This window comes from Pseudonaja textilis, chromosome 2 (genome assembly GCF_049901715.1).
Source record: "Pseudonaja textilis isolate UNSWEBS1 chromosome 2, rPseTex1.2, whole genome shotgun sequence".
NCBI lineage: Eukaryota > Metazoa > Chordata > Lepidosauria > Squamata > Elapidae > Pseudonaja > Pseudonaja textilis.
The window spans coordinates 89724682-89796770 of NC_141991.1; the positions used below are offsets into that span (position 1 = coordinate 89724682).

At 35.2% G+C, this 72089-nt stretch overlaps 1 protein-coding gene across 1 annotated transcript; it reads left to right on the forward strand.

Annotated features, from left to right (window-relative positions):
* The first annotated feature begins 5237 nt into the window (after positions 1 to 5237).
* LCP2 (lymphocyte cytosolic protein 2) lies at positions 5238 to 50920 on the forward strand. The gene is made up of 21 exons (XM_087923171.1): positions 5238 to 5520; positions 12255 to 12317; positions 12719 to 12765; positions 26924 to 26989; positions 29063 to 29088; positions 32063 to 32100; positions 32922 to 33117; positions 33522 to 33628; positions 34554 to 34620; positions 35004 to 35078; positions 37011 to 37033; positions 37128 to 37147; positions 37248 to 37352; positions 41849 to 41883; positions 43820 to 44011; positions 45155 to 45278; positions 46720 to 46760; positions 47466 to 47587; positions 49004 to 49081; positions 49363 to 49518; positions 49909 to 50920. The coding sequence occupies exons 1-21, from the start codon at positions 5443 to 5445 to the stop codon at positions 50029 to 50031; spliced, it is 1782 nt and encodes a 593-aa protein (XP_087779297.1). The 5' UTR covers positions 5238 to 5442; the 3' UTR covers positions 50032 to 50920.
* The last annotated feature ends 21169 nt before the right edge of the window (positions 50921 to 72089 follow it).

Consider the following 72089-nt stretch of genomic DNA (forward strand, 5'->3'; position numbering starts at 1 on the left):
CAACTGTCTCACTTAGCAACAGAGGTTTTGGGTTCCATTGTAGTGTTAAGTCGAGGACTATGTATAAATAACAATCAGTACAGAAGCAAAGAAGCTAGGATTCAGTCATTTGATACAAAATCACACAAAAACACATCCAACAAGAGACTTCATTCATCTTAAGGTCTGGAAAAAAACCCCGGAATCTTCAAGGCTTTCTTGCTTGCCATGGAGAATTCCAGGTGCTTAGTGTTAAAATCTGGCTGGTTGGCTTATCAGGTGCTGTTCTAAAAATAGTAAACTTTAGTCACCCATATAAAAAATAGTGTTGACTCAGTTCAACATACAGAATGCAGATTGTCTATTAGATTTAGAGTACTTCCATTTATTGATTTGGTTGGTTTTTGTAGTGTTGAATTTTGGATTGGAGCCTAAATCAAACTTATTCTGGCATTTTTAATTCTCAGGGACTGCATTTTAAGAGTGACCCAGTGCAAAGGATGTGAGTTGTAGACAGAAGTGTAATTCCCAGTTTAGAAATTCATTCATTCACCGAAATTGTCCCATAGCTGTTTTTAACCACATTTATTTCCTTTATATGAAGTGAGGGAAGCATTTAATGATTCAGAAAGTGTATAATATATAGCTATATGGCACACATTTTATTTCTAAAGGATTTTTTTTTACCTCAAATAATTGCCTGTGGATCGGAGGGATTTCTTTTATTGACTAATAAGAACAATGCCATTAAAATTAAGAGAGTAAAGTGGCTTTGAGGAAAATAACCAAGCGGGGTGGAAAAGAGGTTAAAAAAGAAGTAAAGATGATAATTGCAGCTATGCAACTGAAGCCCCGCCCCTTTATTTTATTCAGTTTTCATGCCACACATTATTTTAAGATTGTTTGCTGGGAAAAGAATCTTAAAATAATTTTAAAATGATTAAACAACAATTAGAAATTAAAACCTCCATCATAAATACAAAAAAAAAAAAAATACATAGCAGCTGAGGAAGATGTCACAATCAATAGTTGTTAGCACAGCCAAGAGATGGGATCCATCACATACTAAGGGCAATGGGCTGGGGAACAGAAGCAGAATCTTTTAAGCCCTTATGAAAGGTCAGAAGGGTCAGGGCCATTCTAACCTTTTGTACTTTAGTGTGCAGCAGCTGCCAAAAAAGCCAACACAGTTCTAGGCTGCATAAACAGAGGAGCAGAATCAAGATCACGTGAAGTGTTAATACCACTTTATAGTGCCTTGGTAAGGCCACACTTGGAATACTGTATCCAGTTTTGGTCACCATAATGTAAAAAAGATATTGATACTCTAGAAAGAGTGTAGAGAAGAGCAACAAAGATGATTAGGGGACTGGAGCTAAAACATATGAAGAACAGTTGCAGGAACTGAGTAAGTCTAGTCTAATGAAAAGAAGGACTAGGGGAAACATGATAGCAGTGTTCCAATATCTCAAGGGCTGCCACAGAGAAGAGGGAGTCAAACTGTTCTCCTGAGGGCAGGACAAGAAATAATGGGTGGAAACTAATCAAGGAGAGAGGCAACTTAGAACTATAGAGAAATTTCCTGACAAGTTAGAACAATTAATCTGTGGAACAATTTGCCTCCAGAAGCTGTGAATGCTCCAACACTGGAAGTTTTAAAGAAGATGTTGGATAACCATTTGTCTGAAGTGGTGTAGAGTTTCTTGCCTAGGCAGGGGGTTGGATTAGAAAACTTCCAAGGTCTCTTCCAACTCTGTTATTCTATTAACATATGTGTGATATTGATGCATATACACAAGAACGGTGATTCAGTTGTGTTGAATGTGATAACCATTTTGGCTTTTTAAAATCTTCCTTGTAGATTCCACTGTAGTAACCCCATGTCTGAGTTAGTGCATCATAGCGAGTTAGTCATTTCAAACCTGAGAACTGTGCAGCTTGCGATAAGCGGTCAAATAATGAGTTAAAAAGACTTCAGAAAACTTCAATGATGGAAGGACTACTGGAGGGCTAAGTGAGTAGTGTTCACTCTTTCATGTGACATGAAAAAGTGAACATCACTCACTTAATCCTTAAAAAAGCCATCATAGATGCTGTGCAATTCAGTTTTGTTAAAGCCCCATAAAAAAGTACTCTGCTATGGAACAGACAATAATACTTGACTTATTATCCTCCTGGTTCTTCCTGTCCATTTTTCTCTGAAGAAACCTACCGAAAACATATTTGTTTATGACATATCACTGCAAAAGAACATGTATTTCTAAACACCGTCACTGCATCTACTTCAGAAATATACACTGAGAAATATACAGGTAATCCTCAATTTGCAACCATTCATTTAGTGACTGTTTGAAGTTACAACAGCACTGAAAAACTGATTTATGACTAGTTTTCACATTTATGACAGTTGCAACATCCTCCTGGTCATGTGATCAAAATCTGGGCACTTGGTAACTGGCATGTATTCATGACAGTTGCACTATCCAGAGGGAGGGGTCATGTGATCATCATTTGTAATTTTCCCAGATGTTTTCTGACAAGCCAAGTCAATGGGAAAAGTCAGATTCACTTAATTGCAGTGATTTCCTCAACAATGGTGGCATTAAAGGTTGTAAAATGGGGCAAGCCTCACTTAACAACTGCCTTGCTTAGCAATGGACATAACAGATAACAGATAATCAAAGTTGGAAGGGACCTTATAGGTCATCTAGTCTAACCGCCCATCCAAACAGGAGACCCTACACCATTTCTGACAAATGGCAGTCCAATCTCTTCTTGAAAGTCTCAAGTGATGAGCTCCCACAACTTCTGAGGGCAAGATCTTCCATTGGTTGATTGTTCTCACTGTCAGAAAGTTTCTCCTTGTTTCCAGGTTAAATCTCTCCTTGTTCAGTTTCCATCCATTATTCCTTGTCTGGCCTACAGGCGCTTTAGAAAATAGCTTGACCCCTTCCTCTCTGTGGCAGCCTCTCAAATATTGGAAGACCACTATCATGTCTCCCCTGGTCCTTCTCTTTACAAGACTAGCCAAACCCTGTTCGTGTAACTGTTCTTCATATGACTTAGGTCTCCAGTTCCCTAATCATCCTGGTTGCTCTTCTCTGTACTTTTTCTAGAGTCTCAACATCTTTTTTATAATGTGGTGACCAGACATTTCAGGCTCAACTGCAGTTGAAAGCTTACCAATGGGTCCATCAACAGACACATTAACTTAGAACCAGCATATGAATCAACAAGGAAATGGATCACCTCCTCACCGGTTGACTTTCACACCTCACAGCAACCAGTCAGAAGTCACAAGACCAGAATCAGTCTTTTGATTCAACCAGTCACAAGACCACGCAACCACCCAGGACCTATAATAAATGAACAAGGCACTTCACCTCAGATCCACTGAAGATGTTACCTAGTTTGGTAATGAAACACCTGGGAGCCAAGCTTGGAGGACAGATCTCTGCCTAAATCTACAACCTGAGCTACGAATATTGTCTACAATTTCAAAAACCACCTATGTACATAACAAAGAACAACATCAAAGATTTTTGCAATTAAAAAAACTTAGATAATTAACTTTAACAGCTACACAGATCAAAGAATTTAATGCAACAGTTGTAATGTTAGAAAAAGCTACAAAAGAAAAACGGACACAGGGTTTTAATGAATTTGTTTTCATCTATTTTTCAAAGAAGAAAAACTCAATAAAGAGGATATTCCCCTAAATACCTCTGCAGGCTAAGGACTATGGGAACTCAAAATTTTTAGAACACGCTTCCCCCCCCCAACACATCTTGTGACACATCTTGTGACACATCTTGTGTCTCAAGTTGAAATGCTGAAATCCTCCTTATTCAGATTATGAATAAGTCTCATATGTGCATGGGAAAAATTGAGTTTGACTGCACTCTTGTGGTGACGCAGGGTGCCACATATTATTTGTTTCTCTATTTCTTGATACGAAAGAGAAGTAAAAAGATCATCACAGTGATTATAATCTTTAAACCTCATTATACTATTTTAACATTCATAACTATAATATAGGATGAGGTAAGATAACTTGCACAAGCTTCTAACGAATGTTAACCCAGTTGTTAATATAATTGTGAAAACAGAAATCAAGAAGAGATCTACATAAAGTTTTTTTGATGTATATTTACATCACCTAACAATAAACACAAAGAACAGTCTTGATTTTATTGATCCCCTATTCTCTTTTCTTATTATTATTATTTTCAAATCTTTACTTTGCATTTGCATGTTGCTCAGTACTTGAAAGATATTGAAAGACTAACAGTTGAAGTTGAACTGAAGGGGCATCTGCAAGGATGGATCAAAAAAAGTGGACAATGGAATTTCAGTTGCACAATTGTGGTTTCCGTCTTTTTCCTCTTTGTCTTCATCTTCCTCCTCCCCTTCCTTCCTTCCTTCCTTCCTTCCTTCCTTCCTTCCTTCCTTCCTTCCTTCCTTCCTTCCTGACACAAGCACTTCCATTTTGTAGCAGCATGACGTTAGGATTGTGTCTGTGTCGGTATTTGTGCCTGTATCTTTGATTAGACTTAGCCCTTATACTAAATCAAAATGAGCTGGGTGTGATCTGAATCCAGGATCTTTATTTACAAATCACACTTTCTACGTTAATGTTATTTGTTTTATTTGTTATTTTTACTATGAAGCCAGATAATTGTGACTTATTCAATAAAGCTTCAATAAATAAGCCTTGGTTTTATTCATGGATGAACATAATCTTTCGGATTATGCACTTGATCTTTGGCTGTGTTTATCTTTTTGCGCTCAATCTTTGGCTGTCTTTCAACTTTGCTAAACAACTAGAGATATTTACAAACTGTCTTGTCACCCCAGAGCAGGATGGTTATGTTAATTATAAGACAAGTGTCAAATTTTGAAATGCTATTTCACATATACAATAAATTTCATTCAAGTGATTCTGAGAGAGGAACAGAGGAAGACAGATTCTGGCTTCTGTATTTCCTATTATTATATGTGATTCCCCATTTTTTTCTTTTTAATCAGGAATACAAAAAAATCCCATCTGCAGTCTCAATATGTTATCATGTCCTTTTCCACAAAGCAACTGATTCCCCCAGCAGAACAATGTCTTTTCTCGAGGGTAACATGATTTTCAAGCCTTCTTTTGCAATAATGGAATTGAACCACCTCATTTCCTTACTTATGTATTTAGATTTTAAAAAGGAAGTGGTGAAACTGGGGCTGCTTGATGACAGGTTTTCTGAGAAAGAGACCGTTCAGCTCATACCGGAAGCTTTGTCTTCAGTTGCAGCACACTTCTAAGGAAAGCCCAAACGCAGGAGTTCAATTTATTTTAAATGAATTCTGTGGATCTGCCGCATTTTTCCTGTATCCGTTGCTGCTGAGGAGATATCCTACACTGTGTCATAGCCGAAGATTAACATGCTTTGCTTCCTAACTGACTAACCAGAAACAGAAATGGATTTGCGAAGCACGCCCTATCGCTCTGAAGTGGCTCGCTGGTCGCCCAATGAGTTGGCAGACTACTTTAGGAGGGTAAGTTTCATTTTAATTGAACAGTGCCATCTTTACCATTTCCAGTTAGTATTCTCAATTTTCTTCAATGGAAATCCTGAGCTTCTGTCTGTTTTCCTGATATCCAGAAAATATATTTTTCTGTACATATATGTTTTTATGTAATTTCAGCTTTCCAAAGTGATCCTTCCAAAAGAATTTTGTATCTTAGCTTGCATCTAGGGAGAATTATTATTATTATTATTATTATTATTATTATTATTATTATTATTATTATTATTATTATTATTATTATTATTTTACACTTTTCTCCACTTATTTGTAATAAGAGCTTGGAATTCTACCAGTTGGCACTAAAGTTATATGATTTCTCTGTAAAGTGTCAGTGAATGACTGCCATTCCAGATTCAAAGTTACAAGGGGCCAGATTATTAATATCCAGTTTGTATTGTGATCTAAATCTATCTAGGCCTTGGAGGTGAGGCTAATTTTTTCCTTTCTTTCTTGGCCTACACATTCTTCAGAGAGAGAGGCAGCATTTCTGCCTCAAAGCAAAGCTTGGAGCTTAGCTGACTTTTGATTTGGAGGATCATAATTAAAGGCTTTAAAGCAAAAGACACATTTCTCACCATTAATACCTGGCGAGAAAAAGAAGGTTGTGCTTCCAAAAGTTATCTGAGAAGGCTTTCTTGCATAGCTTTATAACTATTGGGAGAAGGATAAGAACCAAACTGCAAAGAGATATTGCTGTGCCAAGAAAAGGACACTCTTATATTCACACACTGGTGCTCTCGTGAAGCATATGTGGAAGGCTACTTGTATTTGCCATAAATGCCAATCTATAAATTATAGTGTGCATAGATTGTATAGTATACTGCAGAGCTTTGAACATGGCTTTTAGAGCCAACAGTGGGCAGCATTAAAAACAGTTTAATTCTAGAAATAGTTTTTGGTCTCCCTAAATTTCCTCCTATTTTTCCATCCCTTTATGTCAATCTCTCTTTAATACCGTGTTAACTATGATAAGTGACTAGGTGCTACATAGATACCCCAAATAGTAACCCCACACTATTAGGGCCAATAGTTTCAGCTTGATGTAGCTTTCAGGAGACACAGCACTTCCTGCCTTGACTGCACTATGCCGCTCCGACAACTTAATTTATTTTTCCTATAACTCATAGCAATGTGCTTTTGCAAATGAATACCATGTTAGCAGTCACAGAGAAGTTAAACCAAGTGGCAGACTTCATTAGAGAGGAGTGGAGACAGCAGGAGCACTGACAATTACACTACCTTGGACTTACAGGTCTTCTAGCCTTGACAGATTCAATTAGTCTCTTTCAGCTTTATTATACCCCCAGGCAATAGTCAAGAATAAATCAAGCTCGACTGACAACTTTGCAGTGGCCCAGCAACAGACTTCAATACTGTGTAGTTCAAATGAATGTACAGTTTAAGCCCTTTGAAAAATTTGAGGATGGATTTCTTGTTCCTTTTTTTTTATTACTAATTGCTTTTGTATTCTCCAGAAATACCTGTCTGCATTGCCTTTACAGAGTTGTGGTCTATACTCTTTTTATGAAAAATATCAGCAGACAACCAGCTTTTGCACAAAATATCTGGTTTTGCACATTCTAGTTTTGCACAAAAGATTGTGCACAGAATATTTCACAAAGCCACAAAATATTATGTTTGCTGAAAGAGCTTGATTTACATGCCCTCTGCATCTTAAAAGCCAAATTTCTTTCATGTGGTTCTCCATTACAGTATGAGTTGATATTAATAGGTGATGAATCTCATCTTCCTTCTCTTGCCTGTTTCTTTACCTGGAGGTGGTGGGGATTGAGCTTGGAAATTTCTGAAACTAGCATATGCTCCATTAGCTTCTTCCAGTGATCATATTTTCTTGGAGAAAAAACAAAGATCAAACCTAAAAAGGGAACAAATATGAAAGTAGTTCATAAGCATAAAAAAATCACTTGTTTATATTTATAACTTTGCCTTACAAAGGACAATCCAAGAGCAAGACCAAGAAAAAGTTAAAAAAACAAACAAATCTAAAGCTCAACTTTGAGTTTGAATGAAACGACTGTAATAAAGTATATCTGGTCACTGTATTTAAAATACATCCAAGATGCAGACAAAAGTCTTGTATCAGTGTTTACTAAAGTTAAATTAATCAAATAAGCAGCTGGTGATTTGGTAATTTTCATGGCCTCCACTTTTTCAGAAACAAGTTCTGTTGTCATCTACACTTGGGTGTTCCTTTGTTTTGAACAGATTCTTCTACAGTACTGTCTTCAGTAGAATTTAGGATGATCTTCACACCTCCCCCTCTTTTCCTGAATTTGTAATTTATCTGAATTTATCTGAGCAAAAGAACTTTATCTTTCTTTCAGTAAATATTGTAAATGTTATTCCAAAACCAAAACCAAAATTACACAAGCATTGACTATTTTATTTCTAGTGCTCTGTTACACTTTTTAAAGTACCAATGAGCACTTGTTTCATGACAACACTGTCTTGCACTTTATAAACAAAAACTTCTTCCCTTGTTCCTTGGGCCAATTACCCAAAATGGCTCTGCCTAGGTGGAGTCCTTTCCACATGTATAACTTTATGCTTCTGGGTTCTCACTCTTTTCCTAGTAGGAATGTAAGGTATGACTGGAAACTTTGACTCCAAGATGGAGATTGATATAAGGAATTTATTTTTATAGATACATGCTCTACTTTTTAGCAGAATGGATTGCTAGAAATAAAGAAGTTGTTTGTTGTGAGGTGAAAATCTGATCATTCAAATATTTTTGAAAGTGGAATGGCACCCATGTTAATTTAGCAGGAGGCCAAATTAGGGACTGACCTTTTCAGTACATTGATATTTAAAGCATTAAAGAATTCTGAACTAATTAGCAGTGGGTTGCCTTCCTGTAGTTTTACGTGCCACATTTTCAACTTAGTGGTTGATTGTGCAATCAGTAATAGAATAGAATAGAATATTCTTTATTGGCCAAGTGTAATTGGACACATAAGGAATTTGTCTCTGGTGTATAAGTTCATAGTATAGATACAAGTAACAAAGTGAGAGGTCATATATCATAGGTCATAGTTACAATCATTGGTCATAAGATACCACAAAAAGTGATAAATCATAAGATACGAATAGGAAGAGGTAATAGGAAAGATGAGAAGATGAGATGATAATGATAACAACAATATAGTCTACTATATGGGTAAATATATTTAGGCCTAAGACAGTGCTGTGGGAATTAGGTATTCAGCAGAGTTTAGGCATGGAGGGGAAACTATTTTTGTGTTTAATTGTTTTGACATGCAATGCCTTATAGCGACAGCCTGAAGGGAGAAGTTGAAACAGTTTATGTCCAGAATGTGAGGGGTCTGTAAATATTTTCTCAGCCTTCTTTCTGGTCCATGCAGTATACAGATCCTCAGTGGAAGGCAGGCTGATTGCAATTATTTTTTCTTCAGTCCTTACTATCTATATCAACTGACAATGTCAAAAGTTGCTGCAAACCCATCTTAGTCTTGTCTTCTCATGTTGTTTTCTTTAGTGCTAGATAATCTAATGTATAACTGTAAAGAAGTTGTTTCCTTAAATGTCCTTTTCTTGGTATTATCAGTACTTTTCAACTTGAGCAACATGTTCAATCCTTGCAGACAGAGGTCGATCAATCAATCTAATTGCCTTAAATTAAAATATAAAAGCTCTCTTTGTGATAACTGTTTTGAACTACTAGCCTATGTCAAATTTACCAGTTAGATCAAGGGTGTCAAACTAGTGGCCCATGGGCCAGATGCATCATGTGTCCAGCATCCAAACAGTACCCCAGCTCTGTGAATGGGAAAAACATCACAAAATGTCACTTGACAGCAACGTGACATGGCAAGTTTGACACCCGTGAGTTAGATGAAGCCCTTGGGTGGGTAGCTTCAATATTACTTGATTCCCGAATGATATTATTATTTAGGGATATCAAGTCATTTATTATTTTTGTATTTTCTAAATAATTTTGAGAGCTAAACTGCTTGATTGACCTATGCCATACCTATCTTGCCAGTTATGTTGGTACTATATATGACTTCTCACATGGGAGACTTCTCTTAATCTTTTACATTTAAAGTACTGTTGAGGACACAAAAACCTTTCTTGACCATTCTTCAGGGTGAGATTGTGTGAGAATTATGTTTTAGTTACTATCTTGCTAGAGGGTGGGATTCTGGTTTGTACTGAGAACTGTTGTATGTATTTATGATCACTAAGTAGGGATTTGTTTATTCCTCTGGCTAAGATGTATACTGCTGGAAAAAAAAAACTCAGCAAAGATATGAGTGAGATATTCTATGTTTTGGTTCAAGAAAAGAGATTATAGTCAGTCATGAATCTCTCATGAATTCAGTGTTCACTGTAATGAATATATTGTAATCTGTAATGAAATGTACTGAACTTATTAAAATTGAACTTACATTTTTTTTTAAAGAACATCATTTCTGTCTTGTTTTATATACAGTTTGTTTGTCAGAGCATCCTGTCCACTCTTAACATATTCAATTAAAATAATGAGAACAAAAATTCTTCAAAATTTAAAAGAGGGATTTTTCCCCCCACAGCAAGCCCTTTCTTAACCAGACTGATGTAGCCACATTGTTTCAATTCAAAGCATCATCCAGCAGTTCCCACCGACAGAAGAAATTTTTGTGGATGAATGTCAATCTCTTGATGCATGTACAAAAAACTCTTTTTGCTTGTGAGATTCCTGGAGAAAGGTTTAAGACAATATAAAGTATTCTACTTCTAGTTTTTTCTTCACTTCAGTGAGAAGAATTATGTTGCCTCTGTAGGGTGATGTACCTCCTCAGGTTGAAATCGCAGTCACTAACAATGGCCTAATGAGATTGTTCTGCACTCAGATATGCTTTTGGGTGGTTAGATAATGGCTACACACAGGAGAAACCATTAAAATATTATCAATATTTGTAAACTTATGCAGTCAAACTCTGGATAGTATACAGCAAGGAAAGCAAGACAATAAAAACAAACAAAAATTACAGAATAGGAATTAGTATACCAATTAATATAATGAATCCCACTATTATTTAAAGTCAAAGGCATGTCAGTATAGGACAGTTTTTAATTGCCTTAGGGCAGGGGTGTCAAACTTGCGGCCCACAGGCTGGATGTGTCATGCGCTGGCCACACCCACTCCTGTTTTAACAAAGGGGGGAAAGTCATGATACATCACATGATGATGTGATGACATGAGTTTGACACCCCTGCCAGAGGTGCAGGCATGCAGCAGGTTCTGACCAGTTCTGGAGAACCGGTAGTGAAAATTTTGAGTAGTTCGGAGAACCAGCAAACACCACCTCTGACTGGCCCCATCCCCATCTATTCTCTGCCTCCTGAGTCCTAGCTGTTAGGCTGGGTCTTCTTTTGTTGCCCTCCACAGGAGAACAGAGCTGGAAAGCAGGTTAGTGGGGTGGGGAGTGAATAGGATTTTGCAGTAACTTTTCCTGCCATGCCCACCAAGCCACGCCCACCAAACCACACCTACCAAGCCATGCCATGCTTTCCAAGCCACGCCCACAGAACCAGTAATAATTTTTTTAAAAATCCCACTACTGACCCTTGCCCTGGGGAGAACCAGGAAGCATGGGGCCAAATGCTAGCTAAAGAATTCTGAGAGCTGAAGTCTGCACATCTTAAAGTTGAGGAGTTGAAAAATATTGCTTTAGAAAAAAGCCTGCTTCCTGGCCCACATTGGTTGTACCTCTTAAGGGGATAGGAACCTCAGCAAGCTCTCACTAGATATTCGGACATGATCGGTAGACTCATTCTGGGAAGGTGGTTCCTGATACATATGGATGTAATGCCATTTGCAACTTTATAAGTGATACTTTAATAACTCTGCAGTAGCAAATTGGCCCTGTCAGAGGTTTAGCAGTTGCATTCTATACCAGCTGTGAGTTGTCTCCAAAGACAGATCCACATAGAATGCCTTGCAGTAATCCAGATGTGTACTCATTAAGGTGGAAGTTATCTTTCTTGGAGCATTCTGACAGAACATTAGCCAAAGTTGGGCAAAAGCTCCCTTCCACCTGCTCTTTTAAAAGACAACAATACAATCAAATAGTAAAGCAAATACATTAATAAGGGCTCTCTAAAGCTAAATAAGTTGTGAAACTGTATTGTACAAGGTGTGAAGCGGCACAGAAGATGCATTTCTCTGAACTGCTACTTAAATGGCAATTTAAAAAAATCATGTAGCACTCTTCTCACTGTGAGTAGTTACAATCTTAGAGCTAAAATTACACGATCTCTTCTGCAATTAAAGTTTATTTTTTTAAATAAAAATATTTAAAAATCAGGTTAGGTCTGCATTTGATAGGTCTGACAAATTGTGTCTTTATCCTTATAGTTCATGGTGATGAAACAGCCTTGAATACTACACCTGACTGCTATCATTACACAAACAATTCTAGAATCATAACTCCCACTCAAGTTAGTGTTATTTCTGAAGAAGCATGTCTAATTTTCAGCCATAATCATTTATGCTTTACTTAGACAGTTTAAATCTGGTTACAAATATGCTTGTAATTATTAACAGTACAAGCCTAGCAGTGCAAAATTGTGCAAAACTTTTGAATTTGATGGCACTTATTTGAGTAGAAGATGGCAGGCTAACAGTGATTGTTACAAGTGTTTTTATCATTAACAAAATTTATTTTCATTTGCAGTTAAACTTTAAGGATTGTGAGAAAGTTGTTAGGAAACTTAACATAACTGGACAAAGATTTCTGGTAAGTTTTTCAATACTTTTATAGACTTATAGAATATAGAGTTGGAATTGAACATAGGAATTATTTAATCCAATTCTCTAGAATGTTCAGGAAAACCATCTAAAACTTGCTACAATTTTCAGAAAGATATGTCAAAAGTTCTAATTTCTTTGGGTATGCAATCAGTTAATCAATCAATCATTATTGATGGATAATAAGAAAGCTATTGAAAACAAAGAGGTATTAGTGAATAATTAGGGAAGAAGATGGCATGAGAAAACAGCATGTGTTGCAAGTTACACTTAAGCAAATATCACTCTCATGTGACCATTCCAATTCTATTTTTATTTTATAATAAGCATCCTCAGTAACAAAAATGATGGCACGTGCCTAATTATAGTATGCTGCTTTTTTTGTTTCAGAACATGTCTGAAAATGATATTCAGAAGTTTCCAAAGCTAAAAGTTCCGTAAGTAAATCACATGTAATTCTGTCACTAGTAAGTTGATGCTAAATATGTGGAAAAGAAAACCATCACAATCCAATTAAAAGGAAAATGAATTCCTTGAACACAAGTTTTGCTTTTGCTCACTAGAAGCTTCTTCCCCTCCCTGGATCGGATAAAATTAATTTCCTTTCCATGACAGTGTAGAGAGGAGGGCAGAAACCTATTTCTGAAAGATATAGCAATTGTTGGCCCAAACAGAAAATACTACTGGAATCTACTCGAGGAATAGATACAACCAATATCATCTTTTCTACTTTAAACAACTTGGTCAGAATCCAAACTGAGTTTATTTATTTATAAATAAGTTTACCTAAAGTAAAGAACTTGAATAGAATCTAAGTTGTGTTGGATTCAGATTTCATCCAAATTGGTAAGATTAAGTCACAGCCACCTATTTGTCCAAATTACTATGGGACCTTAAAGCAGTTGAATTAGATGCCATTGATGTCATTATCATTTTCTAACACTTCTTGTAGAATTAAATGTAGAAAGAAATAGAATAATGATAAGGTGCAAAACTACTTCAATTTTTTATATACAAATATAATATTTCTTTCTCATATAAAGCTGACCCTAAAGCCCCAATTTCAATTATATTGCAAGAAATGTCAGGAACATCTAAAACTTTGACAATTTTTTTTTAACTTTTCATATCAGGGAAGGATAAAAATGTATGTAGAGAATCAATTGTGCTGATATAAAGTAGATTTAGTGATGCTTTCTTTTCTTATCTGCTTCCTTTAATATGTTTTGTTTACTACTACTTTCTTCAGTGCTGTGTATGATACCACTTATTACCCCAAAAGGGAGCAACTTGTTTAAGTTTGTAAGAAAGCCTATCTAAAATTTAGTTGTTATCAAGCAAAAAACATTCATTCCTGTCTTCTATGGTAGTCAATCTGTATGAATATATAAATTACATAATCCATTGAATATTTTGGATATTTTAAAAAAATCTAAATCATTCTGACACTATTATTGTTTTAGTTTAATTACTTTAGAAGTGGTGTGGTTGTATTGAAGTTCTACTACATGCATTTTTAAGCCTGAATTATTGCTTTGGGATCTTTGCATTTGTACACAACAATTTATTGAGGTTGTTTTGGTATATTTAGAGAATATAAATAATATTCTGGTACAAATGCAACACTGTGTAGAATTCTAATTTCTGAAATATGTCATACTCCAAATATATCCCAGAGCTGTTCAGGCATCCTAGGCAGAACCCTTCTGGGTGAGAATTGTGAAACTTTTAGTATCAAAATATATTGAGAGCTCCAGGATGTGGACTGCTGTAATACAAGAACACTTGCTTGATCTTTTCTGCAATATTTTGATATGGTTTTTCCTTTCAGCAACATGTGCTTTCCTGTCTCAGCTTTACTATCCAAAATAGCTTCAAGATCACATGTTTTGCAACACACAATATCACCTTCTTTTATTACCACCCACATAGTAGTTCTCAAGTCTCCCCCCACCCATTTATAGTTCTTTTGCTTTTTTCTCAACCATCTTGACAATGGCAATGTTAAGAGTAGGAGGAAGAATGTTGGTCTCGTAATTGAAAAATAATTACTCTTTTTCATTGGCCTTATACAGGAATTATTCAGAAAGCCCAATCAAAGGCTCAGATTGCTTTATGGAAAAAGCTCTGAGAAAGCTTTGTTGGTGTCTGCCCAAAATAGAAAACATAGCACCTGAGAGTCATACCGGTGCCACACATATTCTGTGGGATTTGATTAACACGCCTGAACTAAGTCAAATAGAAAAGATATGAGACCCGTACGAAGCCTGTTTATCACATGAGGTTTAAATGGCATAGCATAAATCATGTGACCTCCTGTTACATTGTGGTCACTGTTTGTTCTCTGATTGTGTTGTGCATTCTGGCAGATTGCCAAACACAGAAAATACTTCGTTTTGTTTTGCAGGCAGATTGACAAATGCAAGAGTGTATTGTGTGTAGCCTTAACAAATAGTGTTGCTGTTGCTCATTCAGGTTGCTAAATATAAAAACTATATTACTTTATTTGTTTAAACCCCTCCAAAAAAGTCCCAAAACTAATTGCCACTTAGGTTTTTCTTACTGTTCATGAGATTTGTTGAAATTTTTATGTTGCTATTGACACCTCTGCTAAATTTAGTTTTACTGCTTTTTCTGCAAGCAGAAGTTTCAGAAACCATCTTTAATGGTTGCTTCCACTGTTAACTAGGAGGGTTTTTTTTAAAAAAAAATATTGTTTGGTCGATTTTGTACATGTGTGCGTTGGCTAATACACAGCAGATAGCTATCTCCATTAATTTTAAATACCCAATGATAAGAGCTCTGAAAACTTTTTTTAAATTTTATTCAGTTGGAACACAGAACATTCAAATGTTCTTATATTTCACTTTATTGCACATTACTATGCATCAGCCCGCCCATCCATCCACTTACATGTTTGTCAAGATCAATGAGTATAAATTTGTCACTCCATATCATACAAGTAAAGTAGACAAGATAATAAAAAACAATGTGAGTCATATACAATTCTAATCAAACGTTATTAACTGATTTACCATATTCATTCATTCACATCTTATATATACATGTACTGGCTGAATTAATCCATTGTACTAAGCCAGTAATATGGTTTGCTTTTCGTTTAAACTGTATATAACTCTTGTAATATATCAGGTGTGATTTGTGACACAAAGCTATAACTCAGCTGTGGATTACTTAACAGACTGTGGTTTAAACAAAATATATGTTGATGTTACATGCAGAGCCAGCATCCTTCCTTCCCTTTCTCACACATTTATATACATTATAGACATGCTATATTGATTATGTGCCATTAAGTCATTGTTTACTCTTAGTGACCACATAGATGGATTTTCTCCAGGATATTAGATCATCCAACATGGAATCCAACCACCTTGCTTCTGATTGTGCCTTTTTTTTTCACATCACCTTCCTGGCATTATGAACTTGTCCAGAAAACTAGGTCTTTATGTAATGTATCAAACATATAATAATTTGAGCCTGGTCATTTCATGTCAAATGAGAACTCTGAATTGATTTGTGTAATAATATACTAGCTCAATACCCATCCTTCGCTATTAAACTATGTGGTCGGGCTTAGTTTTTGGGAGAAAAATAAGGGGAAAAAATTGTGCCTCTGCCTATCAGCATCCATCAGTATTCATCTGGCTAGCGTCCTGTCAGTGTGTGAGAGAGTTGAAGGCTGTTTGGAAAGTTAAACAGTATTTGCTGTGTGAGCAAGAAGGAGACAGCAAGGAGCCTGTGGGTGGCTTAGCTCAACTGTTCTGTACTAAAGCTGCTTGGTGCTGTGAAACTAAAACTGAAACTCCTCTCCTCTACTTGTGTTTTGCATTTGGAACAGATTTCTTTTCAGGTGGGCAGGGGGAGTAGAACTCCTTAGCATCAGAGTGTGTTAATAATAATATCAGAAATACTAATGCTCTGATGGTCATTTTGAAAAATCCTCTCTTAGTAAGCACCTAGGAGCCAAGGGGAACATACGTGCCAAATTTCAAGCTTGTAGACTTTACAGGTCTGGAGATATCTATCTATCTATCTATCTATCTATCTATCTATCTATCTATCTATCTATCTATCTATCTATCTATCTATCTATCATCTATATGGTATTCAGCTTTGTTCAGGTATTTTCCCATGTCATTATAGTTGTGCTTTTAAAGTTGTAGCAACGTTTCGGCGTTAGTAGCAACGTTTCAGATGAACACAGTACAGAAGCTTGATGATGGCAGATGAGATTCTGCCGAAATGTTGCTACAACTTTAAAAGCACAACAACAAAGTTCAAAACAAATCAGAATTCTGTCTATTTTACTGTTTCAAACTCTAATTTTTAATTCCATAGAATTTCACAGGGAAAGTATTGTTTGCATGATTCTGAACTTTGTAGGTAGAAACACACCTCAGCCCCTGAATATCTTTTTCAAGGTCTTTATCATGAGTCTACCAAATGCTGATTGGTGACTTTTTAAAAAAATGCTGATTCCCTACGTTTTACATGATTCTAAAGGCAAATGGTTTATTTCAGTATCTTGGTTATCAATTTTAAGGCTGATTGGTATATATACAAACATATTATAAGCCATTCTTTTTTCAGTCAAAATAGCAGAAACTAAAAATGTATTTAAGTTTTAAAAAATACAATTTGCTATAAGGAAACTACTCAGAAGAGCAAAGTTCATGCTTCAAATGGCCTTGAAAAGCCTAGCACCCATGAAATGACTTGGAGTTGAGTCTTCATTAAATTTAGCTCAACCGCTCTTGTCTTCTTAGACACACCCTTGTAATTTTCTTGCAACAGTAGGTTTCTTTTTCAACTTGAGGGTTTGCCTCCAATCCTGAATTTCTCTCTGATCTCCTGTCCAAGTATTAATCACTGTTCCTACTTAGTTCTCAAGACCAAGTGAGTATATTATCAGAATTGACTTAGGATATCTTGGTTTCTCTACTGGGAAACTGCTGAATTGCTGGACAGATGGCAGCTACTAGATAAATGTTTCTCCCAGCTTGTCTTAGGAAATGAAGTTCCAAAGTCAGGCTATTGGAGGGCAGGAAAACAAATAATTGCAAGGTCCAGAAGCAAGGAGAGTTAGGAACTGAGTAGTTACTAATCCAAGAGGTAGAAGCTGAAATTTATGTCCCTAAGGAAGCCAGGTGACATCAGCCTGCCCCATTAGATCTCACAAAGAAGGCATACTATGGGTAGCATTAGATAGTGAACCTAAATTTGGTTGGTCCCAGAAGATGTATGTTCTTTGTAGGTCCTTGCCCTACAGAATATCTTTCCTCTGAAATTAGATTGGTTCCATCACTTTTGATTTTTCAAAACACTGATTATGCTGCTAGGTCTGGGGCTCCCAGGAATCAGAGATTTGTCTTGATGGCTCCATGGCTGAGAAGGTCATTTATAATCCTCTCTTTAATACTTTGGTTTTTTATGATGATTATTACTATGGCTTTTTATCTTTTTACCTGTTTTTATAATGTCTGTTTAATTAATTTTTATGTGCCAACTTGCCTTATAGCAGTATTGTGATAGCATAGTTAGGATATAAACACTTAAGACTTTGTTTCCTTATCTTAACTCTTTCCTCCATATCAAGATCTGCAGACATACAAAGAAAGGAAGTAGAGAATAGAGGAACTGGACGAAGGGAGAAAAACTTCTCCATTGAACGTTTCTGTTTTTGTGTGTTTTAACTTTAGAATGTTAAGTGAATTGTCTCTATTTTAAATCTGCTGATTCTAAAATTTTGCCAGATCATACTTGTAATTAGCATTGGTGATGAATCAGATTCTATGTGCAGTTTTCAAGTTTGAGTATTAAAGTTCTGAGAAAAAGCTACTGAACTGTTTAAAAAGCATTGTGGGGTCTTTCATTAGACCACTGAAACCTATCCAGCCACTCCAAAAATTCAGATAACTTCTTATTGGATTCAGCAAGTGGTTGATTCTGGCAGCTTCCTCACTAGGGATTTATATCAATTTACAACATCATCCAACCATTGCTGTGGTGCTATTAAGTCTATCTTGATCGATAGTGATTTATGAAATATGCCCTGTTTGTCGGGGGGAATCTCTTATCATTTGCTTTTTATTGTGTGTGCGTGGGGGGTGTTTAATTACTTGATTTACATAGCCACCCACCTTACTTTTATATGACACTAGATGGCTTACAATAAAACAAATAAAAACATAAAACACCCTAATATAAAACAACATACTGTAAAAACACATAGCAACTGGGCATGATATAAGCTATTATGTATATATAAATCTTCTAGATTTTCCCCTTCAGGACAGTAGAGATGTTGAGAAATGAAATGACAGATATAAGAGAAAAGGGATGGGAAAAGAACATGGCCACTACTGATCTTGCTAGATGAGAGATTATGTTGTTTCTCTCTCACTGGAAAATACTTTCCTTGGCTGATTTACAGTTTTTTTCAGGGCCAGGAAAATCAAAGTCACATCCCTCCTTTGTCATTCTTCTGATATAAACCCTTGATTTGGATTTCCCACATGTCTGGATTCTTGTAACCCTAACAGAGGCAACTTTCTACAGTTATTACTTCTCATCAGTCTCACCAATCTGAAAAACCTTTTGGCTTTTTAAAAAGCCTCAGTGAGGCCAGGTGACTTTTGCAAGGCAGGAAATGCAAGTAGAAACAACACAGGTTTTCTTTTGCATAACCACAGTGTCTTGCTGATCGGGTGAAGGCCCAATAATGTGAATTCTACATTACCTGACTTTTGTTTGATGCGCTGTTAGATGATGGCTTTCTCTCAGGTAAGAGCAGAAAAGAGCGAGATTGCCAATCTGGTAAGAACATGCAACAGGATGCTGTGGGTGTATAGGTTTTTGTTTTAATTCCCTCTCTCCCTCTGCTCTTTTGTGGCTTGTATGTTTGTTAATCATCTAGCCTCAAAGTTAATCAGCCTTTTCTTATTGCTAGTAGGAGACTGTTTTCCATTGCCATCTTTCTGGGCCATTTCTACTACTGGTATGATCACAGGATCCCTATCATGTGACCAAAACTGAACAAAGTATTTCAAATGTGTCTTACCTAAAGGGATACAAACACTTTGTATGATCTTGATATCCTGATTCTATTGTTGCAGCCTAGGACTGCATGGGCCTGTTTGTTTCTTTGTTAGTTTGTTTGTTTGTCAAACATGTACAAGATAACAAGTATAAGTATGAACACAAACAGGAACAAAGGAAGTAAATACAAATAAATGGGGACAGTAAGACCGGGACGGTAGGCATGCTGATGCGCTTATGCACGTCCCCTTTAAGAAACTCTTAAGAATGAGGTAAGGGCCATGGTAGAAAGTTTAAGGTTGAAGCTCTGAGGGTTTGAGGCTGAATAATGGAGTCTGGTAAGGTGTTCCAGGCATTGACCACTCTGTTGCTGAAGTCGTATTTTCTGCAATCAAGTTTGGAGCAGTTTACCTTGAGTTTTTTTATTTTTTTATTTTTTTATTTTTATTTGTCAATTGCTTACAAGATAATAGGTATAAGTAAAGACATAGTTATGAATACATGGATACATATAAGAAAAAAAAATGAAATAGGTCAGGGACGGTAGGCACATTGGTGTGCTTATGCATGCCCCCTACAGACCTCTTAGGAAAGGGGTGAGGTCAATAGTAAACAGTCTAAGGTTAAAGTTTTTGGGGTTTGGGGAAAAAAATCACAGAGTCAGGCAGAGTATTCCAGACATTGACCACTCTGTTGCTGAAGTCATATTTCCTGCAATCAAGTTTGGTGCGATTAACCTTGAGTTTGTATCTATTGTTTGCTCTTGTGTTGTTATGGTTGAAGCTGAAGTATTGATTGACAGGTAGGACATTGCAATGTATGGTTTTATATACTATACTTAGATCAGACCAGAGGCGGCATAATTCTAGGTTTTCTAGGTCTAGAATTTCGAGTCTGGTAGCATAAGGTATTCTGCAATGAGTAGAGGAGTGGAGAACTCTTCTTGTGAAATATTTCTGGACTTTCTCAACTTTGTTAATATCAGATACGTAATGTGGGTTCCAGACTGATGAGCTGTATTTGAGTATTGGTCTAGCAAATGTTTTGTATGCTCTAGTTATTAGTGTGATATTACCAGAGAAAAAGCGATATAAGATTTGGATCATCAACAAGGTCTTGACTATTCAGCCTGTATTTTATTTTCTGATTTTTTCTGCCAATATGTAGGACAGAGCATTTATTTGTTGAGATTTGAAGTTGCCATTTGATGACCATTCTGATATACAGTCAAGGTCTTTTTGAAGGGTATCAGTATTGTCTGTGGTGTTGAATAGCTTTACATCATCAATGAAGACAACATAGTTGTTCTTGATATGATCACAGAGGTCATTTATGTAGAGTATGAAAAGAGTTGGTTCTAGAACACTGCCTTGGAGGACACCACTATTGACAGGTACAGAATTTGTTAGGACGCTCTCAATTTTGACCATTTGTTGTCTGTTTGATAAGAATGTTTCTGTCCAGTTATGCAGGTGTCCAGAGATACCATAAGATTTTAGTTTTAGGAGTACTTTGTCGTGTACCACTGCATCAAAGGCTTTACAGAAGTCTATGTAGATTGCATCTATTGCTTTGCCCTGATCGAGTTGTGTAGTCCATATGTTTCTGCAGTGTAAGAGTTGCAGATTACATGATAGTTTTTTCCTAAAACCAAATTGTTTATTAGAGAGTAGGCTGTTTGTTTCTAAGTGGAGGATGATGGATTGGTTAATAATTGAATCCATGACTTTACAAGTGATGTAGCATAAAGATATTGGTTTGTAATTTTCAACTGGGGTCTCCCTTTTTTAAGATGGGGATAACTGTGGCTTGTGACCATAGTTTTGGTAAGGAGCTGGTACTGATTGTTTGCCTGTGTATTATTGTGATTGAAGCTGAAGAAGTCATTGATAGACAAGAAATTATAGCAGGCAATTTTGTGAACTATGCTTAGATTGGACCACTGTTGTGGTCCGGCGGCGGCCTGCAGAGCTGACAGCAAAGTCAGACAGTGGGGAGGAACATGGGCCAGTTCTGGAATCTGGGGAGTACTCAGACAAGGGATCTTCATCCAACATAGAGATGGGGCCAGGGCCATCTGAGAGTTATGTGAAGACTCCGGAGCCTCCAGAATCCGACATCAGCAAGGCAGAGGAACAGGGGGAGCCTCTTCCCAGTGAGTACTTGCACAGAGCTGCCAGAAGGCAAGAACAGTTAAGACAAAAGAGGCAACTTGGGAGTAAGGCTTGGAGATGATTGGCCCCTCCCATAAGATATAAAGGAGAAGCAAAGGGACATGAGCCTTTGCAGGAAGCAACTTTGTTTGTTCTGGTCAGTTTAAAATCTGAAGCTCTGTGTTGACTTTGTGCTCTGTTTGGCCTTGTACAGGTAATGGGCAATTTAGTCATTGGCAGCATTTCAAGGGAAATAAAAGTGGGTGCTTATCAGCCTCATTCCAAAAGACTGTGGCAGACTTCTGTTGGACTATTCATAAACTGTTTGGGACTCATTACAGACTGTGAATGCATATAATTCACAGCTATTGAAATAATTTTAAAAGGGTTTTGGGAACAGCGTGATTGTTACTGACCCAGGAAGCCTTGGTCCGAACAACCACAGGCGGCACAGTTCCAGATTGTCCAGGTCCAAAATTTTGAGCCTGGAGGCATAGGGAATTCTGCTGTGAATGGAGGAATGGAGTACTTTTCTTGAGAAATACCTCTGGCAGCTGTAGCACACTGCTGACCCATGCTTAAGTGATTGTGCACTGGGACTTCTAGATCCTCTCACAGTTACTGCTGTTAAGCCAGGTATTGAATTACCAGTTCTATACCTGTGCTTTTTTTGGGGGAGTCTATGTGTAAAACTTAATTTCTCATTACTGAATGGCATTTTGTTGCATAGGGCCCAATGATCAAGTCTGTTAAGATCCTTCTGGATCTTGACCCTATGTTCTAAAGAAGGGGTCTTCAAACTTGGCAAGTTTAAGACTTCAGGACTTCAACTCCCAGAATTCCTGAGCTAACATGACTGGAGGAGGAATTGTGGGAGTTGAAATCCAGAAGTCTTAAACTTGCCAAGTTTGAAGATCCTCATTTTAAAGTGTTGGCTATTCCCCTCAGATTGGTGTTACCCACAAATTTGATGAGTTTCCATTCTACCCCTTTGCATAAATTATTTATAGAGATGTTGAAAAGTATACATATGTAAAATAAAGGTGAGATGTGAATGAAAGAATGAATCAATGAATCAATGAATGAATGCCAAGCCGCAGTATAAAACCCTTTGGCTGTTTTTAATTTGCATTGTTATGCTGCATTTGTATTGCTTTTTTTCCTCTGCATTTTGAACAGGATTGCTTCTTTCCCCAACTGAAAATTCCAGAATTGGTTGTGTTGTTATATGTGGCATCAACCTAAAATAATTAGAATCCTTGGATGTTGAGTTCTTTTTGTTGACTTATATGATTGAAAAAAAATGTTGGGTGTGTGGTATGGGCAACTGTGTTTACTCACCAAGACTGAATTATGCAATCGTTTAGATTAGGGGTCTCCAACGTTGGCAACTTTAAGTCTGGAGGACTTCATTAGCCCAGATTCAAATCACTCTACTCGGGCTATTTTTACATTAACATGGACAAATCTATTTTCTGGAGTCCCACCTCAAAACAAGCTTAGAGAGGGAAGTGGCACTGAACTGCCACGTAATATAACACATATATACACATGCTATACACACATACCCCAGAGGTGGTATACAGTAGGTTCTAACCAGTTCTGAGAACCAGTAGCGGAAATTTTGAGTAGTTTGGAGAACCAGCAAATACCACTTCTGACTGGCCCCGCCCACATCTATTCTCTGCCTCCTGAGTTCCAGCTGATTGTCTGGGTCTTCTTTTGTTGCCCTGCACAGGAGAACAGACCTGGAAAGCAGGTTAGTGGGGTGGGGAGGGAATGGAGATTTTGCAGTATCCTTCCCCTGAAGTATCTTTCCCTGTGTGTGTGTGTGTGACACACACACAGACACAGACACAGAAATACACACACATATATATACACACACACTGCATAATTTAATTTTATGGGTGTAGGTATGCACATGTGTGTGTGTCAATGATGGTATATGTATTTATATATGTGTGTATATATATATATATATATATATATATATATATATATATATATATATATATATATATATATATATATATATATATATATATATATATATATACACATACACACACACACACACATATATATATATATGTTTTCTTAAGTGGGTACTTACATGTATGGAATTCAGCTTTGTTCAGGTATTTTCTCATGTCATTATAGTTGTAGCAACGTTTCGGCAGAATTTCATCTGCCATCATCAGGCTTCTGTATTGTGTTCATCTGTGAGAAACGTGGGAAAATACCCGAACAAAGCTGAATACCATACATGTAAGTACCTGCGAAAACTTCTTAACATATATATATGGTATTCAGCTTTGTTCAGGTATTTTCCCATAGTTTTGCTTTTAAAGTTGTAGCAACGTTTCGGCAGAATCTCATCTGCCATCATCAGGCTTCTAAAAATAAACATATCAGAAAGAGGAAGTTTAAGAATTCACAAGCTTATAAACAATAATATCTTGACCTGTCATGATTCAATTGCACTTCTATAGTTCTGCATTTATGACCACTTTATAAACCATCAATAAGCTAAAAGGAAAAGAAAACACTGAAAGAGAAATTTAGTCTTACCAGTTCCTTCTTTATAAAAATAATTTTAATTTAATTTAAAAGATTACTTAATGCATATATTTTGACTAACCATATTCCTATGCAAAAATAATATTAACTCAAAATCTGAGAGGTTTTTTTTTAAGGTGACAGTATAATATATTACAGTATAGTAATATAAATAGTAATCAGTTTAATGGACAGGAAAAGAAACTACTAAAAGCTCAGTTTCACATATACAGTAGATATAATATAAGAGTGAGTTATTGAGAAGGTAGAAGATTGACCTTTAAACTGTGGCTACCTTTCCCTCTTTTTATTTGACACCATTTAATTTACTGAAGATTGAAAACTTACCATCTAATTCCAACTATAGATCCTTGCTTGTTACCCTCTTTACAAGCCAAGATCATATCAAAAAATAATATATTAGTTTGCAATCCTCCCCAGAAACCTGGTTAATTTTTCAAAGAAAAATCAACAGCGAGCCCTTTGGAAAATAATTGCATCAAATATGATTCACTGACATTTTTGAGGGTAGATTTTGCAGGATATTGTTGGGCAGTGATAGTTAAAAACTTCTAATCCAAATGCCTTCCTGAGGAAAACAAAGCACAAGTATGTCTACAAGGAGTCATAAAGTTAAAATCCAAAAACAAGTTGCAAGAAAACAAAAATTGTTATCTCAGTAATATGTTTCCTGTTATGCATTCCAGAATATCTAGTTAAAATATGATTTCATTTCAAATTTAATATCTAATATTGAGATACACATTTACAGCTGTGAGGATGAACTTAGTTGGATATTGAAGAAAGATACAACAGACATTTTATCTGTGAATTTAAACTAGGAGAACATGCAGCAATGGCATAACTAAACCACAAAAATTTGTAAGAGTAGTTTAACCAAATTCAGGCAATAATGGATTTCATACATTATGCAGCAAATACAAACACATACAATAAGCTTTCTAAAGGAGTCTAAATGTTTTTGTAAATTCTGAATGTTGCTTGTAGTAAAAAGAAGTGGAAATCAACAAATGAAAAATTATCTACTTTTCCATATTGGCATAAAAATATAGATTCTTACTAACAGATAACAGATAATCAGAGTTGGAAGGGACCTTCTAGGACATCTAGTCCACTCCCCCGCCCAAGTGGGAAACCCTACACCATTTCTGACAAATGGCAGTCCAATCTCTTCTTGAAAGTCTCAAGTGATGATGCTCCCACAACTTCTGAGGGCAAGCTCTTCCATTGGTTGATTGTTATCATTGTCAGAAAGTTTCTCCTTGTTTCCAGGTTAAATCTCTCCTTGTCAGTTTCCATCCATTATTCCTTGTCTGGCCTACAGGTGCTTTAGAAAATAGCTTGACTCTTTCCTCTCTGTGGCAGCCCCTCAAATATTGGAAGACCGCTATCATGTCTCCCCTTGTCCTCCTCTTTACTAGACTAGCCAAGCCCAGTTCCTGTAACCATTCTTCATATGACTTAGTCTCCAGTCCCTTAATCATCCTGGTTGCTCTTCTCTGTACTTTTCTAGAGTCCCAACATCTTTTTTATAATGTGGTGGCCGAACTCTAGGTGTGGTCTTACTAAGGCTTTATAGAGTAATATTAGTACCTCACTTGATCTTGATTGTATCCCTCTGTTAATGCAATTTAGGATTGCATTAACAGAGGGATATGTTATACACACAAAACACACACACAAACACACACACACACATATATACACACATACTATATGTTATACACACACACACACAAACACACAGTGAAACCTTTAGTATTAAGCATTAAACTCTCAGTTACAAATCTTTTTTTTTAAATTTTTTTAATATTTTAAATGGTTTCATTCATTTTGCAATTGTACATCAACACTCAGCTTAGGTGTATTATTTGAGCATCCTTATTAACATTTTAGAACCCATATTAATACTGACATAAATGTTTTTTGCCTTAAGGTTTAACATCTAAATTCATCATAGTTGAAACATTTAAATGTATAAACAGTTTATATTGGATAAATACCACTGTTCCCTGCTAATATTTGTATTATGTAATGTATTAGCGGCATCTTATAACAATTACTCATGGGAAAAAGGACTCTGCCTGTTAGTTCCTTCACAACTCCTTGTGGTCCTACCCTATTATATCATAGTTATATCCTAATAGACACACTGAATTCATTAGGCATGTAATATATTATATACAATGAAATACCTGACTGTTATATATAAGCATAAGTTCCACCACATTGCTTTTGATGTATATATGTGCCTGTTTACTCTCTTGTAATCTCTTCCTCTTCAATTTGTTCTCTCTGCAAGAATGAAAAAAGGAAAAAAAAGTCTAATAAAGGACAATGCGTACTGACTTACGGCAATCATATGATTGAAGTAGGCTGCAAGGATCATGAATGTGGGCATTGGTGGTAAAGTTATTTTTCAGCAACATCATAACTCGGAATGGTCATTGAATAAGGCAGTTGCTAAGCAAAGAATACCTATATTTTAATTTGCATTAGTCTTCAAAGAAAGACTATAACTTCTCTTGTGAAATCAATTTTTGCCTCTAATGCTATCAATACATTATTTTGTACTCCAACATAAATATCACTAAAAGTTCTTTGATTACATGGAACTTTAATGTGTTTATTGTATTTTTAAAAAATGGAATAAATCCAGCTGAGGTTGAGCAAACTGAACTTTCTCCCATTTAAAACAATACTGAATATAGTATGTTAAACCAAATTTAACATACTACATCCAGTTGAATATAATGGTTGTTTTATTAATAGTTCTTTGTTTCTTTTCTTATCTCAGCATTCTGAGCAAACTAAGTCAGGAAATAAACCGACATGAAGAAAAAAGAAGCATCTTTACAAAAAGGTAGGAAGAGTTTAGTGTATTTCTGTTGTAGCAATAGTAAATGAAAACTTTCCAGTTACTTGCTGCCATTAGAGGGCAGAAGAGGATGCAAATCCAGCTGTTAGGATGAATGGAACTGCTTTCAGCTGTGTCCGCTTGATACAGTATTAATTGCCAAACCACATCCAAGAAAGCCCAAAACCAGCATGGATCAAGAGATTTAATTTTAAAACTCAATATGAATGGCATTAATATATTGCAACAGAATTCATTTTATTAAACACCAGCAGAAACTATTATGTTAATGTGTGTGTGACTTGACACTTACATTATCTTGAATAGATGCTGGATTTATTCACCCACTTCAGTTGTATAACTATTGCTTATGGAGAGAAATTACCAGGAGTTTCATTCTTGGTTAGCATCGTGACTAAGTTAATCTGAAAGTCCCTCTGAAAGGCTTTAATATTTTCAGATTCACTGACAAGATTCATCAGCAGATTCAAAAACCAGCTCCAAAAACAGAAACGTGATACCTTCTTCATCCTCATTAGGGAGAACCTTGCTTTCCAATCTAATTTCTACCATTTTGACCTGGTGCCTAGCTGGAATCTTGCCATCAAAAGCTGGGGGTGTGTGGGTGGACAAATGGGCAATAAACATGTATTTGGGAATGGTGAGAAGTAAGGAGGGGGGAACTGACATAGTGAGGAAGATCAGAGATGCACAAAACCAGTTTGTGCCAATCTTCAAGGCCACAATGCCTGAACGGCCTGGGAATGGAATGTGAATTGCTCCAAACATCCAAGCGATTCTCACAACACCGATGAGGCTCTTCATTGGCCAAACTGGTAAAGGCGAAGGGCTGGATTGAGGGTGGGGGGAATACAAAATCTTTTCCATGGGAACCTTAGTTCCAGCTAAACTTTACTGCAGTCAGCAACTTTCAGTAAAACTGAAGTCAGCAACTTTAACTGAAGTCAGCAACTTTACTGCAGTCAGTAACTTTCACTTCAACCAAGTAGATTTGAGGGTCTTTCTTTCTTAAGGAATCTGACCCGGGCAGGTCTCACACTATGTAGTTGTAATTGGGAAGGCTTACTTATGAAGTATTTTAATCTGTGAATTTATTTTACCACAAGGGCTTAGATTCTTTTTCCTACTGAGGCAGGAAGTAGGCATTCAAAGTCAGTGACATGTGCTTCTTTGCAAAATGCAATGCAACACTCAGAATGCTTCTGAGTATTTTTGGCCTCTGCAAACAGCACCCAAGGAATGAAATGAAGTGTTAGGGAGTTTCTCAATCTAGTAGCGTCATGTCATATATTTTATTGCTAATTAGTAGATCTTCTTTCAAGGGCAAAGAACTTAAGGCAGAAATAATATGGCCCTCCATTTTCAGCAACTCCATTCTGACTCTAGTGTTGAGAAGAACTGTCATTAATTTCAGTGCCTCAGGCTTTTAGTCTCATTAACTTCGCAGCTGACTCCAATGGTTTGTACTAAGAAGGGAGCAAAAAGAAAACTTTAAAAAAAGCTCAGCTTGTGGCAGTGTTTTCTTAAAAGCATCTGAATACTTAGTCTGAGAAGAGACAGAAACTGCAGAAATATTTGAATAATATATCTGCACATAGCAAAACTTGTACAGCTGACTGGATGTGAGAAGATGTATCTGCAAAGGCACACACTATCTAGGATTGTTTAGAATGGGTTGTGCTGGCAAAAGCTGGAAAAAGTACCATTTTTGATGTAAGGAAAGAGAGATGGAACTGCCCTTTGGCCAGGGCTGGATTGGGGACAATGTCACATATTCACGTCCTCCACAAATGGTAAGCAATCAGGGCATTTGAATTTACCTGTCAGGCACAAGCAAACAGAACTGCTCATGAATTGTCTCAAGCAGAAACTTTATTGTTAGGCAATAACCATATTGTCACCAGATTGAGCGCATTCCCTTGGGAATGGCCAGACAAGGCTTCAGGAATGCCTACACCCTGCAGTTTAGCTGGAGATTCTACCACACATAACCCAAGTTTCTTATCATTGTCATCACATAAAACACTAATTTGCTTATTTCCTCTCTTAATTTTACAGAACACAGAAATCTCCTGAACATACAGGTAAAAATATTTGTTGTGCCTATTCACTGTGCACCAACATTCAGACTTCATGCTGGTAACCATTTTTTAAAAAATATTCCTACTCAATGGTATGGCTTTGGGCTATGTTGGTTATACTTCAATGTTACAGAAATCAATGTGAAATGTTAAAAATGATGTTTAATTTAAATTATTTCTAAGAGAAATAAATGAAATCAATTTACCTTGGAGCCAACAGTTTGATATACTGTATAACAATGGCTTTTAAAACAATTAAAATTGAAGAGCAGAAGCATTAAATAAAATTTAGCACACGTGCAGAAACATTTTTCCTACTTCTCATTTGATGCCATACTAAAAGAAAGAACTGGATACCTGTTTTGTAATTGTAAACCCATTCATAGTTTGGGCTTCCACCAAAGCCACACAAATTGAACAGATAAATAAAGCAGGACTGTTTACAAAACTTGCTTCTTGCTCATGGTTCAGACTCTCTTGTATTCATTTATATTGGCAGGCCCAGGATAGAAGGCTTTCATTCAAAAAAGATGACAACAGCATTGCATCATTGCAATGCAAACTCTACTCCTTTCATACTTGAATGTGATGCCACAGTACACATTCAGAAGGGGTGGAAGTTGCAACGTAGTGCTGCATTTGTTATTTGATCTTTTGAAACTATAGTTACCCAGAATCAAAACAAAACTATCTAAGAGGCTTAGTATCAGATATTGTTTCGATACTGATTAATCATAGGCTCTGTTTTCACTTAGTGTCAACTTTCTCCCTTAATCACATGATTCTGCTCTAAAATCCCTCCCTCTAAACTAGTGAGACAATTTTAAGTCATGTTTAGCTATATCAGTAAGAACATAAAATTAGAATATAATTCAACAATAGCATCAAGCTCTTTAAAATCTGTTATGCTTTGCAACTTATTTCTTGGAGACAAAATTAGATGTACAATAGGTAATATGATAAGAAGTTAGTCTCTGAACTGGGGAGAAATATTACATATTCCCTTCCTGTTAAGTAGCTTTAAGCCTTTCTCTCAGTGTTTACCCTTTTCATTAGTATTTTGTTCAACAAGTTCCTCTGAACTCATCACCTTTCTATTTATGCCGACAACTGCTCTCCAGGCTTCCAGCTAGATATATGAGAATAGAACAGACATCCATTATTTTATTTAAAGAGAGAGAGGAATCTCTTTAGCCCTTCTATACTTTAATAATATTCTGAAATGTATGTTAATTGAAGACGCAATAGTTCTATTTTTCCTCATTGTGTGTCCAGAAAATGACGAAGGACAGTAAACTGGATTTTCGTGACTTATTTGTCATTTACCCTATATCAATCCATTTCAATTGTTTTCCCCAGTCTAATTAATTTTAGTTCTCCTTAAAAGTTACACACTGAGCAGGATTTGTCTTTTTCCTATCTGGGTCTTCCTGGGGATTTCCTGTGTGTTTCACATATCTCAAACATCTTCACACATCTCAAGATGTAGAAGGACTTCCTAGAAAAGCCAAGCAGAATCCCGATGAGAGACTAACCATATTCCTGCCTCAGTGATTATCATGATTCATGATTATCTTCCTGACTGGCTGATACCATGCTGAAAGGAAGAGCAGTAAAACAGAGGAGAAAAAAATAGCCATGCCTGTACCATACAGTCATAAGACGTTCATAAGTCAAGACAATACTATTCGGTGGTGATGCAGAACAGATAACAGAGGCAGGATATGGATTTTCACTGGAAATTTGGAGGGTAAAAAATAGGATTTTTTTTGCCTGTATTTTCTCTGCCAAAATAAAAAAGTGGATGTATAATATTTTAAAGAATATTTGAGGATTAACTAAAACATTCTAACAAGATGGGGGGCAAGAACATCAGGAGAGCGAAGTACAGCTTACAAACAAAGCAAGACATTTTCCTGCCTGAGGTGAAAGACAAGATGGCACTCTCTCTGTCCCATGTACAGACAATAAACAAATAAGCATTTCAATCTTTGTTTTTGTCTCCCACTCACACCCAGTGAGAACAGACTAATGATGGGGTGCAGGCTATATAGCTTGATACATACAATTGTGTTTTCCACTTCATTAACACTAACCCATTCACTCAAGTGACACTTCCTTCTGGAACTTTGTTCCTGGCAATGCAATTGAGTTGGAGATGGTATGGTCTGTTTTTGTTTTTTAATACAAGATAGGGAGTTCTTCTGAAGCCATGCTCTTAATTTATATGTTCTCTCAAGAGATGTAGTAAGAGTGCCATGATCATAATTAAGTAGGAAACACATAAAAATAATACTCATTTTTGAACTGACAAATAATAGATAATTGTGCTAACAGAGTTAAGTCAAAACAGGAACTACTCTCTCAAAGATTTTTGCCATCCTAGAAAATAAATACTACTTATTTACTTCCTGCTGTATGAATTGTGAAATTCTTTTTTTTAATTAACTGAGGCTATATTATTTCATTATTTCTTAAGAACCTCTTTTTGGTCTTATTTCTGCTTCAGTTGATTCGGATATACATTTTCATCAAACAATGTCCACAATACAGTATAAGCAGGATCTCAGCTAGTGACTTAAAACATTTTTAGTATTATCTAATCATGATTGTGCTGATGTAACAGAGAAACCTTAACATTGACCTAACAATGACATGGTGAAACCAAAAGATGCTGTAAGTCATTGATGGGAAAAATGGCCATAACCTGGTACATGGAATGTCAAAACAGGTCTCTTGAAAATTTACATTCTATCATTTTCAGTGGAGTACATTCAAATATTCAACTGAGACAAATAACATTGTGGAGGGATTATCATGACTTATCAGATAATATATACCTGAGCTTTATTAGCTCTGGTTTCTCTACCAAGCTCTGCTAACTATGCATTAACAGTTAACTAGAACCATTCCAAACTTTGATGTTTATATTCTTCTGTGTATCAAGAAATATATTATTTTTACTGTTTTTCCACAGAATATAAACCAGAGGAGGGTGATGGCTGGTCCTCCTTTGTAAGTATATTTTGGGATTTGAGGCAAGAGTTATATTTGTTTTAAAGAACCCCTAGTCAAAAAATAAAGTTGGTTAACTTTAAATGTATATTAATTTAATTTAATTTACAAATTAATTTAGGATGATTACTCTGCATAAATAGAAAAATTTACCCATTTCTGTAGCTCTGAAAATGATGATGGTTTCTCAGTGGTAAATATTGATGAAGCTCTAGATAGACATAGATTGTGCACTTAAATCTTGGTTTTAAATAACCACAATAGATATATTTGAAAGAAATAGAATTATAGCAAACATGATAAGACTGCTACTACACTTTTACTTTGCTAACAGTTTGAGGTTGAAGCTACTATTAAAATGTCACAATGTGTATATTGTGATATTGTTTTTAATCTTCGTAAGCCATTCCGAGTTCTGCATGAAAGCCATAGTTATCCATCATAATGGTCATATAAATTAAAATTATAAATCCTGTTTTTTGAAGAACATTATTTTGTTTTAAAAAGCCCAGAAAGTTAAATGAAGGATGCCTTTCAAATCAGTCATTAGGGAGACAGAAGTATATAAATATCATGTTTTTTAAAAAATATATGTAGTGCTACAGCAGCTAGTATAATTTTGAAAATTAAGGACTACATTGTTAGCTTTTCTTATTGGAGTAATCACTATAAATAAAATCATTAGCTTCTGGAGTATGTGCACATGTTTGTTATTAAATGTTACTCTTGGTTGTGGCTTTTGATAGAATTCATTCTGTACCCTGAAAAGTAATCTTAAAATGATAGATTGTTTTGGCAAAAGGACACATCTGTTCTGACAGGACGAAAGTGATGATTATGAAAGCCCAGATGAAGATCAGACTGGAGATGGTGTTGATTATGAAACACCCAATGATCAAGATGGGTTTGAGGATGAAAATGATGCAGATTATGAACCTCCTCCATCAAACAATGAGGACATTCTCCGCAATGCTATATTTCCTCACAAACCAATTCCAGCCATTTCAGACTACATAGGTAAATATTTTTAATCTGATTTGAAGCAGCTCATTATTCAAATAATTGCAAGGGGAGATATAGAGTGTCTCAGAAGGGATTTGGAGAATTTTTCCCATTGAATAATAATAGCAACGATTTTCTGATTCCTTAAAATAATTCTTTCAAATTTATTCTTTAAAATCTTTACATGCTCTGTCAAGCTGCATTATGGAATTCATTGATGGTTTCTGAAAAGCCACCCTAAATATAAAGATAAAAGTAAAAAAAATTATATTGGATGTTTTTTTTATATTTTTCCTCTATGGAGGCCACTAAGAACCATGTTTATTGTGACAATGTAGGAATATGTTTTAAAAAATAATACCTACCCCACACAACAATAAGAGCTAAATATATTCTGTAAATGTTCTTGCCTTTGTTAGACAGACCTGCAAAAGAGAGGGGTAAAGCATCTCTCCAGCCTCCTGTTCCCCCACAGAGGCCTGCCCACAGCCCCATACTAGGAGGAACTCGAAGCAGAGTCCATGGGGTATGTTTCTTTGAAGTTCAAATAGCTTATTTTCATATTTATTTGAAGGATGAAAGCTTCCTACTTCAGTGGCACGAGGAAATGCTGTATAGCAATGTATGCATGTCTGTATAATCTTCCTCACAACATTCAATCAAAGTGTCTTGAATTGTTTGCTTTAAGTATGCTTTAGATACTCTGCATCTCAGAGTTGAAGCATTCTTCACTAAAAGTATTCTAAAGTATAAATAAACCCAATTTTGGTTAATCTTGAAAAATAAAACAATAAAAGGCTAATATTTGGATGAGAAACTAGCTAGGCCATAGCATAGGTGGGGATGTAAAAAAGTGTGGAAGAAGCCAAAGCAGCAGTGGGATCCTACCTGTTCCACTACTGGTTCAATGATTATGCATGTGTGCATGCAAATCTAACACATGCACATCTAATGCACGCACACAGCTTTCCCCACAACAGTTGAAGCCTGCAGCGCCAATCAGCTGAGAGGAGAAAGAAGAGAAAAGCGCCAGGAGGGATGGGAGGGACGATCCTACACTTTTCTCTCCTTTCTCCTCTCAGCTGATTGGAGGCTGATTTTTACTACTGATCTGGCCAAACTGGTCACACACCACCACTGCGCCAAAGGCAAATATTTTATATGTTATTGTCAAAATCCCTAAATAAGCATATACAGGAAGTCCACAGGACTCAATTTTAACTTAAATAAGAATTTTTCTTAATAGTTTAACCTACTTCAGTATGCATCTAGACATACAAGATAATTGTAGAAGGTAGAAGATAAGTATATATTACTTGCTCATTCTGATACTTTGTTGGCATCTCTGGAGGGCACTTAAAATTATTTCAGCAAATTAAAATCAAGTTAGGTACCATATTGTTGAATGCGCTCATATTTATTTATTTGTTTATGTTAATCTGTTTTGGCAGACACCTTTCAGTTCTCCTTCAAGCAATAATGACAGTAACAGAGACAAAAGTGCAAATCTCTTTAGACGTGAGTGTGCTTTCTTTCTTGCATTTCAACTATTAAAACATAAAATATTTCTCCTGCCTTCCCAGTATTTCCACAATTCTAATTTGAATTTGATTTTTTTTAAATGATAGCATGTTGAATTTTTAAATTAATTTCATTTTGTAAAGAGTTTTTGTTTTATTTATTTGATTTATGAAGAAATAAGAGGACACCTATAGCACCCAGAATTATGCTATTCCACCCAGACAGCTAAAGCTATCCTTTAAGTTTAACCAATTTTTCAAAGGAAGTTGTTATTAGAATTCTAAAAATAAGTAAGATGACTTTCAGTTGTGGAAATAGTGCACAGAAATACTTACTAGTACACTATCTGATCCAATGTACTTTTTTGTGTTTCATTCCAGCACCAGTCGATCGAAGCAAAAAACCACCAATGGATCGACCTGGGCCAACCATTGAGAGAGAAAGTCTTGGAGCTGGTAAGCATGTATTCTGGGGGTGAATTCTACCCGGTTGGACCGGTTCTATAGAACCAGTTGTTATGATTCTGTGCAGTTCAGAGAACCAGCAAATTGTGTCACTGACTGGCCCTGCCCCTTCCCTCCCTGCCCACTCACTCCTTACCTGACAAACTTGCCTGCTAAGTTGCTATTTTACCTCCCCCCCCACCATCAGCTGTTCTGCTGTGCCAGGAGATTTAGATTAGCTAGAAAGCAGGAAATAATTGGATTTCTTGCTTTGTAGTACATACAAGCCATGCCCAGCCAGTCATATGACCACCAAGCCACACCCACAAATTAGGCCAGGCCTACAGAACCAGTTGTTAAGAAATTTGAATTCCCCCCCCCCCATGTATTCTTAACCATCATTTTTTTAATTCTGGCCTTTGTTCAGGAGCAGATTTGTTAATTGCCTGAAAAAGAGAGGGTGCTGGATAAATATATGGTGCAGATTATTAGACAATAGAATAGGAGTGAGATGAAACGTATAGCTTCAGAAGAGCACAGTGGACATTGAACACAATGGCAATAGCAAGAGATTTGTTTCAACTAAGGTATAATTCTGATGAGTCTATAGGAAGATTGTTAGAAATATCAGAGGTTTTTATAGTGCATGATTCAAACCAGAGAAAAATTGGATCAAGGTCAGAAAACAAATTTAGGGCGGGTGTATAAAGCTGAAGATAAAAAGTGTTATGTCTTTGCAAGAACATTTTAATGAGACTCCTTAATTTTGTTATCAACAAGGAAGAGTTTAGTTGATTGATCTATCAAATGAAAGAACAAGAAACACCACCATGCTTAAGGCATATTTAATGGACTTTAACAGCAAAGTAGTTTCTCAAAGGGCGCTATCATTTCTTTGGCATTCCAGAAAGAGAATATTTCAATCTGCAATCTCAATTTTCTTTACATTTAGAAATGAAGTCAAGTTACTGCAAATTTGCAACTATGACTTGTGTTAAGATAATGTATTTGTCTCAGACTGGCCAAATTGCAGATTTATTTATGCCTACATTATTATCACTGTAATTATGATGTGAAACATTTCTACAGAGTTATTGTGCAGGGTGACAGCCCGTTCACAAAGAAATGAAATGTGAACAGGGCTGTCAAGGGTTGCAGAAACAACAAACTACACTGATGGTTTCATTCTCAATGCTGGGCCCCTGTGTTATCTTGATTTCAAGTCCTAAGCACAGGAGACAAGGCACTCCACCATTCAAATGTTGCTTACCACAAGAAATTCCTTTAAGATTTTCTTTTTTTAAGGCCTAGTTAGGGATGCAACATGCAAGGTGTCCACAGAGCAAGATAGGAGTGCTCTACAGCTAAGTAAAACATGAATGCAGGTAGTCCTCGACTTATAACAGTTCGTTTAGTGACTATTCAAAGTTACAACAGCATTGAAAAAAGTTTCATTCGTATTTATGATCATTGTAGAATCCCCATGGTTACATGATCAAAATTTGGATGTTTGGGAATTGACTCATACTTATGATGGTTGCAGTGTCCCCGGGGATTGTGTGATCTCCTTTTGCGACCTTTTGATAAGCAAAGTCAATGGGGAAGCTGAATTCCCTTAATGACTATGTTACTAATTTAACAATGGCAGTGGCAAATGTGGCAAAAAAGTCATAAAATGGGGCAAAACTCACTTAACAAATTTCTCACTTACCAACATAAATTTTGAGATCAATTGTGGTCGTAAGTTGAGAACTATCTGCATTTTAACACGTTCTATAAGAGATAAAGGCATTAGATTTTTGTTTTCTTCACAATGACATGGTAATATCCTTCAGCTTTCTTTTAAAGTTAATGTAACCTTAGCAGCACTGTCTAGTTGTCTGAGTCCAGTGATGAGTAACTAACTGTTCTTCCCTCTTTTCATTCATTTTTTTCTTAATTCAGGCAAACGAGCTTTTCCTGAAATGGTAAGAGATGGCTTCATTCTAGTAAATTCCTACAATATTTTAGCTTGTTTTTTCAGGTTTTTTTAAATGTACTCTTGCTTTTCTTTCTTTCCAGGCTCTGACACCAAAGCTCAGGTAACTGTTTAATTTTCTGTGTAAAGTAAACTATCAGAATTAGCCAAAGAAACACAAAATGAAGAAATTCACTTCCAAATCCTCTCTCTTTCTCTCTTAGATCTCTGGCAGAAGACTTGGCAAAGATACAGAAGCCTCCTCTGCCACCCACTGACAGATTCGAAAAAAATAGTCCTTCCTCTAGAAGAATGCCGCCACTCACAAAGTAACTATATCTGTAAAACATAAATAATTCAGCATTAGTCTAGAGAAGTGCTTTGTCCTGATGGGCTATATCTGTGAAAAACAATTCTATGGACTTGTTGTTAGCAAAGAATCTTCTAATGTTCTTTTGAACATGCTCTGAATGCCATATTTTGATTTTTAAGCTCTTACATAAATAGCAGAATGTCACATGACTGAAATGCAAATAGGTACTGTCAGTAGTTCATTTTGAAAGATGGGAATATAAATGATATAAATGATTCACATAGAACAGTCCTTCCTGGACTGTTTCCTTCAACTATCAGCACTGCCTCCTAATAGTACTAGTCCTTGTTTAGTGTCTACAATTGAGACCAGCAACTCTGGTCTCAATTGTAGCGATTGCTAAATGAAACCATTTAGCGATTGCTAAATGAAACCATTTAGTGATTGCTAAATGAAACCATAACTATGCTTATGATGTTTACCTCTACTGAAGTAAATGCAAGGATTGGTCACAAAATTACTTTTCCATTACCGTAGTAACTGTGAATGGTCACTATATGAGACAGTGGCTAATTAAGACTACCTGTTTTGGCTTCTAATTTCCTTATTTCCCCTTTAGGTTATAAGCACTATTACAACTAAAACAACTTCAGGAAAATAATTTATGATTTATTATTAGTGTTAAATTTATATGCCATTCATCACACAGTTTGAGGCAGCTCTGTCAGAGTTTGCAGCAATCCAACCAGCACACAAGTAATAATTCAGCAGGGTTCATTTATAGAAGAAACTTGTTTATATATGATAATATAAAACATGATGCATATATACAATATCCATGCGGCTCTTTCAATGTGGTAGCAAGTACAAGGACAAGAAGCAGAAGCAATCAGAACCACTAGAAGTGAAGCACAGAAACGCAAACACTATATTACAGAGGCAATATTGCAAGGACAAAGCAACTCTTATATACAAATCAGTCAAGCTAAGCCATGCCCAGGCTCTGAACTGTCTGTGTCACCAAACAGTCCCCATTGGCTGACCTGTTACCATGTCTATTCCAATTCATGAACTCTTATACACTGAAAAACTCTGAGTTTAGAGAGGAACAGACAGAGACAGGGCAAAGGTTCTATGGCTAGTATTTGCAAACAGTGCTTCCCTTTACATGGGTGACAAACTCGTGACATCACATTGCCATCACATGACGTTTTGTGACATGTTTTCCCTTCCTGGAGCTAGGGTGAGCAAGGCCTGCATGTGACATATCCAGGCTGCAGGATACAAGTTTGACACCCCTGTCCTTGAGTGTTTAGATTTATCTGCAATGCACAGGTAGTTCTTTTTTTAAAAAAAAACAAGTTTTATTGATTTTACAAACAAACAAACAAAACAAAACATCATTAAACATTAAAAACATAAAACCTCTTTCCATTGTAGATCTTTACAAGGCAGGTAACATATTGCTTTATATCACATACTTATAATTTATCCCATTTCCATATAAACACGTAAATTCCCTTTACCAAATTCCACATTGTTTCTCTTTAATCATTATTCAATCATATTTCCTTTCTAATTTATCTGCTATTCAGTAATCACATTTATATTTTCCTCTGGCTTGTTTATAATTATTCTCATCTAGTCTTCCTCCGAGATTTTATTATTTAATTCTTAATTAAACACACACACATAAGACATAAACATAAAAACATAAAACTTTCTTCTAGAAAGTAACTTGGCCCCAGATTACCTCTTTTTGTATGGACTTCAATTGAATTCATGCTCTTCTTATATACCATTACCCATCTTATTTACCATTCTATATCTATTATATAACTCCTCTCCACTTTTGCCTCATCTTAATTTAATCTTGCTTTAAAGAAAAATATTTTTATATCTTTTGTCCATTTCTCCATTTACATCTGTCTCATTTCCAATTTAAAAAAGAATAGTTTCCCCTGGAATCACTAATCGAAGTATGATGCCTTTCTATCATTCCCCTAAATTAAAATTTAAAATAACGCCTAAATCCCAATCAGATTCTGCTTAGTACATTCTACTATTTCAGAAACCAATACTACAATAATAAATCCATAACAATCAACACATTAATCCATTAAACTCTATATTTAAACTAATATTTTAAACATTCCCTTTAGTATTTTATTAAAACTTATTATCATTCATTATTAAACCTTTTAAAGTTATACCTTGATATTTTAGTCTTTTATTAGATCTTAAAAAGTTCTGATTATCTACTTATAATACAAATACCACTATTACAATACTCATGTGTACTTTGCAGAATCCCCCTTTTTTAAAAAAAAATCCCATATATTACCCATTATCCCTAAAAAAAATTCCTTTTCTCCATCTTGTCTTATACCTTTGTAACTTTTTCCCCCTTTTCCTTTCCTTCTTAGCCCACCTAAACTTTTACCCCCTCCTCTCCAAACCTCTGCCTTCTTGATTTCCCCTTTCTGTTGCATTCCTCTTTCCTTTTGCTTTCTAGCATTCTGTTGTTTTTGCATCTTCTTTTTCTCTTTCATAAACATTTTTTTATTTCTTAAGTCCTTCCTTTTCGCTCCTCTCTTTCTCCTTTCTTTCTTAGTCACACCGTTTAGTTCATTAAAAATGGCTTCTTCTTCCTCAGCTTCTTCCAGCTGTTGTTTAATTTGCTGACACATGACAAGCGCCATATCTAGAAAACAAAGGGCTTCTCCCATAACATCTTTGCCTTCTTTCCTTATTTTTAAATATTGTTTTTAAGTTCATCAAGAGATAGAGCCATTTTGAACTGCTTCTTCTTCTCTTTCTGTATCCTCTTATTATTATTAAGCCAATCAATTATTTCCAAACTTAAAACAGTTCCCAAAAGTCCCAAAATCCCACAGTCATCAAACAGTCCAGGCAGAGTACAAGCTTCTTCTTTTTACAGTTTCTCTTCTAGGGTGAAGTCAAATTAGGGAAAAAAGAAACGTCCAATCTGTGCTTTAAATCTTTCTTAGAATTAATTTCTATTCTCTTTATCTTCAAGGCATCTCCTCCAGCAAAGTCTTAGAGTAACGATTTGTTTTCCCAAGCCTCTCCCTTCCCACTTATAACAAAGGAGTTTAGGTTTTACCTTCTATCAAAAGGCTGGTTTCCCTTGACCATTTGTTAATTCCATAAGGGAGGGAGAGTAACTTCCCCTTTTCGTCACTTTTCTTCGCAGCTGAAAACATCAATCGGGAACATTATAGCTTCCAAGCCAATACTTTCCCAGGTGTTAAATATGTCCTTAAGGTCCCAGTTCGACCAAGAAAAAACTTTCGTTTTAAAACTCCTTCTTCCTCCTGCGCATTCTTTATCCAGTTGCTGGCTTCTTTATGGCGGCCATAAAGACCGCCGCTTCACCGTCTTGAGAGAAGGGGGTTATTGCCGGCTGGGGGGTTGTGATGCCCTCACCCCGTCCGGATCCCCCTTTCTTCAGCTGCCCCAACAGGGCAGCCTTAGCCTCAAATCCGTCAGGATCGGAGGCACCAAGGCTGGCTAGCACAGCAGGGATCGCAGAGAAGGCGAATCCCTGCTGTCACCAAAGCCGACAAACCGGAAGTGTCCTGCAATGCACAGGTAGTTCTTGACGAGACTACCAGAATTGAGAATATATGACCAGAATTGAGCCCCAAATTTCTGTTGCTAAGTAAGACATTTGTTGAGTTTTGCTCCATTTTACAACTTTTGACATGGTTGTTACTGCAGTTGTTAAATTAGTAATACAATTTCTAAGTGAATCTAGGTTCCCCATTGACTTTGCTTGTCAGAAGGTCCTAAAAGGTGATCACAGGACCCCAGGACACTGCAAATGTCATAAATATGAATCAATTGCCAAGAATCTGAATTCTGATCATGTGAGCATGGAGACGCTGTAACGGTTGTAAGTGAGAAAAATGGTCATACAACACTTTATTCAGTGCTGTTGTAACTTTGAATGGTCACTAAACAAACTGTTGTAAGTCGAGGACTATCTGTATATATTGAAAAATTAATTTGCAATGTTGGGCAAGCTACTTTATACACACTAATGTACTGGCAAAAATGGAGTCTGCATGACATATTAAAGCATGGTTTCTTTCACCATACTCTATTTAATTTACCATCACTAAGTTATAAAGAATCATTTGCAAACCACAGTGTCGAGTTCATACTGCATATTAAACCATAATTGCTTTGGTTGATTTTGGTATAATACGTTGCATAATCAAAGGTACTAAGTGAAGATTTCATACTTCAGTTTTCTTGTTTAGGTTCTTAAGGGAAGAGCAACTACGGCACTCTTTTGCCCAACATGACTTTTCCTTGTTTAGAACAGCAAATTACTTGGAATCAAAACTGCATTTTAGTTACTGATCATGCAAACCCATTACTTGGTATTTCTTTTTTATTTGATTTTTTTTAAAAAAACAGATCAATAGTGTTTTTATTAAATAATACTTGCAGAAAATTTTAGTAATTTTACTTGTTTTCTAGGAGCAATCAGATGCTTGAAATACAGACAGAAGTAAGTATATCTATATGAAAATGTCATTTGTAGCATTTTCTCCATTTAACAACTTTTTTTTACATTTTCTAATTTGAGTCTCACTAATCCTTGAACTAGTTTATTGCTGCCTTAATATACTACAATATTGTTAATGTAATGGATAAATTAGTAGCAGTACATTTAACAATCTGGTTTTTTTAACAATATGTTTAATACATGCTTCCTACCCAAATAGTGGAAGATTTAAAAACAGAACCTCCCAAAAATTATGCTGCCAAATATAGCATACAGTAGAGAGAAGAAGAAGGTGTCCATCTTGAAGATGATAGAAATGGTTTGGCTAAGCTGGTGTAAACATTAGGATCATTCCACATGCAAGGGCTAGTCTGATCTGAGATCAACATCAACAATGGGGAAAATGCCTATATAATTGCAAGCCAAGGCAATTACTGAGTAGACCAGATCAGGAAACAAATTCTCCAGGAAGGCTAGAGTGATACTTTAACAGTTTGCAAGTCTGATTGTGCTTCTCCTTTCCTCCTTCATCTATTTCAGTCAGAGGGGAATTTTCCTGAGTTTCCTCTTAATACAGGTAGTCCTCAATTTATGACCACAATAAAGCCCAAAATTTCTGTTGTTAAGTGAAACATTTGTTAAGTGAATTTTGCCCCACTTCACAACATTTCTTGCCACAGTTATTAAGTGAATCACCATAGTTGATAAGTTAGTAAACTGGTTGTTAAGTGAATCTGACTTCTCCATTGACTTGGCTTGTCAGAAGGTTACAACACATGACTCCTGGGATGCTGCAACGGTCATAAGTATGAACCACTTGCCAAGTATCTGAATTCTGAACACATAACCATGGGGATGCTGCAAAGTTGCAACTTTGAAAACGTTCATTAATCATAAATCATTTTTTTGTGTTGTTGTAACTTTGAATGGACACTAAATGAACTGTTGTAAGTCGAGAACTATCTGTACTATCTCTCATCCCAGGATTTAAGGAACACTTCCACCTTTTATATTTAATCAACAGCTTCTCAATAGTGTATTTGTATCAAGGCCCTCTCCCTGGATCTCTACAAAAGGGAAGTTCTATAAAGACAGCTTTCTGGTGTTTGTCTGAGAGCTTGAAGACAGATGGGTTCCAATTGGCAGGGGTTCCTATCTTCCTGCTATTCACGATTGCCCTTCTACACTGTAGTCAAGGCTCTATAGCACCTTGGTGATTTTCTTCCAGTTCCTGAAAGTTCCTCTAGGTGACTGCTGCTATCTTGCATAGGTGACACCTGTATTATTTTCTCCCCCACCACTATAAGCGAAGAATAAGAATGGGAGCAGATGGCTGTCTGGATGCCATTTTTCATACTTCCACCCGGGCTAGTTGGAAGGAATGATGATAGTTAAATGGGACAATAGAGGCCAGTGAAGTGGGCAACAAAGTAGTGTAGAAATGCTTCAGAACATATTGGTGCAAAGCTGGCGTCTGTGTGGAAGTATCTTCCCTTATATTGCCACAGAAATAGTATCTTGGCAGAATAACTTTGGGTCACTGTGTTTGTTCATTCTCCAGTTTCCTTTTGAAAGCTATGATGCCCCAATCAATTTGATGCCAAAAGGTTTTGAAAAAGAAGTTTGATCTTAAATATCCATTCTTTCTTAGTCCCCAAATAAAACATTTCAAAAATCACCTTTAGCAAAACAAAGCTAGACCTAAAACTCTGTTTAATTAAACTACTGTATGTAGTTTTAATTACAAAAGTGATGCCTTATTAAAATGTTGTCTCAATTCTGGAAAATTGGTTATTATGACAATTATTGAAAGAGGGAGGGAGGGAGGACGAAAGGAAAGAAGAAAGGAAGGGAGGAAAGAAGGAAGAAAAAAAGAAAGGAAGGAGGAAGAAACATAGGGTACTATTTTAAAATATTTCTTTCCCTTCTAAGATAATTCCTAGTACGTCACTCATATGTATGCATGTATGAATGGATGGATATGCACATACATATGCGTATGATACATTATTTTGATTTCTGTAAATTTTGTACAGATTATGTTGATATTCTGAATAAACCAATTCAGTTAATCAATAAAGAACTGGCAATACTAATATTGATTTATTTATATTTCTTTCAGATGGAATCTGACAGTACGTAATGTTTTATGTTTACTTTATTTTTATCATCCCAAGTGTATCTATTTTCTGTTTAAAATAAAAGCAGTAAAGAATGACACCAAACATTTTTTCAAGGAAAAAAAAGAGTTCTAGAAAAGGGTTTCAAAAAAAAATTCCATGGAAAATAATAAGCAATTTGCACTGAATCACTTTCAAGATTATGCTACTACATTGCTAGCTATAGTATATGCTAAGAATGCTATCAAACTACATTTTCTATAAAATTATGAAAAAATTTGGAGCCAATGCTGGCCATACAATATGGACCCAACTTATTAGAAGTCTTAGTAGATGTTCATATGGAAAGCATGAATAGGATTTACTGTCTTTGCATAATTATTTTGCTACAGCATATAATATAGCTCATATGAATTAATAAGAATGTAAAAAGAGTCCAAACCCAGCTTAGTTCAGCATTTTGTTTTTCACAATAGTAAACTTGAGACCTTTAGGGTGCTCAATATCAGGAGATGGATATATTCCACACTTTTACCATAGCTCCCCTGCAAACTCTATTTGGAAGCAGGCTGTCCCTAAGTGAGAGATAATCTTGAATCTTCTAAGACCAACAGCTCCTAATAAGCCTGCCATCCAACCATTTTTCCAATTTCTTTTAACACCATTCAAGAAAGATGATTATTATATTTGTAGTTATTCATTCCTCAAGTTAATTGTGCATGATGTGAAGAACTTAATTTTGTGTGTTTTAAATCTTGTCCAATAAAGCTCTATTGTATGGATTTTGGACAAATCTTTTGAGGTAATGGCAAAACCTCCCTATTCATGTTTTCCATACTATGTTTGACTTTATATCCCTAACTCATGTCTCCTCTCGGCTGCCTGTTTTCCAAGCTAAAAAGTTGCACATGTTGTAGCCTTTTCTTTCAAAGGAGGTCTTTGAGCCTTCAGATAATTTTGGCTGCCCTTCTCAGTAGCCAAAGATGACTACCAGACTATCAGGCCCATCAGCAGTATTCTAAGTGAATATGTAGTATAGATTTGATAAGAGTGTTACTGTGTTAGCATTTTTATTTTCAATCTCCTTAGCATGACATTGGCCTTTTTCACAGCCAGTCATATTTTTTGTCAATTGTTTGTTTTTGCTCTTGTCTGTAGATATTCTCCAAAGGCCAGTTCCACTGCCATCACCCCAGCCCTTCAACACCTTTCCTTCCAGAACCACTAAGTCTAATATAATTCCTTTACCACCCAAAATGAAGTCTGATCTACACACAGAAAGGTTGGTTGAATGAACCGTCAACCCAAAGTACACAATTAACTTACGCTGCAATTATTATTCATCATTTAATTATATAAATAATATTATCCATTTTAATAGTTAAGTAGTCTGAAAGAAGAAACTTTCATAATAATATATTTAAGATTTTTAATCTAAAGATGTTCCACTGCAATGGAAGGCCAATAGCTAAGGCTATAATAATTTATTATTTGTTTATAAAACTAACAAGCAAATTAAAATGTTTTAGCATTGGTCTGAGACTGCCAATTATGTCTTTGTTTCTATAAAGAACATAGAAGAAGAATGGAATAGAAACAGGAAAAGAAAATATAGCTTCCCTCTATGTTCTTTATAGAAAGAACGAGGTGCTTGTTTTAGCCATAGATCTACTATAGTTCTTGTATTAAAAGCTTCAAGGCACAATTGAAAGGTGTCCAATGGAAGTATACTTTTAATATTTATTCACGCTATAAAATTTCACTCTGGAACAATAGCAATTTGAAAATAGTGGCTACACCTTTATTTTGGAAATCAAGAGTACCATCTGCCCGAGTAATATGGTGATCCCATCTCTGCCTAAGAAAACAGTGGTTCATCATCATTCTTTTCTTAAGAAACCAATGCTGGACCCAGCCTTTGGACCAGAAATTGGGCAATTTTGGTCCTGTGTTCAAGCTGCCCATTTTAGAAAGTCATTCAGAAGTTGATCAGAACACAGCTTCAGAGAAACCAGAATACATCTGGACATATTTCAGTTGGATTGGGAATTTAGTTATAGTATTGAAGCAGAATTTATTGCATTTATGGATGATTTCAACTGAGAAGTCTTTCTTGAGCTTTCAGTGACTTTTGATACTATCAATCATGATATCTTTCTAAGGGAGTTGGGATTTGGAACACAACATTGTGGTAATTCTCCTTCTTTTGAGATCATTTCAGTCAATGTTGTTGGAATAGAAAGGCTTTATCCTATGTCTGGCTTTGCACAGATCCTTAGGAAATTGGATACATTTTAAAAAGTTTAACCAACTGATTACCAATCAAGGCTCTAAATTATTTCAGTTATTATAAAAGGAATGTGCATTACTTAAAACTGAAATGGTAAATACCGTATATTCCATGAAAACATCTCTTGTCTTTCTGACATGATCAAGATGTATCTAAAGCTTTTAAGGTACTATCAGCATTATAATTTGCCTTAGATTACTCTAAAACTACATTTTTATAAAAATATTGTAAATATTAGTTGCTTGCAAGAATTCTTGAATAAAGGATAGCAATAAACATAATTTCTGGTTTACATATAGTTAAGATTGTAAAAAAGGGGGGGACAGCAAATCTTAACTTCTTGATAACACTACTGTTCATATAGTTGGAGAGTAAGAAGGTACTGTATCAGAATTCATCTGTGTATACCAACCAGTCTTTGTTTTCATTATAGCTTCCCCTCAAGTGCATCATTACCACCACGTCTTCTGCCAAGTATGTATTTTAGAAATATTTTATGAATGTTGAGCTTGCATTTTGAGATAATCTACAGATACTGAAATCTAGTATTTCATTAAATCTTATCAGTTGGAGAACCATAAAATATTTGTATTAATGCAAATTTATAAAGCATCAGTGATCTGTGTGTTACTACAAAGGAATAAGACAAATAAGTTAATGAAATAAAAACAGAAATATACATTCACCCAACAACTTTCACTATTCTTTTTTGTAGCTTCCCATACTTGCAAATCAGGCACAACTTCATTTATTTCCTTTGTTCTACATTTGAACTAGTGATATAATTATATATGTAGCTATTCTACATGCCAATAAACATGGGCATTAAATATATGAGCAATTAAGGGGACATTTTACATATATAAAGATAGAGGAGTACCAGATAGAGGCGTAACATATGTATATACATTACAATGAAAGAGAATATTTGTGGTGGATTTTACAAATGGAAAATTTGGGAAATTTCCCCATCTCTAGTAAGCTAAAAATGTATTTGTGTTTAAAAGTTGGGTGATATAGTTTGTATACTAGATTTAAGCTACAGCAAAACAACCTTAATCTAAATCTTGGTGTCAATATGAAGAACATATGGTTCACTCAAAATAGATTCCTTAACTATATCTCAGTATGAATTCAGTGGACTATCTTTAATTTCTAAACACTTTAATGTTTCTAAAGGTAATCTGTCCAGAAACTTTTCCAAAACCCCAGCAGATGGCAGACCACCATTACCAATTCCCAATAAACCAAATGCAGAATTTCCTAAAGCTGATAATGAAAGAATGGAACACACTCATAAGGTATACAAAAGTTAAATACTGGCACATGTAAATGATTTATTCAATAGAATCTCAGACCCAGCTGATACATGTGAAATAAAGGGAGCGCAATATGGACATAAGATGTTAGCTAAGGTAAGTTGAAGTCAAGGCAAGTTGAAGTCAATAGTAAAAACCAGCAGGAAGGTATCTATTTTTACTATTTAAATAAAATAAAAAGAGGCTTTGTAGGAAAACTTGTAAAGAAACTTGTCATATGATCCCCTCTGCATAAAGTAGAAACTTTTTCATAGTATCTGTGGCCTGCAGAGGAGGGAACTAGATCTGTAAGAGGGCCGCATTTAAACCACATGTCAAAACTTGCCCTCTCCTGAAGGCACATGCCAATCCATTCACATATTCACTATCATGATTCCTAGATAGGTTCTTGCCAGCTGTTTACTCCAGAAAAAAATAAACCACATTGAGCTAATCATTTTGCTTAACATGCCCTGCACACATGAAATTAGGACACCATCATTGGTAGAGGAGTGGGGAAGAGACTAAAACATAAGGAAAGGAAAGCATCAATGGGGATAACAAATTCCATGCTGGAATAAAATTACAGCAATCAAAAAATAACTAGTATTTTTAGTTAATTTTAATAATATTTTAACTTAGTAGTTTGCTAACATATTTGATAAACCTCAAGGAGTCACTGGTATTAGAAAAGGAGAAAAGCTAACACAGCTAAGAATGACTTGATCCTGTCTAATTGTGGACTAGGGATGTGACAAAGAGGTTTTGTGATTGTGATGACAGGCAGACAACAACAAATTTGTATACCTGTCCTTTGTGTCCTGATTACTGTACACCTGAGAATCTCATGGCAGTGAGATGCAATTAATGTTGCTAATTTCTGGGCAAGATTTGTTTAACCTGTACGTGTTTTAATCTTGCATTTTATAGTTTAAATGTTATGCTGTGCAGCATGCCTTATTTTAATCGAGATGCTTCTGCCATGAATAAAGAAAGAAAGCAAAGAAAAAAATGTAGCGGGGAGAGGAGAGAAGTTGAAGGAAATATCTCTGGATATAGTGAAAAGTTCCTAATACTAAATTGGTAATTCTATCTTAAGACAGAATTTGGACAATTGCATAGAAGTATTATTAAGTAAATACATTAAGTAAATACAGATGCAAAATATTTTAGAATGGCATCCAAAAGCCATGAAGGATAAACAAAACTTTTTCAAGAAGATGCAATATAATTTGCTTATTTATATTAAACATATATATTTAGCAACATAAGCAAAATCGGGTCCCAGCAGTTGAATACTTTTGGGACTTTAAATGATCGGTATGCTTTCCTAAATACATTTCAAAATTCCACATCCATGTTTATGATAATAAACACATTTTTCCATTTCTTTTTTTCATTCGGCTGACTGATCATCAGGGTCAACAAAATCAGAAGTGGTATGTTGCTGATATTACGCGGTCAGATGCAGAAGTTGCACTTAGAAATATAAACCAGGTAAATATTTCAATGATTATTGTCTGTATGGATCAGTATTTTTCAACCTCAGCAGATTTAAGGGGAGTGGGTTTCCTGCCGGTGAGTATTCTGGGAGCTGAAATCCACACACGTTAAAAGTTGTTGAGGTTGAGACACTCTAGGACATATGTATATAAGAAAATTGGTAAATGCTTAAAAATGCAATCATAACTTATTTCAGTTATTTATGTATTTTTAATCTATAAAGCTGTTGTGATGACATATTTTCTAAAAAACGTTTTAATATGTTACTTTTTTAGGATGGTTCATTTTTAGTAAGAGACAGCTCCAAAAAATCAGTTGAGCAGCCATATGTTCTAATGGTGCTTTACCACAACAAAGTTTACAACATCCAGATACGTTATCAACAAGAGACTCAGGTCTACTTCTTGGGAACTAGCTTGAAAGGAAACGAGGTATGCTGTGGCATCATTCTCTTAGATCCATAATCTTTCCAAATATGGAGGCTTATTAAATGTAAGACTTTCTAAAGTCAGTCAAATTGCTCCTCCCTCAGATGTTCTACAAAATCTGTATATATTAATTAAGCAGAATCAAATCTATAAAAATGAAGTTATCCATTCAAGCATGTCCAAATCTTGGCCATTCTATGGGCCGGGTCTCTCCACATCTTCTGATCTAATATTTCTATAAAAATATTAGTAACTAAATAAAGATCCATTCATCTGTCCCAAACTAAATAAGTCTATAAAATGAATTTATTACAAAGTAGGCAAAATGAAGTTGTTTGAACTTTTTTTTTTCTGTCACAAAAATAACTGAAAGGTATTTTGCAACTCACACAGGACTTCACCTCGGTGACTGATATTGTTGATTACTTCAAACGAATGCCCCTTCTGTTGATAGATGGAAAAGACCGATGTTCAAAGAAGCAATGCTTGTTAACGTATGCTGCTGGAACTTTTTAGAAGTAAAAATGCATGAAGATCAAGTTCAAGCTCAACTTTGTATTTTCAAGTTAGAGGAGTAACTGATCTGTGTTGAATGAACTCTAGATTTATATTGGAGGAGTTACCAATTTGTGTTGGATGAACTGAAATAATTTATCTGTTTTTTCATATTATACTATGAAGGTTGCTATTATATTATCTCCCCCCCCCCCCGCCCGCTTTTCCTTGGTATGAAAGCCATTAAGCACATTCATTTTTCACTGAAAAAATTATAGGTGTGATATCTATTGATTAAAATATACTCTGTAGAATGTCTTATTATTACTGAATATTTTTTTCAAGTCTTCTGAACAATAGTTCTACATACATTTTTCATATAAAGGTTTAGTAACAGATTCATTCAAGAATAGCTTCACAGATATTTCATGTTATCAAACCCAGCATCCCTGAGAATGTTTGTTCTTAGTTTGTTTATTTTTGTTTGAGTTTGTTTATTGAGTTTCATATACAATGGCACTGGTTAATTGCGATCAGCAAGAGTCAAAGGATTTTTGTGTGTGTGTGGTCATTTTTACTTAAATATTTGTTAAAGAAATGATTCTCTTGAAATCTTCATTTGTATTTTTCCAACAAACCTATTGTATATTAGGATTTCTAATAATATAAATAGGTTTATTTTTTATTGTTCTTGGAACTATGAAATGTAAATTAATTTCTGTACCAATCATTCAAACTGGGGATAGGAAACCCTACACCCAATCATATAGGGTTTCCTGCAAGAGGAGAAGACCTCAAGGGCACTTCAACTCTGTCAGTATGTTGTTATTGTTATCTACATTACTTTTAATTGCCAATCTGACCTACTATGGTAAAAAGTATATTTTTATTAAACTGCCATTGCAATTTGTCTGGATTGTATTTATTGGTTATTAAGATATTATATCCTGGTGCCTGAGTTAAATGGAAGAACTATTCTTATTTTTGTATACTACTAAAGAAGTTGAAATGACACCAAATGTTTAATGTGGACATTTCATAATGTATCTTACAAAATGCAAAGATGATGCATTTGGGTAGAATGTGTTGATTTGTTGAAAAAATATTTTAGTGACTTAAACAAACCAGTTAGTCAACAACCATTAATTATATTCTTCTTAAACAGGGCCAGAATATTAAGATTTTAATTTTTTATGATAGTAGAAGTGTGGTGGAATCTTTGATCTCCCTGTTGCAGTATAAAACTTGTATATTCTTACCTTATCCAAAAAAAATAAGAACATTTGAACATCACACAAAAGCATATTGACTGTCAGGAAATTATAAGGAATTATAAAGAACCACAGACGTTCTCTTGTCTAAGATACAATGTTTGGAGGTATTTGTCTCCAGTTTATTCATGTAAATGAAATAAAAATTCACTATTAAATGTGATTAAAACTAATTATGGAATGAACATAGTCTGAAGCTTTCTATATTAAACAAAACATGACTAAAATCAACCTCATAACAAGCTATGTATGATTGGAAGGGGGAAAAAAGGAGTAAAAATTTCTGAGCAGAGGAGTAAAAGAGGGAAGGGGACCCATTTGTGCAAGCCCTCAGTGATTTGGTCACATTGTCACAAGCAAGAAGTAATCTGATGTTTCAAATGAATGATGAATGAGCCCGCTTCCACCTGAACAGAAAACATTTTCATGAAATTGATTATATGCTGGTAGTTTGCTTTTTTCTTCCCCCAGGAAAAGAATTATGAAACATTTACCTGTCAACAATTGCATCAATTTTATTTAATATAGTCATTTTAATAATGAAACATTCCAAATTAAGAATATAAAAATTAAAATATTTTATAATTCTTATTGAAACAATATTGAATATTTATTAGATTATTTATCTAAATAAACAAATACATAGCAAGAAATCTATACATGTTTACATAATCTGAAAATGGGCCTGGCTTTTATGTTCTGAAAAAAATATTTTGTGACAATATATGGTAGGTCTTTTTCACAACACAGAAATATTATCTTAAACAGAGGACTCAAGTATTTAAAAAAACAAAAACAAATCTCTCTCTTTCTCTCTGCTCTTATGCAATCCAAACTTACTGCTTTCTTGTAAAATGTTGGTAAAGAGTAAGAAAATGCCAAAAGCATTCTTATGTGATGCCAGTTTATGTATCAATATTTTAACAGCTCAAGCTTAAAAACCTATACTTCTAACTTCTGATACTCAATTATAAACATATTCACAGAAATATTTTAAAGGACATTATGACAAGAGACCATTAAGAAATCAGTAAAGTTACCTTTCGCTAAACAATTTTAAATATTGATGTTTTAGACAACAAAACTACTGGAGAGATGCTAGCAAAAATAATAATCAGGTTTTATTCTTGAACTCTTCTTGACTCTTTGACTCATTTTCTCTTGACGCATCTGCCTGAGCAGGATGACTAAAGTTCAGAAGAAGATCACAAAGCCGGAGTTCAGTTTTTACTGCAAAGCAATATTTGATTTTGTCTTTAAAAATCTGTACATTGTGTTGTTTCTCTGTATTGTCTTATGTGCATTTATTGCATGTGCATATATGATTGCTTCCACAATGCAATTTGGATAAAAAGGATGAGAAAGAAAAGCAATGGCTTTTAATGTTATATTGTGGTTGGGTATGCATGACAATATTGTATTGTATTCTGCATGCTATTTTTAATACTTCCCATGAGGAATAGTCAAGCAAGGACACCATCACATTCCAATTAAACTCTCAATTATTAAACTCTCAACTATTAAAGTTGGGAATCTTTAGAAAATAACTGAAGTGGAAGGGAAAGCTAGAGGGAAAATGTGAAATTGGAAAGAAAGTAGTTCTGAAAATATTTTCTTGAAATGCAGGTGAATATATTGTGAGGAAAGGAAGGGACATTCCTCTGTGGGAGTACTACAGAACATTTTTTTAAAAACCCAGCAATTCAAATTCATGCTTGTAGATTCTGGTTATTTAAGACCACCTACTAATTTACACAACTGTGGATACAGTACATACAGTATTCTTCATTTCACAATTAAACATTTGTGTTAACATCACTAATGCTATGGTTTATTGCCATTATCACAGGATTTATGTAGAAATTCCTGACACTATGCTGCAAAATGGACTGGAAGGCCCCACAAAATTGGCAAATTTGAGTTATGCTTTGAAGCAGCTGAAGACCAATTGTAACTAAACAGGCCCCTCCCATTCCTTAAAGCTATTATTGCAAGGAGTGTTTGCATTAAGTAATATTTTCTGCTGCCTTTCTGGAACCACAGCCAAGATGCAGTGATTCCAGTAGCATTTTTTTCCCTAGGTATTGGTGACCTAGATGCAAATCCTTGTTCAACCACAGAAGCAATTCAGCAATTCAGTAGCTTTTGACAAATTGGTATATCTCAGCCTAATCTAGCGCCAGCATGCTATCATAAACTGTTAAAACTATTTCTCTCTCTGTGTGTGTACAACTGTTCATTACATAAAATATTGACTTAGCAATATTGACTTTACAACTTCTACTCTCTTGCATTATAAAAAAGATATTTTTTTAAAAAAAACTAATATACATTTAGAGCAGGGTTCTCCAAAGTGATCAGTATCGACCCCAAGACTTGATGGCACTATCCATTATTGTTATTAGTAGTAGTATTAGTTAAAGTAGCATTTATTACATTACTTTTATATGATAAATTGTTTAATGAGCTGAAGAGTTTTGGGACCCCTAATTCAAAGAAAGAAAAATATTTATATTAATATCATTCTTAATTTCATATCTTTATTCTGACAATGCATTAGAAATTACCAATAAGTTTATTCATTTCAGTTGATACTTTATCCAAAGTTCTGATTGCATTATCAATAACAAGCAAGTGATCCTTTTCATTCATGGACATCTGAAAAGAAAATACAAATAAAAATCAGATTGAAGTGCAACAACTTTCTCAAAATTCTTCAAACTCTTTTGGTAACTATAACGGTAAAACAATTTGGGTAAAATGTGACCTAAGAAATAGTTTGTTCTTTAAACTCCAAATAATGGTAGTTTATTTGTATCTCACACGTATACAGTAAAATGCTAATAAAATGATAAGATCTTCAGGGTGGCTAAGTTTGATTCCTGCTTATTTTCTAAGCAACATAACTTAAGACATAGTTTGCAAATGTCTTTGCTTCTTACAGTATAGATATTTTCACTTCGTAGTCTAGGCCAGATTTTATTCAAACTATATTCTGCGCAACCTTAGGTTTCCATGAAAACTTGACAAAGTTCTGTGAGAGACTAAGAACAAAAAAACAGAACAAGAAAGAAAGAAATTATCTCCAATGTAGCCAATTAGTATTGTAGATCTTTTGATCAAGAATTGTAGGATTATCATAATTTTAATAATAACATGTTTCAAAGTTTGAAAATCCTTGTCCATTACAACCCTGGCATCAAGTACTAAGCAGGCTCAGTACTATTCATTTCTTTCTTAAGATTTTTTTCCACCTAGCTGTACAACACTTCACTGCAAATAGAAATAGCAAAGTATATAGGAATATAAGTGTTTTATATCAGGACAATCTGGTCTACCCAAAAATGGAATGGAGCATACTATTTCTGCTTTATTTCTTTGCTAGTAAACATAAATTTAACACAAATATATAGGAATATAGATACAAGAGGTAAAATTCCCATATTGCTATTTCAGAGAAAAGATAAACATGAAGACAGATTTTTATTTGCAATTGAAAACACAATCATATTAGTATTTTTATCTGAATATGGCTTAAATCTTCCTTGCTTGACATAACTTTGTAAACAAACTGAAATAACCTATTTGGGTGAAAATGGGCTGAAAAATTTAATAGTATCTGCAATCACAACTGAGATAGTTGACGAACACAATACAGAAGCCTGATGATGGCAGATGAGATTCTGCCGAAACGTTGCTACAACTTTAAAAGCACAACTACAATGACGTGGGAAAATACCCAAACAAAGCTGAATACCACACACACACACACACACATATATACACACACAAATATATATTCGTAGATTTTCATGGTACAGGTATGTAGGCCTAGGTGTGTTTGGGTCTTTTCCCGTGTAAGATTAAGACTAAGATTAAGCACTGGCACAAAGCCGAAAGCACCAGCCTGAGAATGGCGAGTGGGACCTTGCGAAATGTCACCAAGATAGTCTTAATCTTACAAGGGAAAAGACCCGAACACACCTAGACCTACATATATATATATATATATGTAGCATTCAGCTTTGTTCGGGTATTGTTCCACGTCATTTTAGTTGTGCTTTTAAAGTTGTAGCAACGTTTCGGCAGAATCTCATCTGCCATCATCAGGCTTCTGTATTGTGTTCATCTGTGAGCCAGACTTTTACTGTATATATATAGATAGATAGATAGATATACATAGATATACACTGCTCAAAAAAATAAAGGGAACACAAAAATAAGACATCCTAGATCTGAATGAATGAAATATACTTATTAAATACTTTGTTCATTACATAGTTGAATGTGCTGACAACAAAATCACACAAAAATTATCAATGGAAATCAAATTTAGCAACCCATGGAGGTCTGGATTTGGAGTTACACTCAAAATTAAAGTGGAAAAAAACACTACAGGCTGATCCAACTTTGATGTAATGTCCTTAAAACAAGTCAAAATGAGGCTCAGTAGTGTGGGGGTCTCCATGTGCCTGTATGACCTCCCTACAACACCTAGGGATGCTCCTGATGAGCTGGCAGATAGTCTCCTGAGGGATCTCCTCCCACACCTGGACTAAAGTATCCCCCAACTCCTGGACAGTCTGTGGTGCAACGTGGAGTTGGTGGATGGAGTGAGACATGATGTCCCAGATGTGCTCAAGTGGATTCAGGTCTGGGGAACGGGTGGGCCAGTCCATAGCATCAATGCCTTTGTCTTGCAGGAACTGTTGACACACTCCAGCCACATGAGGTCTAGCATTGTCTTGCATTAGGACGAACCCAGGGCTAACTGCAGCAGCATATGGTCTCACAAGGGGTCTGAGGATCTTATCTTGGTACCTAATGGCAGTCAGGCTACCTCTGGCGAGCACATGGAGGGCTGTGTGGCCCCCTAAAGAAATGCCACCCCACACCATTGCGGACCCACTGCCAAACCAGTCATGCTGGAGGATGTTGTAGGCAATAGAACGTTCTCCACAGCATCTCCAGACCCCATCACGTCTCTCACATGTGCTCAGTGTGAACCTGCTTTTAAAAGCACAACTATAGTGGAAAAATACCCTAACAAAGCTGAATAACACACACACACACACTATAATATACTATACTACATCATTATGGGAACTCAAAATGTAAATACACTTGTTTTATTAAGAGATGAATCATGTGATAAATAGTAAACAACCTTGTGCATTTTAACCCACAGACCCTGTTCTTTTGGGTCAGATCCTGCTTAGAAGAAAAAGCATTCAATTAATTCAATTATTAGAGCTAACCTACAGATTTTCTTGTGTATAAGTAAGATGTAAACAGTGTTACTCTAAAAATACATTGGATATGTTACATGATGGGAAAGTAAGGTCACTCCGGTTTTAAGTTATGTATTAGGTTTTATGGATTTCTGTGTTTGATGCCAGGTTAGATTGTGATCTAGGTACGGCCCTTGAAGTTGCTTTTTTAGATGGAAAATACAAATATTTAGAACAAAGGGACACCCCACCTCCACTCCCTATTAAGTAAATTTTGAGAAACCTGCTGGTAATAGAAATTAAGAGAAGAGCAGCAGGTCGAACTTGCTGTTTGCAATTCGTTGCTACTATTGAGACAAGCCAGAGATCGAATTGTAGAAATGGTGACGATGACGTTCTTGGTGAAATAAATTCTAAAAGGATGTTTAAGGCTTTTCCATTCCCTTTGGGGAAGCGACAGCAAACATATCGCCTGTCTCGGTGTATTTTTAAGCCCCCTTTGTCTGCACACTTAAAAGCGATAGCGAGGAAAGAAGCCGGGCGTTAGAACTCAGCCATTTAAGTCTGCCTTTGAAACGGCTCCTACTTTCTCTTTCTCCCGCTTTGTTCCAACGTTCGGCCACGCGGGGCCGCTCGAAATAAACGCCTTTTTCTAAAAATCGAAGGCGGGAGAAAGAGCGAAAAATAAATTGGAGCAAGGCGATCTTTGAAGATTCCGAAGAGTATTCCTAATTCTTTCATTAGACATTAAGCTATTACCATGGGACTTAAAACCAAGCGTTATTTCAGCCGAAAAGGAGTTTCCCGATGCTCTTGTGCGGAGCGCACGTCGCAGACCGTAGACCGAAACGACACAAATGAAATGGGTCACGACCTTCTGCGATGCCTAAAGGGTTGGAGCGTGTAAAACAAACAAGATTTAATACAGACATTTCGAGAATGGCCGATAGACTGTGAGCACATGGGGAGGAAAGCAGGGTCCACGTCGAGGAAAGCGAAGTCTGCGACCCACGACGAAGGGGAAGGAGGAGCGGTGACAGCCGGAAAGGGGAAGGGATTGAGACGTGGGGGTGGGGGTGGGGAGATGAGGTGAAGGAAGAATCGCGAAGAGAGAGAAAAAAAAAACCACAAATGGAGAGAGAGAGAGAGAGAGAGAGAAAGCAGGGAATGCGCAGGAGATAAGTATCCGTGTGTATGTGCATTTACCTATGCCAGTGTTTCTCAACCTCAACCATTTTAAGATCTATAAACTTCATCTTCCACAATTTCCTGGCCAGAGGTGGCTGGGGAAATCTGGGAATTGAAGTCCAAGCATCTTAAAGTTGCCGAAACATTGATCCGTGGCAAAATAAGAAGTAAAGGCCCCTTTAAACCATTATTGAGTCCAGGGAAGTTACCACACACTTTGGTTTCATAAGTCCCCAAAGTTGCCCCTCATGTGGACAACAGAGATAAACCTCTGAATTCAATGTCTGAAGCCAGGACAGACACTCAAGGACCAGCCACCATTTCCCTTCCCTGGCTGGTTTCTGGGGATGTGCAGACCAGCCTTTTTCTGCCAGCATCAGAGCCAATTCTCAATTCCAAAGCCTGAACTGGTGTGGTTTACAAGGTAAGGAACTACCATAGTACCAGTGAATTGGGCACTAAAGGACTAGCATACAATCTGCAAACTATTCATGGAGAATCCTGAAACTTGAATCTTTTAAATATAATTTTTTAAAATTTATATTTGAATATGCTGCTTCAGACTTCTACCTTCTGTTAATCAGAAAAACAAGTATTTCCAGCACCAAAAGCAAGATTTAGTTTTTTAATCTGTCCCAGGCCCCCCCAGTCCTGTTGAAGTTTTCTCTATGCTTTGAGCAAGTTTTTTTTAAAAAAAACTTTTGTCTTCTCAACTTTCCCTTTTCCTGCCTCTTCAGATTTTTGGTGGCTTTGATTCTCTTTTTAAACATAATCTTCAATAAAATATGTAATATTTTAATTTTACTTCCTTAATAAAAATCAAGTTTCTTGAAAAGTTCTGACTTTAACATATTGCTTCTCATTACTCCCAAAACTATACTCTCTATTCTATATTCTAGAGTAATTTCATAAATGCCTATTTTAATGGACTTGCAGTTCATTTCTTTCAGTGGAACTGCATTAAGTTGGGAAACATTTCTCCAAACATGAGCCAAATTTTCACTTCTTGTTCCATTCTTTGTAATCCAGAAAGTCCTCTACATTCCAAACCCTAAATACGTAAAACAATTTACAGATCTAGATCAGGGTCCATATGTCAAGTAAACTTGGTGATATATCCTTTCTGATTTTGAAAAAAAATGAAATGTGTTATTTTTCTATATACTAACCATTTGAGATATGGGAAATTATTGAAAAATATTACTATGGAAAATAAAAATAAAATACAAACTAAATGAGTTCCTTATCTTTCCTAGATATGAAACTAGGGAGTTAAAACCCACCCCTCTCCTAGAAAAATGAAATATTTTAGGAAATATTAAAAGGGCAGAATATTTTCCCTAAAAGGGATGCAGAAACTCAGCCCTCCCACCTTTGTTAATGGGCCATTAAGACCTGGGCTAGTCTGTTCTACATAACAAAGATCTCCCTACTTCAGGCAGAGCCATTAAGTGCCCTTCATTGCATCACCCAACAAGATTCAACCAAACTTAGCACACAGACAACCTACAAAGCTAGCTATGACCTCTGATAGCAGCCAGTCAGGATATTCTTCCTGTGCCCCAGAAAGCTCAAAGCCCAGAGAAGGCATAAAACCCAGGGACTCTCACATTTCATCCTTTTCTTTGCCCAAGATCTCCAAGGTGTGTGATTCTGTTCATCAATTAACCTTCTTTCCAAGCAACCTCCGTGAATCCAGTGTCTTTTTCCCCACTTGGAACTGAACCCAGAAGGATATTTCCTTTAACACAACAATCTGAAGAGCAGGGCATACAGAAAAGTTTACATTAGAATGCTACATATCTGAACTTAATCATTTGAATTTCAAATTTCAGGAAAGAGTGAATTACACCTTGAAGCTAGATCAAAACCAATGTGGCTTGCATAGAATACATATGTTTTGATATATTCACATCAGTTAATCAAGAGGCTGTGTTCTGAATCACTGGAGTGTCTATATAGTTTTCAAAAGATCTCAATATAAATCAACAGTAATCACATCAATGGTTTTAAAAGAAAGCTATTATAGAGCAAAGACACTACAAATTCCATGCATTTTAAAATCACTAATAATGACAATCTTTTGATGGAACATGGTATTTATATTTCTCATTAAGAATTTCTAGTACATAAAAAACTACATCAAAGATATTCATTCATATAAAGCAATCATATTTGTATAATGTAGTCAGATATATATTTATTTCTTTATTTATTAATTATTGGGTGTCTTGTTTCTTTCCCTTCATACATAAGAAGATAATCAAACATCTTAAAAGCATGTTAATATTTCTCCTTTTAAAATAAGTGCTTTCACATTCTAATAGCATCTAATTCAACTTGTTAATACGGAAGATATATCATTTACACACAGCAATACTTAAGCCCTCTTCATACTCATTATATTGCCTTAATCAGACCATGACAGAAAAGAATACAAAACAGGATTAGTTCATTTTGCCTCAAATTATTCTCCCCCAATACTTGCTGGAACATTCAAATCACTCTTGCTCCTGAAGCTCTTGAAGTTAAATTAACCCCATTTTTAAACTAAAAAAAAATAGCACCAGCAAGAACATTTTGAAGTTAATTACTAATTTGTGGGTAATACAGCAGCTTTTTGATGCTGGTAACTAAGATCTAAATCCGTATAAACAAAATGACCTCTTAAATTCAAATATACTTTACATGTGCAAATATTTGTGTTCTAGTTTATATTATTTAGAGTTGCCTGATTGCAGTTTTACCTTAGAGGTGGATTACTGTTTTACATTGCTGTTTTGCATGAAGATATTGGGTTTCTGTTTCTTTTGATATATTCTTTTCTAATGTAGGGATTTATATTAAAAAGATAAACTGCCTAAGAAAGCTATATTCTTTCTGTTTAATCAGTGCATTCTTTGTTTTATTATCTCATGGAGATGATAACACTATGCTTTAGTTAAACTTATCTAAAGACAGTTCAGTTAGGCATTACAGCATAATTTGCACATTTTTGTGCCAATTATATTTTGAAAGCCTAAGTGTCAACAGGTAGGGTTGATTTACCACTACCAGCAACCAATATTCCCACTATTCATTGTGTATTTGCTATCTGCAAAGAAGTAATCAAGGTGGGTTTTATCCAATGACAACTCATACAAAAGTTTGTGTCTTTTTTTTTCTAGCAGTTGTTAATATTAATTTGTAACAATAATTTATTAATCTTGTATGCTGCCTAAGTTTCAACTGGTCTAGATGAATTAAGTTCAATAAATTCATCAGTCCAATTTATGGTTGCAACAGGATTATAGCTATGTTAAGAGACAACATGACAAATTTACATTATTATATTGGCATATGCTACACTGCACTATACCCGGCAAGAATCAGAGCATCACTTATTGTAATATTCTAGTTTAATGTAAATAAATTGACTGCCAAATAACATTAGCTGTCAAAGAGAGAAAAATACCAAGGGAAACTTTACTAGTGGAGATACATGCTTGAACTGGCATTATACTGTATGATGATTTAAAATCTTCTGACCAGAGAGAAGCAGAAACCAATGTGAAAGACCTGTATATTTATGCCTTTTATTTTTTCAGTAATAAGCACACTATAGAAAATATATCATGTCTACTGCACTTCTTCAAAATAAAATATGATACTATTGAAACGTTATTTAATGTAGAATGAAAGCTACTGTAGAACCATTAAGAAATATTTGATAATGGTTCATGTGAATACTATACATGTTAAGAAAATACACATGTTGTCTTATCTAGCCGTGCAGTCCTTCCATATGAATATATCCAGATCTGCATGGAATTTGGCTCCGCCAATATTTCATGATGGCTAAAAATGGTTTAGGTGTAATCAGTAGTATCTGTTCCTAATTAATTACTGGCAATAGAAAATAAAGTTTAAAATGATTAATTTCTGAAGTCTTCTCAAAAATTACCATTTATGTGCCTTAATCTAATCAGAGGCCATACACAAGCAGTAGTTTTCTTCATTCTTGTCTTTACCCAGCAAATAATTGAATGTGTGAATAGCTTTTGTATTATTATAGTCCAGCTAGATTTAATAACAGGATTACACTCACAATTGTGGATATATAAAAACCTACATAATACTATTTTGTTTGTGAGAGGAATAAAGTTTATCTATCTACTATTGTTCAGACGGATTATGGAGCAGCCAATTATTTCTGGATTTATTCCTACAAAATAGGTTTTCTTCTGAGAACTTAAAATCATTATAGCCTATTATTGCTTTGGTAATATTATTGAACTATCACATATTATATCTCATAGGGATATAAAGTCTTAGAAAAAGATGTTTATATGTGGATGTATGGGTGGATGCTTTTGAATCCACTGTTTTCTTAAAATTGTTAGGGAACAAAAAAAGCAACAACATAAGGTTCACTTCAATTATGAATATTTCATTGAATTTCCCATATATTGTATCTACACGAAGTCCACAAAAGTCTCTATGGCAGTCCAATTTTCAACATTCAGAAAGATGAAGTACTGACTCTTAGTTTATTCACACAATCATTATCTAATCAGGTATAATGGGCATAAGCTGCCTTCTGGTTCAAAAGTAGCATTTTAGGAATGCCTGTTTCTGGGAAGTAGATAAATGTGAAAGATTTGCCATTATGAATAACATGAAGAATTTGATGGATTTTTGGTTTGATCCAGAAAAGCTTTTCTTATGCACCTATGTGTATTTTTAGGAGCTTTCTGATATTACAAAATGTATTAACTTTAGGTTCAAGTTTTGGTGTAGGGAAAATTAGTATTATTTAATATCTCTAATATTTCTATCTTTTTATTGCAGAGAAACTCCCATGGTAGTTTAAAAAAAAATCAGTCTAATAGCATCAACAAAAAAAATTCTAAAAAAATGACTACAAACTATTAACAAGAAGTTACTTACTTTACCTTGAAAGGCAGATTTTAAAAATTGTGGGAAAGCTACTAAGAAATGTATAATTATTTTCCTTGGCACGGCATACCCATGAGACCCACTGCATCATGAGCCGCACTGTTTAGCAGTTGACTTCTGGATAGAATTAAAGATGCTAGTTATCACTTATAAAGTCTTTCATTGGGCTTTGTTTGAGGGACCAGATGTTTCCATTGTTTCTGCCTGTCCGATGAGATTGGACATGGTGAGCACACTTTGGGTGCCGTCTATTAAGCATCATGCGGCAGGTAGGTGTAAGGTGGTGCACAAGGTTTGGGGAAGGTATGTGCAAGAGAGGTATGGAGAGGCTCTGGGACAATATTCATGAGTGTATGAATAGATGGCATGTGAGTGCAGAGGGGCATAGGGAGCTTGCATAGGTGGAAGAGACTTACCCCAGTAATTTGCCACATTCCTTGCCCACTTCCACATTGACTTTTGGGGGAACCTGGCAGGAAAGATTGCAAATGGAGATTAAGCGATTGCAGGGTTTACAATCTATCGTAAGTCTGGATATGAAGCACCCAGTGACTACAGGGTTCTGGGATGTCCAAAATTGGTCAAAACCACCATTTGTTCAGTACCATCATAACCTTGAAGGAAAAAGGATAGAACTTTATTTGTTGAGATAAGAAATACTTTAAAATGTTTACTCATTTTTTAAAATGTGTAAAAAATATAAATATAAACTGTTTGACATACTGGCATAGAATCATTCTACTTCTATGTTTTACATATTTTCTCATATATGATCCAGGGTTAATCTTTTTTTTTTTCAATTGGAAAGACAAATATCAGAATGTATGTGTTCTAATTACATTAAATCTTTTAATTAAAATATTTTTAAAGGGCAATACTGTTAGCCCTTCAAGATAGGTTAAGTCTGGCAATAGACTCCACTCCAGGTCTGAATGGAACTATTGTATATTTTATTGATTATAGGTATACTAATATAACTTTAAAAGCTTGACTGAGTTTTCTTTTTCTTCCTCCTACACTCCAGTAAATTAAGAAATCAATCTGAGCATTTTATTTATTTATTTACTTACTTACTTGTTTATTTATTTATTTAATAAATTTATTAAATTTAACGAGTTTTTTTTCCAAAGTTTTTTCTATTTTTTGGCTTAACACATATTTTTCCAGTTGCCTAAGAAATTTCCAAACAAATCTCCGTGACTACACATAATTAAGATACGCTGAACAAGTAGAGTAAAAAATCCAGAACTCTTTTAGGACCTCTGAAAACTTTTTTAAACCCCTATTTTAAGAAGGTAAGACATAGCACAGATCAGGAAAGGAATCAAAGTCCCAAAAAATGCCAATGTACTTAATAGAATCAGAAAAGCTAATAATGAGAGAAAAATGGGAAAACAAAAAGGAATATATGAAAAACAAAGTGCTGAAGATTAATTCTTCAAACTTGTCTGATATTTCAGCAAAGACATGATTCAAAGCTAGTCACAGTTTAAATATATTAATATAATAAGATGGCTTATTAGAAACAAATCCCACTGAATTACTAATAATTATTTTCATTTCTAAAAATAACATATTTTGGTTTCTTAAAAGAAAAACACTTTGAAATTGAATATTATCTATATAGACAGAAATTAAACAATGTAGACTTACAGAGAAAATATTTTGTGGCATATCCTGGCAATATTAGTATCATCATTTCTTGTGTAGATTTATAATTTTTAATAAATGATGGATCAAGTTACTTTACTGTTTATGAAAATAGCATTTACTGAATAAATAAAATGAAATAACTACAAAATCTTGAAGAATTCAGATGAAATTTTCTTTCTGCTTGATACTGTTTGTACGTGCTGGCTCTTTCTTGTAAAAAAAGAAATTACTGCATTACCATTTAGAAGCACATAAAAGCATGAACCAATGTTTCTTGTAAACACAAAGCCTATGTGAGTTCACATTACAGTTTTTGCTGTACTTTGATTCAGAATACATTATTTTAAAATGAGAGAGAATGTTCTTCCAAGAGTTGTTTCCTTAAATGTCAATGATGATTTTGAGAAAACATTTTATTTCATGTAAAAATGTGGTGAATAAAAATATAATTTAATCACAATAGTGATATTAGGAAAACACGAATCTGGGATCCTTCTGATATAAATCCAACCATCATATTTTCATTAGATGGCACCAGGGAATTAGATACAACCACTGCACACTGGATGTATCACTGTGTTCCACTTTCAAAATATTGCTGACAAACTGTTATGGGAAGGAAGACAACTGTCTTTTTCTAAGACGTTATGTGCTTATTCTTCAGTACAGATGAGTATTTCTGCAATAGAACAGAGTTCCCCAACCTTTCTAGCTTTGTGGCCCAGCCAGGGGGGAGAGGGGAGAAGGGGTGGTTTTGTGTGAGTGGTGGGCATGTGCAGCTCTATTTGCATGAGCGGCGGCCACATATGCCCACTGCTTGCACAAATGGAGCACATGCGCTTGCCCACTGCTTGTGCAAGTGGACATGCATGTTTCTCTCGCTTACCACTTCCATGTCACAGTTCTGAACCAGGGTGGGATGCAAATATTTTTACTATTGGTTCTGTGGGAGTGGCTAGGTGGGCGTGGCCATGAGACTGAGTGGGCATGGCTTCTTTTTTGCTTCCTGGGCCTCAGAGAAGCCTTTTGGAAGGCCATTTTTGCTGCCACAAGGCTTCCCTGAGGCCCAGGAGGCAAAAAAAAAATGGAGTGTGGGGATACTGAGCAGCACCCATACTCCTGTGCGCTCCTTTTTGCTTTCTAGACCTCAGGGAAGCCTCCTAGGCGAAGCAGTAAGACAGTGAGGGGGATCTGGGCTCAGCTGATTGTCGGAACAGCTGATTCTCGGGAGGAAAAAAAAGAACAGGAAGAAATACTGGTTCGGCTGAACCGGTAGCTGCTTTTTTACTACCGATTTGGCTGAACGGTAGCATTTTTACTACCGGTTCGCTTGAACCGGGCCAAACCGATAGAATACCACCACTGTTCTGAACAGCTGAAGACCTGGTAATGGGCTGCAGCCCAGGGATTGGGAACCCCTCTAATAGAAGAAGGCTTTTCCTCTATTATCATAACATTATAAACAAATAGCTTTTTCATTGCACCGTAGGGACAAAAAGAAAGATATAGACTGCTGATCAGAACTCTGAAGGCTCCACTTTGGCATTATTTGACTATTCATTTCAAGATGACCCAGTCCTTAACTTTTCTGTATTACAGTATGAGAGGGAAATTGTCAAGCTTCTATTGTGATACACTAGCAAATTGAGCCCTGCATCTGTGTTTGAATAGCACTGTCATGTTTAATGCTTTAACATTTAGGCTTCAACCCATATTTGTGTAAGTGTGTCAGTGTGTGTTGGGAAGGGCTGACATTTCATAACTGAACTTACCATTTTCCCTATTCTATCTACCTTCCAGATGTCTATTAATGAGTTCTTAGAAGTAAAATGTTTTTCATCTCTTCTATTGTGCTTGTTCATCTTTGTTTTTCAATTCTCCAGTAGGTCAGCTGGAAAAAAAATAAAGGGCATATGTTGTTAAAGAAGGTACGACATGGCACAGATCAGGAAAAGAATCAAAGTCCCCCAAAATGCCAACATATTAATGGTTTAAAGTAAAAGGAAGGAATATAAAGTTTGTTATTTCACAAGTTTAACATAAATATGTTGTTATCTGGTAACAATTAATAGACTTTTGCTGATCACATCTGAACAACAAAGCCTGAAGGATTTCTTTAGAAGATAAAGAGATGAACTATGGGAAGGAGAGATCATTTGCTGCATTTTAAGAGAAGCTGATAAGTTGCTAAAATTATTGTACTTTTGGGGGTAATTTTTTTATGTATTGTTTCTTTACTGTATTCTTAGTTTTCTTTCTTTTTTCTATCTTTTTTACTTTTCTGCACTTTTTGTTTTTCTTTCTTTATTCTTTTTGTTTGTATTGGTGTTTATATTTTAATTGTATTTTTATGGATTGTTCATAGTGAAAATGCTTCCAATAGAAAATAGACTTCATGCTATTTACCTATTGTAGCACATTTGAAAATTGCAGCAGGCTCACTACATATTTCAAACAAAGCTCAACATATCTGCAGTGCATATACATAGACTTCGGCTAAGATACAAGAGCTATTGGATGCCCACATTGGAAAGGAGAGAGCTCCTAACATGTAGCATTCCATTACTTTCTCTTGTGTGATGGAGATGAGGTTAAACTGATATGCTAGGATCTAATGGAGTTTTCCATCCTGTCTCCTGCTCCCTGTGCTTTGTGTTTGATTGGGCTATAAAAGTAAAACCAACATATTCAAAACTAGCAGGCACTTTTTTAGTTAATGACCTTCATCTACTTTTTTACAGGATTGTTTTCAAGAGTGCACGGATACAAGTGGGCACAAACACATTTGACTTTGACACCCAGCAAAGGCTTATTTTGCAAAGAAACATCAAGTGTTAGTTGTTGAAACTATGTTGTGCATTCCCACAAACAAATGACACTATTCAGAATATTTCCTCTCTGACAAGTAGATAAAGTCTGCGGTGTTGACAATGCTAATATTATATGCAAAAATATATTTTGTCTTTATATCTTGCAGATTTTTATTGCTTTATATAAATTGCCCAGCAGGGACTCATTTCCAAAAAGAAACGTATTTCTTAGAAGGTTTCTGGACAGGGTTGGGATATTAGTTTTGCACCATGCTTATGGATGGCTTAAGAAAAGGATCTGAAAAGAAAACAATTTTTGGTACACTTCATGCATCCATAACTGGAATCAGGCCAGAAGATTTTTACATTTTTTCTTTCATTGCTTCCAAGGTGACATCGTGAATGAACATTGTACAATGATTTTACTGTTATCTCTGCTTTTTAAGTAGAGACAGATATAATGTACTGTATATATTTCCACTTTGCCAGATATTGTGATGGCACAGTATGGAACCAGGAAACAAGACTCCTCATTTATGGATATATATATGTATATGTATGTATGTATGTATGTGTGTATATATATATATATATATATATATATATATATATATATATATATTCAAATTCATTCTTAACTTTTCGTGCGTACTTACATGTATGGTATTCAGCTTTGTTCGGGTATTTTCGGGTATATATTATATATATATATATATATAAATTGTCTTGTGATGATATGCCTTTACCACTATTTTTAAGTGTTATAGATACCTTATACTGAAAGTTAAAAATACACTGTTTTTAAGGTAAAGTAGATTAATGCAGCTTCTCTTTTAAATTAGATGCTGTTTTTGATATTTCTTTTTCAGCTAGTGGCTCACCTTACACATTTTCTTTTCCTTTATGTATATGTATATATATGAATTGTATTTGGTCTATCTTGTTTGAAAAGAATGTATTCAAAATATATGTCCTTTCCAGTATTTTAATGGCTGTACAGCTTATAGATATATACATTTGTCATGGAAGAACAGTCTGTAAGTTATGAATGGTCTAATATCAAATAATTGATACTAAATCAGTGTTTTGATTGGAAATTTTCTTGGTTATCTGTAGTTATCTGTAGTTTCACTAGGTAGTTGAACATAGAGAAAGAACCAACAGTTAATTATTTGGAACTAATATTTATAATACCTTATTTCAGCTTCATCAATCTGATGATGCAAATGGGAATTCCATTCCATTCAAAGCCACCAGTTGAGATGCAAACAATCCTGCAACCTCAGCTGGATTCACTACAGCAAAATATTGTCTTTCTTTTTTTTAGTGCTGTTTATGGCTAGTTGTCTTCTAAATATAATTTTTAAGGGGAAATACTTACTTCCATCAGTTTAGATATTTTTAGAGATTTGTCTGTTGGAGTTGTGCAGCTGTTACCTAGAATAGAGACGTGTTAGAATGTGGATTTATAACTGAAAATGCTGTAGGTTGGGCTGCCTTTATAATACCCTTCATATATGTCTGAATGATAGTGAAAATGTTTCTGGTAAATTACTCTAAGATACACAGTTCTTGGCAATACATTACTCATTATATTCTCTTTTACCATAGAAAAATAATTTTGCTGTTTCCTGTCTTTCTTTATTTTATCCAGCTTTTATATTGTTCAACCAATAATTTTTATCCATTACTGGTAACTTTTCACATCTTTATTAGCCAACATGATTGTTTTTTAAAAATTCTTTTGAAAATATGTTTCTTTATAGACATTTAGCAGTCATTGTAGGTATTATTTTCCTGTTTTGCATTCACACGTCTGAGATAAAATCGTCTTATGCTCTGTTCCTGAAACTACTTTTTGTCAAACTCTGTTCTCTTTCTTTTCTACTGTGTTGTATTACACGTGGAGCATCTACTCTTGGAGATAATCTATAATATTATGAGAGAGCTTTGTTGTTGATGAAAGAGGCTATTGAAATATTTGCTGTCAAAGCAGAGGAACACAAATTTGCTTTAATGATCCTTGTAATCATGATGTTTCAGGAATGAGTATTTCTCAAAAATACTGATTTTAGCCACCTGCTCTTTTTTATTTACCAATTTTGAAAAGAAGCATAGGCATGAATATTATAGTTTTGCCTACATATCTTTAAAAAAAAAAACTATTGGAAAGTACTACTCCAAGGGATTTTAGTCATGTCTGTTTGGTAACTAAAAAATTGAATGCTTATAGAGAACCAATGTAGAACCCATAGGACAGAAAGAAGGTGTTCAGCTTGTCACTGGTTTTAGAATTTAGCTACCTAAACTCTTCAAAAAGTGTTTGCAATCTTTTTCAAAAATATTTAAATGATTTTGCATTCAGAACATTCAGGACTCAAGAGTATGTTAAGATAGGTAAGCGACTAGATTATTTATTTCATACAGCAGGTAACAGAAGGAATACTCAAATCTCTGAGTTTGGTGAAAAGATGTTATTGGTTGTCCCAGGATAGATATATTGACAGACAGACATTTTATTCATGTTTGCTCGTAAAGTTTAAAAAGTTCAGGTGGGAAGTCAGAATATGTCCCAATTGTGAAAAATCTTGATTCTAAGACCCTTTGAAACAGGAAAAACTGGACTGGACAAGTGACATCTTTGAAACAATCAGAAAAACAGATAATCCAAAAGAAATGAGAGTTGTCTTGAAAAGTGTGGAAGGAAAATATCTGATAGGGTAACTTTAGTTTTTCATTTGTTTTATAATAAGCAAAACTATAGGACATTATTTCTACTGTTCTTGGAACATCCCAATAGTCCAATCTCAAATCATAGGCATATGGGAGGTAGGGTGAGTAAGAGATGCATAAATTATTTTCTTAATAAAATCCACAAACTTCTAGTACCTTCATTTTAACCCAAGCTCTCCACTATAATGTCAAGTACGGCTTTCCAAAAATAGTATAAAAGGTCACAAAATATTTTTTAAAAAATACCACGATCAGATGTAATGGTTTGATATTCATCTTATTTACAAAATAAAGAAGCTAAAGCTCTTACCATCTCACCTTTCTTCAGTAATTCAAGTCTTGCATTTTCATTTATCCAAATAAAAGCAGGTCTTGCTATTTATGAGGATTTTTACTTACAGGTGCTTCCCCCCCCCATTTCCTTATTGTGCATTTGGAGAGCTTTGTTTATTTATTTATTTCTCTGAAACAATCCCAGGTTTCAGTTATGCAGATGTAGGTGTACTGTTGTATTAATAAAAGGGAAAAATCATTAATCAAAATAGTCTAAATCAATCTAAATTGTTACTAATTTTTAGGCAAAAAGAAGATTCTGTGCATAAGTGCTTTCTAAATCAATGGGAGGCTTGACCAAAATAGAACAAAGCAGTTTATGATTGCAAACATACATTGGAATCACCTGGTGCTAGGCTATATTGGTAATATGCTATACAATTTTACCTTTGACATATTTTTCGTAAACAAATGTTTGTTTTACTTATGGGATTGAAACACATTTGTTGATCATCTGTTCATTTGCTGTAGAAAACTGCAGATTAAAATAAAATAATTAAAATGTGGCCTAAATGGAAACATGCATAAATAAAATCCGCCAAAATAAAGAGCTATTAAAGCCCACTGTTTTCAGTCAAAGGTAGAATATTCATTTCAGGGTCTGCTTAGTCTTTTAATAAATTATGGAAAACAGGAGGGATGCCACATTAGTTGACTTGTGTATATCTACTAACATATTCAGAAATGAGTTTTTTTAATTTAAATATTAAGAATGTGTTTAAATTAATATAAAACACTAATTAATACAAGCATGCATTGTTTAAAAAATACTCTATTTTTTAATTCTGTGCACAGATCACAAAATACAGGAATATCAATTCCAGTGTTTGGGATTTAAAGAATTGTGTTTCTTTTACAAATACTGTATGCTCTGAACCTATGTTTGCTGAATAGTTAAGGTTAATGAGATTGAATAAGACCTGGTCTTTATCATTTATTATAATGAAGTTATCTTCTGTGGTATAATGGCAAAAGTTTTGGACTATGATTTAGGAGATCTAAATTCAAGTTCACCATCAGATCTGGAAGTTCACTGTTGACTTGGGTCAGTACTCTCCCTTATTATTGCTGTGGGGTGGGGGAAATCTGGAAAGAAGGCTGTTATGGATCTGAAGAAGAAAGGAAGGAATGAAATTGTAATAAATACAATTTCAGTTTGAATTGAAATGGCTTGCTGTGATAACATAGTCTTGGAAACATAACTTGAATACCTTAAAAAAGAGCTTTAAATGATCCAGAACACTAAAAAAGTTGATAGGCACTCCTCTAGCAGGGGTGTCAAACTGGCAGCATGCAGTCCGGATGCATCACACTGCAGGCCACATCCACCCCAGCTCTGTGAATGGTAAAAACGTCACAAAACGTCACAAAACATCACATGACGGCAACATGACGCAGCAAGTTTGATACCTGTCTTTTACAGGATTATATTTATGGTGACTGAAATAAAGTTCTGGTGCTAACTATTAAATTAGGTCTTGGAAAACCTAAACCTCCCATCTCCCCTTCTAGCGTGTCCATGTCTTCAGATCTGATGGAGAAGCTCTTCTTTATATTCCACTTGACAGGAATTTGAGAAACAGTTTCAATGCCCATAGTTAAATTGTGGACCTTTTGGAGTAGGCAGCTAGACTGTTAATTTAATCTTGATTGCTATGTGACAAAGATCTCCTTACTTATCATATATAATTTAGATAAATAAGATAATAAGATGCATTGAGATAAATAATGTCCAGTGTTCCTCTTTTGCTGCTGCTTTCACCTTTTCTTAAAATTCTTTTTGGGGAACAAGGAAATACCATTGCATTTATTAATGGTTTTTATAAAATATTTATATTATAAAATACTTTAAATGGTGCATACTTCAGAAAGTCAGAATATACATTTTATTGGCATGTGTATGTGTATATTCTTGAGCATAC

Excerpts from the sequence above, each read along its gene's own strand:
- LCP2 (XM_087923171.1), top strand. The coding sequence starts at position 5,443 with ATGGATTTGCGAAGCACGCCCTATCGCTCTGAAGTGGCTCGCTGGTCG. Across the intron at positions 35,079-37,010 it reads GAGAGAAAGTCTTGGAGCTG|GCAAACGAGCTTTTCCTGAA; the intron begins GTAAGCATGTAT and ends TTCTTAATTCAG. Across the intron at positions 47,588-49,003 it reads GAATGGAACACACTCATAAG|GGTCAACAAAATCAGAAGTG; the intron begins GTATACAAAAGT and ends ACTGATCATCAG.